The sequence below is a fragment of the Palaemon carinicauda genome, chromosome 28 (genome assembly GCF_036898095.1).
Source record: "Palaemon carinicauda isolate YSFRI2023 chromosome 28, ASM3689809v2, whole genome shotgun sequence".
In the NCBI taxonomy this organism is placed as follows: Eukaryota; Metazoa; Arthropoda; class Malacostraca; order Decapoda; family Palaemonidae; genus Palaemon; species Palaemon carinicauda.
In genome coordinates this window covers 52,420,579-52,492,667 of record NC_090752.1, presented here as the reverse complement: position 1 = coordinate 52,492,667, position 72,089 = coordinate 52,420,579, and the positions used below count along the sequence as shown (strand labels likewise).

The following is a 72,089-nucleotide window of genomic DNA, read 5'->3' as shown; positions in this document are numbered from 1 at the left end:
TATAACTAACTTATTATCATTTTACTTCTATCTCATATCTGTTCAAGGCCATGATAATCGGCAAGCCCTTTAACTGGAGAAATAAAGTTTAGCCAAAGACATGCAAGACCTCTCTCCACTCTCTTGAATTTCCATATCTTCAATCAAACTTTTATATTCCAGTGCATTGTCTTGTGAGATGGACCTGTGTACTTTGGCTCCTTCTGTTTTCCACCTTTATATATCCCTTCATTTTATTATAAGTGAACTGAAAGTCTGTTTTGTATGCCTGTATTGTTCATTATTGCGACATAACTCCTCAATATGATGCATACTTTCCATGTACAGTACTGTATCTTGGTTTATTTATGGTTACTTACCTTGTGAGTATGTATTCACTTTTTCTATAGTTGCTATCTCCTTTGTGATCACTTGAAGAATGCATTTTCAATATTAATCTTACCCGATGATCATGTAGCTGTCAACTCTGTTGCCCGACAGAAAAATCTAAGGTCGGGATACGCCAGCGATCGCTATACAGGTGGGGGTGTACATCAACAGCGCCATCTGTCGAGCAGGTACTCAGGTACTTCTTGTCAACAAGAACTCAATTTTTCCTCTGTCGTGCCACCGGCAAGACCTACTTGGATACGCTGTTGTTTCTGGAGTTGTTTTTCACGATTTTGGTGATGTATTCGCTCTAGATTTTAGTTTTCGCTATTCAGGAACACTTATCATTAGCTTATCAAGCTTTTTGATTAGATTTGGATTAATTGTTAATGAACTTTGCTAGATTTTGGATTTCCCCCTTGGCTAATTCAAGAATTCAAGATGTCTGACCATTCTCAAGTCCCTAAGTACAGGCAGTGTAGCGTTAGGGCTTGTTCTAGGCGTCTTCCGAAGGCCTCCATAGATCCTCACACCGTTTGTTCCAATTGTAGGGGTAAATCCTGTCAATTGGAAGATCGATGTGAGGAATGCGCTGGGCTTTCGGAATTCGATTTTAACGAATTCCTAAAGAATGCACGTAGGCTAGAGAAGGATAGGATCAGGAGGAGTTCTTCTCGCTCGTTTGATTTTTCCTCTCCCCATGCCCCTCAACCTACTCCTTCCCCTGTAGTGGTGACTCCCGACCCTGCTACTAGTGCTCAACCCTCCATGGCGGACATGATGCGTGCCATTCAGGCTCTTGGTGACAGAGTGGAGTCATTAGCTAATGACCGGAATCAACTTTTGGCCGATGTCAAAGAGTTGAAAGCGAAAAGTGCAGTGGGAAGTGTAGTGAGTGCAAGTGAGGTGAAAAGTGTCAGTGTCAGTGTTGCGCATGAGGGTACATCTGTTCGTGCCAGTCGTCCTCCCAGTCCGGGACCTCTTGCAAGCTCCCAAGCCCAGGGGAGAAGCAATGTCGAAGGACCAAAGGGTTCGACAGGCCTTGATCAGCGTACGGATGTACCCTCAGTGGTTGCGGACGTATCTGTCAGATATCGTCCCATCCACAAACAGACGAGTGAGCCCACTCATTCCTCGTCTGTGGAAGAAGTTTCTAGGAAGAAACGTTGGACCAAGGTCTCACGACCTCTCAAGCGTAAGGTCCCTTCCGAGCGAGTCCAACGGCCCAGGTGTAGCCACTGGGTCAGTTCGGACTCGCCGCAGTCTTCCGAAGACTGCACACCTCCCAAGAGAGGTAGAGTGGTTCCGCAGCAGGCAACTACTCCGTCTGTTGCCGCACCAACCACGGTAGACCCTAAGTGGTCCATGCTGCAGACTATGCAGTCTCAGCTTGCTTCCTTCATGCAGGAGTATCGTGCTGAGAAGGTTGACACTGCACCTGTTAACCTACAACCTGCCACGGTTGTGCGCTCAGCAGATACTGCGGCTGCCTGCTCCCACACTCCACCTGTGAGAGCTCCACCACCGATGCGCAGTCGACCCTGCCAGACGCATGTTCATGCTGCACCCTCCGTTGACATGTGTGAGCTACCGCATCAGCAGTGGGAAGGTGCTGTCAAGCTGCCGTGTTTTGACGCAATGCGGCATGCTCCGCAACCCACGGCAGTCCCTCCCACGCACCAGCACTCCGCTTTTGTTGTTGCCAGCTCGCAGACTGACCAGCAGCGGCATGATGTTGGATCCGGTGCAGCTACGCATGCACCCGTGCTGCCGGATTCAGCCGTTCAGCTTTCTGCTCCACCTTTGCCACTTCCTCCTCAGCATTCGGATGATGGAGTATCTGATGACGACGAAGCTGCGCATTTGGACGATCCGCACTCCGACTTAGAAGAACCCAAGTCTACGCCTCCCTCCTTAGACTTTAGGAAAGTCCTTGCCCTGTTCAGGGACTTGTATCCGGAACAGTTTGTGTCTGCAACCCCGCGCTCACCTCCCTCCGAGTTCGCTTTAGGCATGCAGTCAGCAGCTCCTGCCTTCACGAAACTCGTTCTCGCACGCTCATCCAAGAGAGCTTTGAGGGTAATGGGAGAGTGGTTGCAGTCCAAGAAGCAACTGGGAAAGACTGCTTTCATCTTTCCGCCTACCAAGCTTGCTTCCAAATCTAGCGTCTGGTATGCCACGGGAGAGGAACCCGGCTTGGGAGTTCCTGCCTCTGCCCAGGGCGACTTCTCAAGTCTGGTTGACTCTCCCCGCAGGCTGGCTATGAGACGATCTAAGATTTGCTGGTCCTTTTCTGACATGGATCATCTGTTGAAGGGAGTTTTTCGTGCTTTTGAGATCTTCAACTTCCTCGACTGGTGTTTGGGAGCGTTAAGCAGAAAGACTTCCCCTTCGGATAAGGACTCTGCCATGCTTCGTACGTGTCTGGAGTGCTTAAGAAGAGAGATCATCTTTGCTCCTTCTTGTCTGCGGGGATCACTCCATGCCAGAAGTCGGAGTTGATGTTTGCTCCGCTTTCCAAGTGTCTCTTTCCGGAAGAGCTGATCAAGGGGATTGCTGCCTCGTTGATCCAGAAGGATACCCATGACCTGATGGCGTCTTCCGCACGTAAGGTCAAAGCTTTACCTTCCGTGCCTAGACCTAGGATGGACACACCAGCGTCTAGGTTCATCCCGCCCTTTCGTGGCAGAACCTCCAGCAGAGGAGGTACCCGTGCCGACAGTCATCGTGGCAAAACGAAGAAGGGTTCCAAGTCCTCAAAAGGCAGAATCTGACTGCCTACCTCTCCAGACAGCAGTGGGAGCCAGGCTCAAGAACTACTGGCAGGCTTGGGAGAGCAGAGGTGCAGACGCTCAGTCTGTGAAGTTGCTAAGGGAGGGGTACAGGATTCCGTTCTAGCGCAGTCCCCCTCTAGCAACTACTCCCATCAACCTCTCTCCCAACTACAAGAAGGAGGACAAGAGGCTAGCTTTGCAACAAGAGGTGTCTCTCTTGCTACAAAAGGGAGCGGTAGTCATAGTCTGGGACCATCAATCCCCGGGCTTCTACAACCGTCTCTTCCTGGTAGCGAAGAAGACAGGAGGGTGGAGACCGGTGCTGGACGTCAGTGCTCTCAATGCTTTTGTCACCAAGCAGACGTTCACAATGGAGACGACGAAGTCGGTGCTAGCATCGGTCAGGAAGGAAGACTGGATGGTCTCGTTGGACCTAAAAGACGCGTACTTTCATGTCCCAGTCCATCCAGACTCCCAACCTTTCCTAAGGTTCGTCTTTGGAAAGGTCGTGTACCAGTTCCAAGCCCTGTGCTTTGGCCTAAGCACGGCACCTCTTGTGTTTACCAAACTGATGAGGAATATTGCCAAATTCCTTCACTTGGCAGACATCAGAGCCTCCCTCTATTTGGACGACTGGCTTTTAAGAGCTCCGTCAAGTCGTCGCTGTCTGGAGAATCTCAGATGGACTATGGATCTGACCAAGGAATTGGGTCTCCTGGTCAATATAGAGAAGTCCCAACTCGTCCCATCCCAAACCATTGTCTATCTAGGTATGGAGATTCAGAGTCGGGCTTTTCCGTCGGCCCCCAGGATCAGTCAAGCCCAAGAATGCATCCAGAGCATGCTGAGAAGGAACCGATGTTCAGTCAGGCAGTGGATGAGTCTAACAGGGACACTTTCATCGCTGGCCCAGTTCATCGAGTTAGGGAGACTCCACCTCCGCCCCCTTCAGTATCATCTAGCTGCTCACTGGAGAAAGGACATGACGCTAGAAGCGGTCTCAGTTCCTATATCCGAAGAGATGAGGTCTGCACTGACGTGGTGGAAGAACAGCATTCTTCTCAAGGAAGGTCTACCGTTGGCTGTTCAGACCCCCGACCACCGTCTCTTCTCGGACGCATCGGACACGGGCTGGGGTGCGACACTGGACGGACGGGAATGCTCGGGCACGTGGAATCAGGAGCAAAGAACACTTCACATCAACTGCAAGGAGCTATTGGCAGTTCATCTGGCCTTGAGAAACTTCAAGTCCCTCCTTCTAGGCAAGGTGGTGGAGGTGAACTCCGACAACACTACAGCCTTGGCGTACATCTCCAAGCAAGGAGGGACTCATTCGAGGAAGTTGTTCGAGATCGCAAGGGACCTCCTCACCTGGTCAAGAGATCGAAAGATTTCGCTGGTAACGAGGTTCATTCAAGGCGACATGAATGTCATGGCAGATCGCCTCAGCCGGAAGGGTCAGGTCATCCCCACAGAGTGGACCCTTCACAAGAATGTTTGCAGCAGACTATGGGCCCTGTGGGGTCAGCCCACCATAGATCTATTCGCTACCTCGATGACCAAGAGGCTCCCGATTTATTGTTCACCGATTCCGTTCCCAGCAGCAGTTCACGTAGATGCCTTTCTTCTGGATTGGTCCCATCTAGACCTGTATGCGTTCCCTCCGTTCAAGATTGTCAACAAGGTACTGCAGAAGTTCGCCTCACGAAGGGACACGGTTGACGTTGGTTGCTCCCCTCTGGCCCGCGAGAGAATGGTTCACCGAGGTACTGCAATGGCTAGTGGACGTTCCCAGGACTCTTCCTCTAAGAGTGGACCTTCTGCGTCAGCCGCACGTAAAGAAGGTACACCCAAGCCTCCACGCTCTTCGTCTGACTGCCTTCAGACTATCGAAAGACTCTCAAGAGCTAGAGGCTTTTCGAAGGAGGCAGCCAGAGCGATTGCCAGAGCAAGGAGGACATCCACTCTCAAGGTCTACCAGTCAAAATGGGAAGTCTTCCGAAGCTGGTGCAAGGCGAATGCAGTTTCCTCAACCAGTACCTCTGTAACGCAGATAGCTGACTTCCTTTTACATCTAAGGAATGTAAGATCCCTATCAGCTCCTACGATCCAAGGTTACAGAAGCATGTTGGCAGCAGTCTTCCGCCACAGAGGCTTAGATCTTTCCACCAACAAAGATCTACAGGACCTCCTTAAGTCTTTTGAGACCTCAAAGGAGCGTCGGTTAGCCACACCAGGCTGGAACCTAGACGTGGTTTTAAGGTTCCTGATGTCAGCAAGGTTCGAACCGCTTCAATCAGCCTCTTTTAAGGATCTCACATTAAAGACTCTTTTCCTCGTTTGCTTAGCAACAGCTAAAAGAGTCAGTGAGATTCACGCCTTCAGCAGGAACATAGGTTTCACATCTGAAACGGCTACATGTTCCTTGCAGCTTGGTTTTTTAGCTAAAAACGAGCTTCCTTCTCGTCCTTGGCCCAAGTCGTTCGAGATCCCAAGCCTGTCCAACTTGGTTGGTAACGAACAAGAGAGAGTACTTTGCCCAGTAAGAGCTCTTAAGTACTATTTAAGACGTACAAAGCCATTACGAGGACAATCAGAAGCTTTATGGTGTTCTATCAAGAAACCTGCTTTACCGATGTCTAAGAACGCAGTTTCTTATTACATCAGGCTTTTGATTAGAGAGGCCCATTCTCATCTGAAGGAAGAAGACCATGCTTTGCTGAAGGTAAGGACACATGAAGTTAGAGCTGTCGCTACTTCAGTGGCCTTCAAACAGAACCGTTCTCTGCAGAGTGTAATGGATGCAACCTATTGGAGAAGCAAGTCAGTGTTCGCATCATTTTACCTTAAAGATGTCCAGTCTCTTTACGAGAACTGCTACACCCTGGGACCATTCGTAGCAGCGAGTGCAGTAGTAGGTGAGGGCTCAACCACTACATTCCCATAATCCCATAACCTTTTTTAATCTTTCTCTTGAAATGCTTTTTATTGTTGATTTTTGGGTTGTACGGAAGGCTAAGAAGCCTTCCGCATCCTGGTTGATTTGGCGGGTGGTCAAATTCTTTCTTGAGAAGCGCCTAGATTAGAGGTTGTGATGAGGTCCTTTAGTATGGGTTGCAGCCCTTCATACTTCAGCACCTAGGAGTCGCTCAGCATCCTAAGAGGATCGCTAGGCTCAGTAAGGAAGACGTACTTAAAAAGGCAGAGTAATGGTTCAAGTCGACTTCCTTACCAGGTACTTATTTATTTTATGTTTGTTATTTCGAATAACTGCTAAAATGAAATACGGGATACTTAGCTTCTAATGTTAACATGTATGCTGGTCTCCACCCAACCCCCTGGGTGTGAATCAGCTACATGATCATCGGGTAAGATTAATATTGAAAAATGTTATTTTCCTTAGTAAAATAAATTTTTGAATATACTTACCCGATGATCATGAATTTAAGGACCCTCCCTTCCTCCCCATAGAGAACCAGTGGACCGAGGAGAAAATTGAGTTCTTGTTGACAAGAAGTACCTGAGTACCTGCTCGACAGATGGCGCTGTTGATGTACACCCCCACCTGTATAGCGATCGCTGGCGTATCCCGACCTTAGATTTTTCTGTCGGGCAACAGAGTTGACAGCTACATGATCATCGGGTAAGTATATTCAAAAATTTATTTTACTAAGGAAAATAACATTTTTGTTTTTCATTTAAATCGATCATTTTACATCCTGATTACATACTGTAACACATTTGCTTGGCCTTCCTTAGGTCTTGTTGGTAGACCTTCTGTCATTTTTGAAGGAGTTGGTAGCTAAGACTACTTTGATCAGTTGGTAGCTAAGACTACTTTGATCCTTGTGTCCCCAGTGCCCGTAACCCCCAGTGGTGATTCCTGCTGTGCGGTCAAAGCCCAATAAGATTGCTAAGCCAAAAATGGTTCGCGCTCTTGGGGTAGTGCCAGTGCGAAAGCTGGTTAAAAGATTTGAGAAGGCTCTGGTGCCAGTCATCCCTGTGCCTATCACCCCAGTCTTTATGCCTGTACCACAGGGCCCATGGCTCCTATCATCCCTGTACCATTAAATCCAGCTCCCATGTCTGTGTTATGAGTGTTAGGGGTAGTGACTACTGCTTCCCCTGTGACAGTGACCCCCAATATTGTAGTACCTGTCAAGAAACTCATGTAGTGTTTTTGCTTGTGGGAGCATTGTTATCGATAGTTGCTCAAACATCGATTTCTATGCTGAGAGGAAAGTTGGTCAGAGGAAGAAGCAGATTCATCCTTCTTTTCTGATTGTGATGCTTCTTCCAAGAAGAATCCAGGAAAGCCAGTTGTAAGAAGTCCTTTAGGACTCTTTCAAACATGTCTAGACAAGGTAACCTATTTGCTCCTAACCTCTAACAGGTAGAGAGCATGCTGGTGCTACTTGCACTACCAACACAATCTCAGGAGAGAAGGAATTGTCTTCTGTATACAGGTGAGTTCTTCCATGTATGCACCCAGGAGTACTAGCACACTCGGGTGTATGTGCATGTTGAGAGACATGTTGCTTGTCAACTCATTGATCCTTATGAGAAGCTTGCTTCTCAAATACGAGCAGTGCCCATGTCCCAGAGTGAGGGTGGTTAGGAGGCATGCTAACACTAAGTATGTCTCTCTCCACCAGTCTCATGAGAGAACACAGAGACTGGTTTGATGGCGGCTGTTTTTGAGGGTCAGAGCCTGAGAAGAGAGAGTCCTCTCTGCTCTTGAAGGTGATGAGCTGAGTGTGTCCAGCACCAGAGCAGAAGCACTCCCCTGTGCTTCCTGCCCTTCCACCGACAACACCTTGGAAGGGGCACTCGTCACAAAGATTCCTGACTGCAGGAGTGTCCTCAGTAGGCAGGGCACAACAGATGGGGGACCTTCTTCTTTGTACTCATGAAGGTGCCGCAACGTCGTCCCAACACCCCAGGGCAAGTTCGCATATCCACAGGCATTGCCACAACAGCAAACAATTACAAACACACTGTAAAGAGAGAAGAAAAAGTTATTAAATAGCCAAAAGAAAATCAATAAAATCAAGAAATATAAGCAGAAAGCAAGTGGAAGAATCCCTTTTCTCACTAACGACTGAAATCAAAGTGAAGGTTCAGTGAGCAAGCAGGGATGTGAGACTCCTCCACTCCCTGTGTTTACACTTTGTTATAAAAGTTTAATTGCTGATCACTCTGGCTTTGCTGATATCTATCCTATGTAAAGGGCGAAGGTATGTAAAAGTGTAGGAACAAATATGGTATTTGGGATTTTTTGGCCAACCTAAAGTGTCCTAGTCATGTAATCTATAGTTCATATAACAAGGAAATTACCTCTTCGTAAAAGGATTCAAATACAGTACTACTGTACTGTACTGTACTGTACTATGATTCCTTCATGCAATGTTAGTACTGGTTAAGGGGGAGGAAGTGAAAGACACCACCACCGGAGATCACTTAGTTTCTTAAGACTGAGAGGTGGTAAACATGTCATTCACTCATGTGACTGGTGTGATTGCCTTCTTACTTTACTGGATAAAGATGGAATTCTCAAAGTTGCCAGCCCAAAGAGGTTTCAGCCAGTCAGTCTTGTTATTTGAAGAGCAGAGAACAGGGGACATAATATTAACTTTGCAGGAGATGGTCAGGCTAGATCAGCAATTGCGATAGATTCTGATCACACCTGGATTTTAAAGACAACCATAGAGGAACACCAGGATGCCACGAATGCCACCTTAATTGGCTATGCTATATATCAAGTGATGCGAAGGAATTTGAGCTTTAAAGGCGAAAAGGAACAATCAGACACAACATTATTTTGACTTTAGATATATTCTTGATTTCATGAAGTTGGTATCATTATAGTTACTCTTTTACTGGTGCATATTTAGATCAAATTTCTAATAGGTAATCATACTCTTTTCTGAACAGATATCAAGACACTCAATTTGTAATTGTAATTACTGCATATTTTTATGCTTTTCTTGTATATTATAGTATGTTTTTCTTTTTGTACAGGTAGTAGCTTTATCATAAAAAAGAAATCACTTCTTGCCTTGGGAAAGGCAGGAGGAACTCGAGCAGGTGCAGGAGGTTATGGATATCTCAGACATTGGCTGTGGTGGGCGGGCCTACTTTCGAGTAAGTTCATGCAAGTTTCCTTGCTATTTCAGTCTATATTTTAGATATTCGTAGCCTTTTACCACAGCAGTTTGTATTTTCTGTTTTTCCAAATTAAATATTTTTCCTTATTCCCTCTTAAGGCAGGATTTGCATTTCAGTGATAGTGGTATTTTTATAGACAAGAGCATAATCAATAGTACAGTATCCTCTACTTTCCTTTGATGCTCTTGTCACATGGATATTTAGGAGACTAATGTCTTTTTCAGCTATGTTCATTTGCTTGATGTCTTTTGCTGTAAGAAACCGTCCTATTTTACTTTTTTCTTATTCTGTATCATAAGATGCTACCTTTCTCAGTTTATCAATTTTTTTTTATTTCTGTGTTTTTATTGATTTCCTTTTTTGATTTTATACATTTTTCTTATTTTCTGTGATCTATTTTTTTTCAGTGGGTTTTGGTGAAGCGTTGAACTTCATTGCATATGCTTTTGCTCCAGCCACACTAGTTACTCCTCTTGGAGCGTTGTCAGTCATAGTCACAGCACTTTTGTCACAGTATTTCCTTGGCGAAGTTCTCAATGTTTTAGGAAAGGTAAGGTTATGTTCATAATCATTTTGTAGTGCAGTTGAATCTTTTTATAACAGATTATGGATAGTATAACGGACCAAATCTAGATAACCAGAGTCGTGTCCAGGTATAGTTGTAAGGGATTCCGTAAGAAGTATGCTTTATTTACGTATAATTTCAGTTATTTACTATCATTTATATGTATTTACAATTAATTGCACCTACTATATATACACATTCATTTACAAATATAGTCCTGTATACAATTTAGTATGATTTTGCTTGATTTTATACTTCAGGAAACATATTTTCGATATATTGGACAATCAGCAATAGCAGACAGCCCTTCCTCCCAGTAGTCCATTATTGCAAAGTTCAACTGTACTGATTGCAATGTGAATTTAAAGTGTCTGTGTGTTCTTGGTTTGGAAGTGTAGTTATAATCTCTATGGAGCTTTGTAATGTACTGCAGTACAGTATAAGTTATACCCATGAATCTTGCCTCTGAATAAATTTCTAACAGAATTTGCTAGGGCAACTATAGAGGAATAAAGCTTTTGGAGTGTATTCAAGAAATGTACTAGAAAGAATAATAGAAAGAAGGTTGATAGTATAGCTGGGTATATATGAGCAGTATTTTGAGTTTATGAAAGGAAAGCACAGTGGATGCTATCATTACAGCACTGTATAGCATGACAAGTCCAGGAGAAGAAAAGTATCTAGAAAGAAACAATCAAGTTTACATATTTTGTGGATCTTGAAAAGGCTCATGACAGGCTACCAAAAGGTCAGTTATTGGTATTTGGAAAAGAGAGGAGTACTAGAGAAGTTGGTAAGAGTAGAGAGGTTTATGTGTGAGGTGGCAAGAACGACTGTACAGATAAAATAAGAGGAGACTGGCATTCCCTGTGGAGGTTGGCTTCCATCATTATAGATGCTTTGTCATCAAAATTGAGGAACAACAAAGAGTTGTGGTAACTGATGTTTACAGATGATTTACTCTTTGTAGGAGACACAGAAGAAGAACTGCAAGAAAGGATTTTACCATGGAAGAAAGCCCAAGAAAGGAAAGGATTGAAGGTGAATATAGTATATGAAAGACAGCTAATAATTAGTACCTGCAGTAGATTACATGAAGAAGTAAACATTCAAGTGGTAGATGTTACAGTGCTAAAACTGTAAAGTGATTTTAACTACTTGAAATCAATAATAACAAGGAGAGAGGTGCTGAGAAAAAAAGAGGCAAGGCAAAAATGGAGAGAAGTAACTTAGAGTTGTTTAAGACAAGAAAATGCCATCAAGAAGCATAACTCATGCTCTCTGGCATGGAATTTTAGAAATTCAGATTACTTTATTGCATTTTTAGCTAGGAGAACAGCTGTAGAGCTGTCAGTAAGGTTCATTCCAGGCAAGAGGAATATATGAGCAGACACGCTTCGTCACTATGGAAAGATTGTAGGTTCGGAGTGATCGTACTTCCTTGTGTTATGGAAGGCTTCTTTCTATCCAGGGATCAACAGCGATAAACCTGTTTGCCATACAGCTGAACAGGAAACTCCTGGTGTTTTATTCCCGTGTTACGATCCTTGTGCAGCATTTGATGATGCTTTTCAACACTTGCAACAACCTGGACATGTATGCCATTCCTTCCTTCTGCCTAATTCACTGATTAATCAACAGAGTTTTGACAACATTTGGTCTCAAGATAACCTTGGCGGGTCTCAAGTGGCTGTATGCCTAATGGTATCCAGATCTGTTGATGGTTTTTGTAAAGATGCTGAGAGAACTATCCTAGTGGCCCACTCTTCTCTGTCAGCCCACCTTCAGGGATACCATCACAGGTGGAGCATTTCCTCCAAGTGAAATGATTTTTACAAAGCCCTGCACAGGAAAAGTCAATACCTATAAAGGTCCTCTGCAGCTGTCTATCAGGGGAAATGGGCCATTATCTGTGATTGATGTCATAAAAGGGATACAGTACTTCAGTTGGAGCCTATCATCAATTAATTACTGATTTGCTCATCTTCCATCAGCGAGAAAAGCACCTCTCAGTCATAATGATGAAAGGCTATCGATTAGACTTGAGCCAGGGCTTCAGACTGAATGGCTTAAACCTCTCTTTCTCTTAGGAATTGCCTATGCTCATAAGGAGCTTTGGGCAGACTTGCCTATGCTCATAAGGAGCTTTGGGCAGACTTGCCTACCCTGGGACCTTAGGTCCCCGGAGTGGGATGTGACCCATGTTTTTAAATTTCTTATGTGCTCCCCACACAAATCTTTGAGATGGTCGTCGCCAGTGATAGGCCCCTAAAAACTGTTTTTCTGCTAGCCTTAACTTCCATGAAGCAAGTTGGCGAACTTCATGGTCTTGTAAGTAACAAGACATTCCTTTATTTTTGTTCCGGAGTTTGTTGCCAGGACCCTAAACCCAGCTGTTAACAGTATAGTATCAGGTTTGAATCCTTCTGTAGGCATCCTGAGAGAATCAGGATGACTTGCTTCTCTGTCCTGTAAGGAATTAGCGGTTCAGGCCTGAGCACTACGGTCTCTCAATTTAGCACTGGTAGCCATCAGATGTGCCTTTTTTTTAACCAGTGATGGGTTTGAAGGCCCAGCTTAGGCAAGAGTTCATGAAGTTATGGGTATTAGTTTTGCCCTCCCACTCAGGAAGAACATGTCAGTGGCTCAGGTATTGAAAGCAAGAGTCTAGAAGTGCCAGATAACTTTTACTTCCCACTTTTGTGGAAGTATACACACAAGACCTTGAATAACTTCACCCTTGTTCTTGTTGTGACTGCTCAACAGGCTGTAGAACCAGCCTAACTCCCTCATGGGATAAGAAACATCTTGTCTGAGGTAGAAGTTCCAACCTGAGCTTAGAATGAAAGGTTGAATGACTGGCCTTCTACTCTACTATCTTTCCCCTCTCTTAGGGGTGCAGGTTGTGTAAATTATGAGTTGGACCAGACGTCAGATGCAGGTAAGCACCATAACCGTGCCGTCTTTCTTTTCTGACAGGATTTGTTAAGAAGTGTATCCCTCCTCCTCCTCCTCTCAGACAAGAGGGAGGATGGATAAAATTTATTCTTAGATATTTCTTATGAAATAGCTATGGATACATTTGAAAAACAACTCTTACGAGGATATATGTTTTCCTGTGACTGATGGGTACCAATTATTCTTGGTATGGACCTAGCCATTCACCTGTAGCATCCTTATGCACAGACTAATAGAAGGTTGGGGGAGTCATTATCTTACAATTCTCAGAAAGTTGATCCAGCCCAAATTTTTAGTTTATAGAGACCTCTTCCCTCCTAAGGATGGATCTCTTATTAAAGGATGATCGTTTGAATTTGTTTAGGAGCAAATCGCAAATTCAATTTATTTTTTATATTTCCTAACCATACAAAGTGGACCATTGGAAGCATCCCTGCCTGGTAATCACCAGATTGGGGTTCGAGTTTCATTTGAGCTTCGTAGTTTCTTGTAGTGTCTGCAACCTCACCATCCTTGTGAGCTAAGGATGGAGGTTTTGAGGAGCTTATAGATCTACCTGTTGAGTCATCAGCAGCCATTACCTGGTCATAGTCTCTAGGGCATTGTCACTGTCCCTTGCCCCTGCCATTAATGAGTGGCCTTTGAACCTTTAAGTCCTGGGCCTGAAGGTCAAAAGTGTAAGTCTCATGACTGATGGGTGGCTGCGGTTTCCCAGACATCCGTCGGTAGTTATAACTAATTCATTGAATTTTAATGACAATTCCAGCTTTGCTGAAGTCATAATCCTATTAAAGGACTTGTGTTTCTATTTATGAGAAATGCAAATTATTGAGAAATTGTTTGATTCAGTATTTCAATTCAGTACTTTCCTCTGAACAGAAATATTGACCCACCCTTCTCCCTATTAAGGTGGTACTTATCATCAGTGTTTAATTCCACTTAAATCTAAAGTACAGTATTCTTCACCTTATTTCCTGGGCTGGCCTATCTGGCACTCCCCTGACCATCCTTCTCTTCTTAGCAGCTAGGGAGTGTTTTGGCAACTGATTGAAATGAAAAAAATTGTGACGACAATAGGTCGGGAATTTTCTTTGTTTTAGAGCTTGTCACATTAGCATTTCCACTTATTAGCTAATTCTATTCAGAGGTAAGTATGGAAATACTGTAATAGATTTTAGTTTAAAAATAGTTTTTCTGCCATACCAGTATTGCTTCTTTGCATCTGTACTTGAAGAAGTTAATTCTTTTTAATAATTATGAACTTGAAACACATATGTTAGGAGATTGAAGATGTCTTGAAGTTTTGCATTATGTCTTTAGAATTTGCAAGTTATCCTATTTTCAATAGACCAATTTTCCATCTTCATATTCTTCTCATTTTGACAGATTGGATGTTCACTCTGTCTCTTAGGTGCTACCATGGTAGTTATTCATGCTCCACATGAGGTGGAAGTTACTAGCATGGAAGATCTTGCTGCCAAACTTGTTGATCCAGGTGAGTAGTGTGGAATGAATGATATTAACTGTACTTTCCTAGATTTATTTCCCCATAATGTGCACATATTATTTGGAACAAAGTGAAAGCTGAACAACTTGTTAAGAAGGCTTCTACAGATTAGTAGGCCCCTGTATGGAAAAAAAAAAGAGTAAAAATAAAGATTGTGGTAAAATATAGTTGAAATGACAAAATAAGTGTAACAAATGAATAATATTGAAATCAAGTATGCTAGTGAATATATATGAGAAGCAGTGGAAAAACTAATACCTGTATTGTAATTCATGAAATTTACTACTAATGTGAATGAAGCTTCAGGTTAGATAGTGTAAATTGCATTGTGATATGGGTAATGAAGTTCTGGCTTAAATCACATCACTGCACTGTGATAATTGAAATCTGATTTCTATTGCTTCATGATCAAGATTTGTGCAAATAGAACCTTGTGTCATGTGACATGATATATTTTCAGTCAGAGTATAAAGAATTGTGGGAATACTAAGTCTTACTTTTCTATGGGTATAAAATTTTTAAGAATTCAAACTGTGAACTCAACATCCATAGCTATAATTGCTAGGAAAACAGTGTCATGGTTTAACGGTAGATTGAAGAAAACCCCTCAGGTGCTGAGCTGCACTAAATCAACACCACACCAACCAAATATGGACGTTGGTACTCTGAAATCATCATGACTTAACTATAAGTGCACAAACTTGTTTCCTTTCCTTACTGGGCTATTTTTCCCTATTGTAGCCCTTGGGCTTATAGCATCTTGCTTTTCCAACTAGGGTTATAGCTTAGCTTGTAATGATAATAATGATAATTATAAAAGAATATTTCTATAGAAATAACATTTGATTGAAGATAGCAAAGCAGGAACTTCTGTGATGACTGTGTGAATCATAATTATTATCAGGAACATTAAACCACCACTTTGAGATGTCCAGACAAGGAAGCATTATTCTAACAAGCACAAAAAAATCTGAAGCATTTCATCTCTGTAGGCATAGGAATCTTCACAAACTATACTAGCTTTCTGGCAGAGTGAAAAAAAGACTGAAGTTCTATTTAACACAAAGTACAGTGGAAATGCAGAGGTTAAACTTGTTTTTCAGGTCATTTGAATGAATATGTTCAAATGCTGAATTAATTTTCCCCTTGAGAAATTATGCAAATGATATTTATCTGTTCCAGACCCCAAAAATCAATCGTTGAATGATAATTGTACACAAAATTTACAATATTTACAGGCATAGAAGCAACCCAAAAATAAAAAGTACAATCAATGGATGAAATAATTGAAAATTGAACTTTACCTGTATTAACAAAATGTTATAGCCTAATTGGAAGTCAACTTAGCAAGATAAGAGATGAGCACCACCCTCTTGACTTAGCAATAACCTCTTTTCCTAACTCAGGTTCTTAAAAGTTTTTCTATCAGTTCATTGTTAACCCTAAACTTTACAGACCCCATTCACTATGTATCTATAACATAAACAAGAACAATTAAAATTAAGCAAAAAATATTTGTTTTGCAAATGTGCTCTGGGAGAGAGCTGTACAAAAGCTGGGCACACTATACTTTTAAACCTTTATCTAGGCTGTGTTACATGTCTCAGCTGTAACAAATCATGATTACCCTGTGTTACATGTCTCAGGTGTAGAGGTTTTAACAAGTCATGATTGCCCATTTGGGTCTCTGGATCATTGTTAATTTTTGTGGCTAGAAAATGTTAAAAAACAATTCAAACACATATTTCAAAGCTCAAATGTGTTCTGATCACCAGAGTTCTCCTGTAGTATCAAAATGGCAAGCTAGTGTTATGAACTTTTCATAGAATACAGCCTGTCTTATTAGAATACCGGAAGAGAATGTTGTCAAGTACCCAGTCACAATGCCATTATAATACAATACTGTATTGTACTGTATCATTATTATTCTTGTTAATCATTCTCATTGTTATTATAAACCATTCCTAGTTGGAAAACCTTAATGCTACAAGTATAAGAGTACTAATAGGGAAAGAAACTGAGTACGGAAAAAGACATTGAGAGTAACAAATAAACTGTAAAAGAGAAATACTGTTAACAAAGAAAAACAAATAAGTCAAACAACAAATTGAAAAGAATTTGATAAATAACAAATAGATTGTGAAATAAACCTAAAGTCAATCCATTCAACAAAAAAGCATGTGCTTTAACCATTTTGAATCACAAAGCTTGACAAGAAGCAGGTCTAATTGTCTCAGCAATATAGATATGGGGCTGACAGGAACAGTTTATTGAAAATGGAGTATGACTGATTGTTTGCAAATACTGTACAGTACACACAATACTGTAATGTTGAAATAGAAGAAACTATAATTCAACATAGTTACATAGTTACCAATAGAGATGTGTGGAACTCACAAGATCATTAAATATTCAAATAAATTATGCACTCAAAATTAAAGAAATTGCTTACGCTCTCCATTTCAAGTCTTCATTGGGGTTCATTACCATATTTTCTAGATAGTGATGGTACATTTTATCAATTTTGAAAATCAATACTAAATGTGAGAAATTTTTAAGAATCTTACTGTGACCCTGATAAAAATCAAGTAATTGCTCAAATTAGGGTTAAAATCATTGTGAAGTAAAATACTAAGAGTGGCAATAAAATGAAATTTTATTATGACTATGCACTTGGGGTCACAGTGGGAAGTATCAATTTGATTTGAGAAATTTATGATAATTCATTACAAACCGTAATTGAGGAAGGAAACCCCCTTTCCAGAAACTGCAAAGGTGACTATTGCCTTTGTTGAGGGAAGAGGAGAGGATAATTTGTTTAACAATGAAATTTTAGTTAATAGTGCTGGAAAAAATCAAAGGTCGCATACAAAATAAGAATAAAATTGTTTCTTTTGAAAACTCGGTGAGCAACTTTAGAGACTTGCTAGAGATTGCTACCATGGCATAAATAACATAAAAAGTAAATTCCAAACAAAAAGAAGGATTATAAGAGGCCAAAGGGGAACTGTTTTAAAAGTTCATAATGTATTGAAAGAGCACACAAGGTTGAAGTGTTATTTTTCATTTGCGAAGAATGAAAGGAAAATTTTGTACTAAGAGTAAGAAAAACTTTGATACAACTTCAAATTTTAGCAGTGTTGAATATCAGCTATGCAGGTAACATTCAATACCTAGAATTTCTTTCATGTAGCTTGATAATTATGTTAATTAGTGTCCATGTTTCACTAATACTGTATATATGTTGTATTTCAGTATTTATGGTTTATGTAGCAGTTGTGGTGGCAATCTCTCTCATCCTCATAATTCACTTTGGGCCCCAACATGGTCATCGTAATGTTGTTGTATATATTGCAATCTGCTCCCTCATTGGAGGTTTCTCAGTGTTGGGTTGCAAGGCCTTAGGATTAGCTGTGAAGGTAAGTTTGAAGAAAGATGAACTGGTAAATCAGTTCAAGATTTCTTCTGTTTTAATACATTATTTTAGTTTTATTTTATGGGAAATTTTTATCCAAGTTATTGCATAGGCTTCAAAATCTTGGCTGCTGTACCCATATCCATACTAGCTGTTCTTTTCTTTTGAGACTGTTTTGTGTGTTTTTTTTTCTTTATGCTCAAATGAGTATTTGTAAGTCAGTTGCATTAGGGTACATTGAATACAAGGATAATGGCCTTTAGCTTTATTGTTAAATTCAGTTGTATACGGAAGGTTTGTAGAAGGAAGTTAGGAGACCTATTCAGTCTCGTTTTTCTGTTAGACCATTTCTGCTAGGCATAGTTAATATTACCAATACAACATATTGCATTCATCTGATAGCAGAGGACTCTTGTGTAAATTAAATCAAATTTCACTCCAAATAGTATGAAGTTTTTAGAAATTGTGAATATATTAAGCCTTTGTAACTTGATGGCCACATTTCATAGCCCACTTCCCATATTTAGAGACTGCAGTATTGTATATTTTTTGTGAATGGACAAATTTCATATGACTACAAATGATAAGAATTAGAAGCAAATCTCATACATAAACTTTATCCTAATCACTAAAATTTTCAGTCTGAATTGCTATAAAGTTTTTACTAAGCTATAATTTATTGTATAGTAAGAATTCATTTATTATTTCTAAGAACATCCTGTGATGTATGTATTGCTTTCATCTCTTAGTTTGGTATGTTCGTAGAGCATACTAATGCTTCTAGTAAAGTATTAAGACTAACTAATGTCCACCAAAAAAAACATGTTGTGTGTGTTGTATCTTCTTCCTTAGTCTCCAAGTTAAGACTGGCACTTCTGATTGTCAGAGTTTTTGTTTGTTTTATATTATTTGTTTATTGGTTAAAACATTTCTTCTCCCGGATTTGTTAGCAAGCTGCTTAGATTGAACAACTGAATTGTTTTTGTTAGGTCATGTTCTGTAATGTCTTTGTACCTCTTGTCAGGGATAATTTTGTTATTTAGAGAATTTTTGCGAGGAGTGCGAAGGCCTCACTGTTCCTCTGGAAAGTATGTTTCATAAATCCAAAGTTAGAAGCATAAGAGAAAGCCTACTTTTAGTTCAGGGCAAAATCCAGAGAAGACGACTCGTTGATTTTAAAGGGAATAAAGACGATAATGCCACTTTAGCATATGACTGCTGTGGTCCTAATGAGTCTAGTTTTGATAGTCATAATATTTTAAAGCTTTTAAGATCATTAGCTTCTTTTGTGAAATCTCAGAAGACCAATTAAATCTTGAGTTAAGGATGATATTTCAGCCCTAGCCTGCCCTGTTTGTTTCAAACCCCAGCCTAATATCTCTAGTAGTGGCTGATAATTCTAGTCCACCATTCAGTAAAAGGTACAAGGCACATCTCGGGTTCTAAATCCTCTTGTAGAGCTACAAATTGTTTTGTTTACTTCAGACCCTTCTGCTGTAAAATCTTGTTTTTCTGGGCTCAACCTGTGTCGCTCCGTAAAATGCTCCTTAAAGCACCAAGTACTTTTCTGTGAAAGGCTAGAACAGTGAATCCAATACGACATAAATACCAAAGAAATATTTTCTCCCCTGCTCTAGGGCCGGTAAATGAACATGCAAAGCACGGACTCAGTGTGTTCAGACACTAGTACTCGACACAGCATCTCAGTAACTAAGATTCACCTACTCTGAGTGACAATATTACTACGTCATGCACCTCATTAGAAACGAACCAAATATCCCAGTTGATTGCCAGGCTACAAGCACATTAACTAATGCCCAATAACTATCTTTATTTAAGTCGTCGCACAGCCAGAAGATTGCTGTTCAATTAAACTAAGAAGACTGAATGCTTAAGCAACTTTTTCGGGTTTTTCTTCTTTTTGTTATGTTAATGCAATCAAAGGAAGCGTGCTTTAGGTTAAAGCCCCTTCAGTCGAGTAATTGTGTATTGTTCGATTGCTTGGGTTTGATACCCGTTCGGTTGGTGTTGTTATCATTCTTGCATGTCTTTTTTAACCAGGGTTGGTTCTTAATTATCTGTGTTTCCAAGTGTTAAGTGACAATTTATTCTAAATTGATTCATAAAATTAGATTCATGTTATGCTTTAGCCAACTTAACCTATAATGTACTTTATTTTTATAACTGTAGTTAAACTTTCAAATATTGGGATTTATAAAATTGCTGGTGCCATTCGATGTTACTCTTGATTAAATGAATTAGGCGAGTGTTGGATGTATAGTTAGGTGTATGAAATGAAAAGGAAAATTAGTTTTATGGTCATTCTATAACTACAGTTAGGCTAGCATAGCCTTATAGGGCTGTGTCTAGCCATTTTACGATGGTTTATTATTGGTTCACTTTTGAGGGACTGCAAATATTTCAACTTGCTTCAATGTTAGATGAATCCCAGAACTGAGTTTGCGGAGGTAGTTTTAACCTTGGTGAGATTAGGTTAGAGGCAGGACTTGTCTGGTTGCTCAGCTGTATTACAGCAGCGACATAACCTAGTGCTGTATAAGCTTATGCTGTAGTTGATGGATAATTAAAACGTTTTAACCTATTAATTAAAACAGTATTGTCACATGCATGAGCATACTGTATCTGAATACTACGATAAATGTCAGTCGGGTTGTTTCCATCTTCCTCAATTTGAGTATATGGCCATGATATACAGTAAGTGGTAAGGGCTTGCCGGGCAGCTTCCCCTCTTTATGGGTGTTGTTTTCCTTCCATATTCATCTGATATGGGTACTAGAAAGACAAGAAGGAGTATCATATATGGTTGAATAAATGTCCTATTTTAAGATTTGATAAACTCACATTGTGTTTTGTTCCCTCAACCTTTGGCCTGGTAAACTATGAGGTCAACTATGATATATTAGAGGCTAGGAGTGGACCTTAGTCTGTCTCACTGATGTTGAATATCTTAGATAAATGGAGACTGGTTCTTTCGTGAGCCTGTCTTGATTATGTGACAATGATAAGGAGGGGGATGGGAGATATACAACTGTACCCCTTTCCAAAGGGAGTTTTATAATTGGGATACTGCATTTATATATAAAATTTCCATTACAGATGAATGATCACATAACTGAATGATTCTGGTTTAGATGTGATAACCCAGTTAACCCAAAGTGGGGTCACAAGTGTTGGTGAGTGCGTAGCGATTGTTTTGCTGATTGGGGCAGGGCTTGGGACCGTAAAAAATGTTCCACTTATTTGTAGTGGATCAATCCTGTTGGAATATGGATCCTATGGTGGAAGACCTTAGAGCAGAGCAGAGGCCCTTTTCCTCCTCTCAGTGTGAGTTAAAGGATTTGCCAAAATCACAGGCCTTGGCGAGTCTTTACCCCCACAGGGATCTCTAGAGATCTTTATCTGTGATTCCACAAATTTCAGCAGTTAGGGGTTGAAGAAATGGGGTCATGGTAGATCAAGCCCTTTTTCATGTTTTAGACATTGTATCTCCCAACTCTAAAGCAAATATGTAAAGCAGAACTCATCTATGGAGAGGCTTTTTGTTTGTCTAGAAAAAGGCAACCCGGTGTCAGGGTTAGATGTCCGGGAATTATTGCAATGAATTCTTAATTCCTCTGAAAGGCCATCAGTTCACTGACTCTTGTGCCCAAAGCTAAAGCTATTAGAAATTTGGCATTTTGCAAGAGTTCTTTAAGGGGGATGTAGGAATTATTTAATTTAGAAACTCTAACACCCTATCCAGAAACCAATAAACCACAGGAATTGGTAGATATATCAATGTAAAGCAAAAGACTGGGTGTTCTGAAACATGTCTGTGTCTAGATCCCCAACAAATGTACACTTGAGAGGTTTTGTTAAGGCCAATTTATATAACAATGTACTTTAATTGATGGCTGGAGCTTCCTATCCTCAAAGAGGTGGACCAAAAAGGAAGCCAAGAAGCAGTGTAATAAAACCTTGCTTACAATTCTTTGCTGAGATACTTTTGTTAAGGTTAATGTGGGTTTTACTTTTTTATCTTTACTATTCCTTTTTTGTAATAAGAAACCCTTAATTTCAGCCATTGTGGTAATAAATCTATGCTGAATTTTGTGATTGAACATCTTGGATTAGATTTGTCTGTATCGAACATTGTTGTGGGTACTTTTAGATCTATCAATATTGAAAGGCCTTCAGTCATCAAATCTATTTTTTTTTTAATCTAGACATATTGATATGGTACTTCAAGACACTTCACACATTGAACCTTAAGAAAAGCTTTAGCTTAAGATCTCACAGGAAAAATTTATTTCTCTTGGCATTAAAAAATGAATAAGGAAACTGCAAGAGATGTCTCAGTATACAGTATAAGAGGATTTTATCTCTGCCAGATTTCTTAGCTAAAAATTATTTTAAGACTAAAAGTTTACCACGATTTATTCAAATTCCCTCTTTACAAAAGAAAATGGTTTTAAGTTCAAGGAATAGATTTCCTTAACTGGTAAGAACCGTTTAATATTATTTGACAAAATTTCAAGCTTTAGAGAAAATATGCTTAATTTGTTTAGTGGTATTAGGATCACAAAGTGACCTCTATCCTAAAATACAATTTCCTTCAGTATTACTGTTTGGTCACAAAAGCTCACAAAGAATTGAATCCAATTCTAATGAACGATTTGAAAATTAGGGTTCTTGAAGTGCAGCTACATCTCACATTTTTGCCAAAATCTTTCTTTGGAAAGGGTTTCAGAGGCAGCTCAATGGCTTGCCAAATCTGTATTCGCTAAACATGACCTTAAAGAGTTCCAGTTTACGTGTCAGTTTTGGGACATTAGTGTTGCTGAGGATATATCTAATAACATTGTGAATTGTTAGTTTGATAGAATTATTTTTTGGGGTCAGTCTTGTAGATTTTTAAGTATAATTATTTTGTTATTGTAAAATTATTGGCTTATTTCCACAGTAATTAAGTTCTGTTATATGAATTACTGGGTGCTAATGTAATATAGAATATCAATCTGGAGTTTATAGTTATCTAAAAACGTAGACTACTGATAAGTCTATTATTCAATTGTTTATGGGAAACTAAATGCCCTATATCGTACTGGGAGCTAGCAATGTGAACATCAGGGAGATTCATGGAAATACTGTAACCTGTATTTTTATAATAAAATTTGCTATTTCTATACTTGCCCACCCTACTCCTCATTGACTAGTGGCATCAAGAGGATAGAGAATTATTTCAATTTCAAGACAGAAGATGATGATATGACATGTGCAGCATTTTATTGTCAGTGGATGTTAGTTGGTCTTATTACTTTACTAGAGGCATTAGTATATCGAAAGGAAAGAAAACGGTAAATTTTTCTATTTTTAAGGGGTAACACATCGACATACCAAAGTGACGGAGGGAAGGTTCATAGAAAAAGTAAATGATATCTTACTAAAAATTACAGCTATAGTCTGAAAATGTTGGACATTATAATAGAGTTTATGTATAGGATTTGCTTCCAATTCTCATCATTTGCTCTCATGAAATTTGTCCCTTCTCAAAAAATCTGTTGTACTGCAGTCTCTAAAAAAGGGAAGTGAACTATATGGGGCCATTAAGTTACAAAGAATTACTCGATATAATCACAATTTCTAAAAACTTACCAAGTTTCCAGAGACAAAAGCAATATGGATATCAGGTGAGTATAGAAATATTTTTTTTAATAATTTCCTAATTTTATTTTATAAGAAAAGTCTTCTAGTCAAGCACTGTAATTTATAGCTTGGTGCTTTGTTTCAGCTATCTTTTATAACATACCCTATCAGTTAACTGTATTTAATAACCCAACAAGCTTGAATAATAGTTTTTTTATATTGTAATTGTGTATTTTTTCTTCTAGGAAACGATTAATGGGACCAACGAATTTACTAACTGGATCACATGGTTTTCCTTGATGAGTCTCATTGTTTGTGTTTGTACTCAAATGAATTACTTGAACAAAGTGAGTAGAAACTTTCCAGGATTTACTGTTTTTCTAGAAGCCTTTTAATATATTTTTGAATTTCAAGGGATATATATGGTTTAAAGAGGTACAAATGTTAATTTTTAAAGAAAATAGTAATCCAAAAGAGTGGGATGATGCATGTTGGTAGACTTTGCAGCTTCACTCATTCCAGCTGTATAGCTTACTGTAAGTTTACTTTGTCATAATTTTGCACTGAGCTTTCCAGTCTCATTAACATTGTCGTACTCCGATTGTCATTGCATTGTTTAAAATTCATCCCATAGGCTGTTTTTACTTTTAATATTACCAATCATTATTATTATAGACTAAAGTATTTTAAAAATTACAATACCTCTGAGCTGCTTTTGTAGACTTGTAAAGCTTTCCTAAGAGTTTGATCTTGAAGAAGTGTTAACTATTGAAATGGGTTAAATTTAAAGTTGGACATATACATCAGAAAGGTTGAAGATATACAGTAGATACATGTAGGAAAGGAATACAGATTAAACTGAAGGGATGTTGCACATATCTTATAATACCATTTACAGTGTGCCACACAAGACAAAATTTAAGTGTCCCCTCCTCCCCGAGGGTCCTTGCAGCAATCTTCAGAGTCGGGAGATATTTACTCACGTAGGAACGTATATAATTAATAATCTTTATTTTGTTTTATCTATTCAATTAAGATTAACAGACTGCTCAAGAAATTTTTTTATTGATGAGTTAGTTTAGATAGGTTGCTTTTTTAAAAGTTTAACACATGTATTGTCTTTTGAAATCTCTTAATCAGGAACAGTAAGGAAAGGAACATTTATGCTTATTGTGGCTTAAAATTTGTAAATAGTGCAAGATTATTGCACTTTTAACCCATGACTTTTCAAATGTTCACTAAATTCTGATTGTTGCTCTACTTATATTTTAGTAGAAAACTTTAAAGTGACATGAGCTCCGAATTCAGCATGCTGTTTGGTTATTTTCTTTCTACCAGGCACTAGACATCTTTAATACATCTATTGTCACTCCCATCTACTATGTTTTCTTCACTGCGTGCGTGATCATCTCGTCAGCTGTCCTCTTTAAGGAATGGAAAGGTCTCCCTGCAAAAGATGTTCTTGGAGTTCTTTCTGGTTTCCTTACTGTCGTCATCGGAATCTTCATTCTTCATGCATTCAAGTACAAGTGACCTTTATTTTTATTTGTTTCTGAATAAGTAACAGTTTTGCATAATTCCTAGAAAAAAAAATTACACTGCCAGTTCATAAAAAAAAATATAATTTTTATACTCTACTGGGAAAGCAAAAGTAAAAATGAATCTACATATTCCCTTATTTTTATATAGATTTTAGCATAAGGATTGTATTATAAAAGGTAGTGTGAATATTAAACTTTGTTCTGCAAAGATTATATCCTTTGATAGTAACAAGACTTCATTTATTTTTAAAATAAGATCTCATTTTTATCTACAAATTTCAGACCAATTGATTGAATGCTTGTGCATTCTTCGTTTATTTTATTCAAATAAATTTTAAAAACTTTTTTTCTGCTTTTGCTTTCACTTTAGGTTCTTGTTTGACTGTTTGTCTATCTTAAGTCACAGCTGCTTTTACTTTTTGTCCAGTCTAGTCTTATCTCATGAAAGTTAGCATTGCTTCGTATCGAAGTATAACATTCTATTTATTGACCAGGATTCTTGATTGCAACTATTTTCCAGATGAGAGTAATTTCAAGCTTTGTTTACAGGGACATGGAGATTTCATGGATGGGGATGACATCCATGCTGACAGCTCAGAGTTCAGACGGAAGACGTACCGTAGACCAGTCCGAGAATGTTAGCGACACTCAGCTGTCAGAAGAGGAGGAGGGCCTCATCACTTCTGAGCCACTATCGTATGGATCTAATAAACGTGGATACTAGGTTAATAAGTGTTTAAATTGATTTTAAAATGGACATTGTTAGATCTGTCTTTCTCTAGCTATGAAGTTTTTAGTTAATTTAGCTGTGCTAAATGTTAAACTTTGAATGTTCATTATTTTTATAGTGTATCTAAGTGCTTTACTCTTCGATCTAAAGAATAGCAATTGCAATTTCATGTACAATTTGGCACCAAGTTATAATTTCACAGAGAGGAACGGTGTACTTTTTTATTTATTCCAAGGATTTACAGGGATAGTAAGGCAACTATATAGCAAGAAGTAGGTTTTGTAGAAATGAACTCTGAATTACAGTACAGTATATCCAGTTATTGACGAATGTTATTAGTCTCCAGATGATAATTTTCTACAATCACTTCATGCTGCAACATTGCATGTGTATTTTTGTACGAATTTTAGGTTCAGTATGTAGATGTCCAGAAATATTACGTGTGTGCACTTAGCATAGCAAGCGTGTTTAGCCAAGGTAGTTAGTTTCCAGTCTTTGCTGACTGCTAGAAAAAAACAGGTATGGTAATAACTGGATTATTGGGAGCCATAGATCATAAAGGTCATCATTGTACAGATTGAATATTTTGCTTATTGTTAATGCTTGGCCATACATATGCTGCAAGGTATGCCTGAGATCATGTTTGGTATTGTAGGTGATAGTACAGATAATTCTGTTAACGATAAGTGTGTTTTCAGGCTCTCGTCAGGTACATTACTGTGCAGATATGAAAACAAAAATATTTTATACCAGTTATTATCATTACTGTATTTTATGGTTCTAAATTATTTGTAATATTTTAAGCATTCCAGATATGTTTATTGAATTGTAGAATTATTTGGAAGCAGTTAGTATTTTGTATTGAATTGCTTTCAAGTGTCTTTAAGATTATTTAGTTGGTAATGAAATTAAATAGATCTCTAGAGTTTGGACCTGATCATAGTTAATATAGAATGGAATGATTTATTATACTTGCCAAATAAAGTTCAAGATAGTTTAAATTATTTTCATATTTAACAAAGCATGGAATTAATTTTTATGGGAAAAGTGTCAAAAGGTTTCCAAAAAATTGATCACAGAAAATCTTCCTTTTAGTCAAGGAGTGAAAAGGTAATTCCAAATGAAATATTTTCAATTAGACTACAAATGTGATTACTGTACTTAACATGCATTGTCATGACTGTGTGATTGTATATTTTTTTTATCTTGACTCACCTCCATGTTTTATAAGTCAGCGTAATGCCATTGGCATGGCCATTTTTTGCAGATGTTTTTACTTGAAATTACTGGTAGTCGAATCTTGACAAATACCAAAGCTGCTTCTTGGGTTTATTACTGCTCAAGAAACTTTTACCTATCTGGTGCCTTAAAGGAATATAATGAATGCCATATCTGTGACGGTATGGATGTATGACTAAGCTAGTCTAGAAGTGGTAATGTAGAAATTGACTTGCAAGGAATCCATAGGTTTTTTGTATATTAGATTGTACCTAGATTATGCTCAAAAAGTAAAGATGTTTGAAAACCAATATGAACACTGCAGTAAGAACTAGAACATTTTATATATGTGAATGGTTTGCCTAAATAGTTGATATACACTGTGTGGCATATTATTAGTAAATAAATTAAAAAAGCCAAGAGGAATATTTCTATATAAAAGTGTTGCATTTATTATGGTATGTTTTGATATCACCTCATAATTATACAATGATTGGTATTGTAAATGTTGTCATTTATGCATTTCTTGATTTTATTTCTTTTTCTTGCAAAAATTATGAAAATCTATATTTACTGTAGTCTTTGTTTTTATTAAATCATCCTGAGGTTCTTTATAAGAGTAATCACCAACATCAGATAAGTGGTTATTATAAGGTTATCGTACGGATATGGTGTCATTTTCTCCTAATGGTTGATCTTTGGATTACAGTATTTTTAAATATGAAATACTCCATTATAAGTAAAAAAAAATATTGCTGTGAGTGCCATATGTGGATGAGATCATGGTGAGGGGTAGATGGAGATGGTTTGGACATGTTCTTCGCTTTCCCCAAAGAGAGATTAATTCACCAAATTTAACTGAGCTCTACAAAGCCTTAGATGGGCTGGAAGATCCAGGCCTACATGGCTGAGAACTATGAAGCATGAAGGAGGAGATGATGAATGGAGAAGTAATCATTTAAAAACTCAAAATAGAGATGACTGGTGAAATCTAACTGAGACCCTTTGTGTCAATAGGATTTAGCAGGAGATGATGAGTACATAAACCAAAGAAAATTAAAGTAACCCTTATATAAATATCATTTCCTGTACTACTACAGCTTAATTGAGCATTACTGTTTATGGTGTATACAACTGATGTAATCCATATCATTAGAAATTTGAGTTGGCCCTGACTTACCTAAACAAACTTTTATAGAGCCCTCCACATTGTGGTATGTACCAGCTAGTATGTACCAGCTGGAAGTGTTGTAGGGGTGGATAGGCTGCCTTCAACTCCAGAATGTTGATGTGAAGAGACTTGTCCTCTGATGACCACAGTCTTAACCTTAGATGGGCCACCTACCCTCTCTTTAACGCATCTGTAAACAAAAGGAGATCCGAGGGGAAGACACTAAGTGAGACACCCGTGGTAGAATCTTGTCATTAAGCCACCAAAGAAAATCAGATCTAGTGTCTTGCTTGTGTGGCATCTGCCGCTTGTGACCACTGTCTCTTTAGACACCATTGCAACTATCAAAGGTGAAGGCAACCGTGAGGAACAAGTTTTTCCAACGAAGTTAGGTGGCTTAGAAGCTCAAGCCATTGTTTTGCTGCTACCTCTGCCCGACGAAGGAATGGATGAGCTGCTTCCTTGAGCCGGGTTACCCTGTCTTGGGACGGATAGACATTTCCTGCTTCAGTGTTCATGTATCCTTCTTTGCTTAGGTGAAATCTTGGACTTCTCCAGATCTGTAACGATCCCCAGATCATAACAAAACGAGAGGAGCCAGTCCCGAGGATGACAAAGTTGGGACTCTGTGGCTGCCAGTACAGTGAACCCTCGTTTATCGCGGTAGATAGGTTCCAGACGCGGGCGCGATAGGTGAAAATCCGCGAAGTAGTGACATCATATTTACCTATTTATTTAACATGTATATTCGGACTTTTAAAACCTTCCCTTGTACGTAGTACTGTTAACAAACCACCCTTTAATGTACAGAACACTTAATGCATGTACTACAGCACCCTAAACTAAAACAGGCACAAATATTAAAGGCGATTTTATATCATGCGTTTCCTAAACACCTAAAAAGCACGATAAAAAATGGCAACCAATGTTTTGTTTACGTTCATCTCTGATCATAATGAAGAAACAAACTCATTTAGTGTACACATATATGTATAGGTTAGTTTTTGCATCGATTATATTGATTATACAGTACTGTATGTTGATTTTTTTATTACCAATGTTTTAGTTTACGTATTTTTCTTAGGACTTCCAAATGAAATCTTTTTCTTTATGACGCCGCCTGAAACGACGGCGTGTACGCTCAGTAAACAACCACGCTCAGAACAAACAAGGCATTTAACGCGCATGATGATAGTGATAAATAATGATACAGTACATACAGTATTTATAGTAAAAGCATTTACAAAATATGTTACCTTACAAATATAAATTATACAGTACTTGTACGTAGCAAAGCAGGAAAACAATTTGAGAGAGAGAGAGAGAGAGATTGTTTTACGTACGTAAATGTAAATTTTAAACAAAAAAAATATGATAGGTTACAACATGTAGACTTTTAAAACCTTCCCTTTAACTTAATGCATACAGTACGTACATTACTAAACTATAAAACAGGCAGTAAGAATATTAAAGTAAAAAATAAAGATTGTTACTGTACTCACCACGAAAGAAGTTGAAGAAAAACTTGAATGGTGATGGCGATGAATTTGCTGCACAGTAGAAATGATGATGATGAAGCTGATGATGTGTTCTACTGTGCAGTCAATGATAGTATTTTACGTCTCTTCAGACGGAGGTGTCTTTTCCTGGGACACCTCTTCAACTTCTTCCTGGGAAACTTCTTCAATTTCTTCCGAAGGCGTACTAGCAGGAGGAACTGGCTCTTTTTTGCGAGGCTGGAAGAACATTGTGATCGGAAGTTGTTGCCGCTGCTTCTTTTTTCGATCCAAGAGCATCCTGTAGGGAGTCATGATGTCATCAACCTTATTGGAGAATTGCATCGAGCGAACCATATCCTCGTCCCACTCTTGTAACATTTCTTTCGCCTCCTTGATATGGTTGCAGAACTTGGCAAGCCGTTCTAATGTTAAGCCCGTTTCTTCGACATTTTCTTGGGTCTCTTCCTGGGTACCCTCACTCTCTTCCTCACTTGCCGATTTCGTCAGGTCTTCGAGGTCTGCGTCAGTTAGGGGCTGGGAATGGCAGTCCAACAACTCGTCGACGTCTTCAGTCGTCATGTCGCCAAACCCGTCACCTCCAATTATGGCAGCCAACTGCACAGATTTCCGTATTGCAGAGTGTTGGATTTCCGACGGAGTAAATCCCTTGTCGTCGTAAACAATATCGGGCCACAGCTTCTTCCAGCTCGCATTCACGGTTGCAGTTTTCATCTCTTGAAGTGCCTTCTGAATATTCTGCAGGCACGTGGCTATGGTGTACTGCCGCCAGTATGCCTTCAAGTTGAAATCTTCATCCTCGTCATCTTGGGCAGCATCCACACACGCAACGAGGTCCGCCAAGGTATTCTTCGTGTAGAGGGCCTTGAACGCCCTGACAACCCCCTGGTCCATCGGTTGAATTAATGACGTGGTGTTGGGTGGCAGGAACTCAACCTGAACGCCCTCACGCGACAGGTCAGTTGCGTGTCCACCAGCGTTATCCATAAGGAGAAGGATCTTGAATGGCAAGCCCTTCTCTAAGAGATATTCATGGACTTGCGGGATGAAACACTGGTGGAACCAGTTGGAGGTCAGCATCTTCGTAATCCATGCTTTTTGATTATGCATCCAGTACACGGGAAGGAGATTCTTATTTTTATTTTTCAAAGCGCGAGGATTTTTCGACTTATAAATAAGCCCCGGCTTTAACAAAAATCCAGCAGCATTGCCACACATCACGAGGGTAACGCGATCCTTGAATGCCTTAAAGCCAGAGGCTTTGGCTTCCTCTTTGAACAGGAAAGTTCGCGACGGCATTCTCTTCCAAAACAAGCCAGTCTCATCCATATTAAAGACTTGTTCCGGCTTGTATCCACCTTCGGCGATAATATTCTTGAACGTCTGGTTCACGTAAGTTTCAGCAGCGGCAGTGTCAGCGGAAGCAGACTCCCCATGCAGGGAAACGCTTTTCAGGGCGAAGCGTTTCTGAAACTTCGCGAACCATCCTTTGCTTGCGGAAAAACGTTTCTGATGCTGGGAATCAGTGGATGTCCCTGGTTGAGGATCATCTGCATCATCATCATCTTCAGCATGGTTGCCGTCGTCGTCTTTAGGTTCCTTTGCAGCAAAATTCTCATATAAACTCAAAGCCTTTGTTTGGATGGTGTTCGTATCCAAGGCTATGTTCTTCTTCCGGCAGTCGGCAATCCACACAGCTAAAGCACCTTCCATGCGTACGATCGTTTTATTACGCGTTGTAACGACTCGCTTCGCTGATCTGCTAAAGGTGATTGCAGCAGTCTTTCTAATGTTCGCCTCGTCCTTTTTGATATAGCGAACGGTGGATTCGTTGATGCCAAAATGGCGGCCGGCGGCCGCGTAACTTCTACCATCTTTTAACATGTCGAGAAGCGTAACCTTCTCAGCTATCGTCATCATCCTTCGGTGGCGTTTAGGCTCACTACCAGCCTTACTAGAAGCAGAACGCTTGGGAGGCATTGTACAGTAGGATTTAACAGAAAGTTCAACAAAAAGTTCAACTTAAAACAGTCGCACACAGCACAGATTAAACTTCACAAACTTAAGAACGTCTACTCAGCAATACGCGGAAAGAGAAAGTGAACGATCCAGCCCCGCGAGAACTTTGATGCTGCGGGTAGAAGATGCGGGCAAAACACCAATCACAGAATAGATAACAAAACTTGAGTTCTGATTCGTCATCTATCAGCGCTTGAACCAATCACAACCCGTCTTACAGTACTATGATGCGTTGGTTACTCATAGAAGATGCCCCGCGCATACTGAACGTACGTAGATTAAGTACAATACCGTAATAATAATAAATAATGATAATAATACTGTACAGTAATAATAATAATAATAATGATAATAATAATAACAATAATAATTTTATTAACAACAACAACAATAATAATAATAACAATAATAATAAAAATTTACGTACGCTATTTTACGCCTCTCTCTCTCTCTCTCTCTCTCTCTCTCTCTCTCTCTCTCTCTCTCTCTCTCTCTCTCTCTCTCTCTCTCTCTCTCGTACGCTTATTCGAAATGTGATTTTTGCAACAAAGAATATTATTGGATGCAGTACTGTACTACGTACGTATACATACAAAAGATTCATGGAAAAGAAGCACATCCATTACAGTACACACCATTCTAATATGGTATGACTGCATCTGATTTGCGTTTCATGTTCGATTTAATTTTACTACGTACTGAATTATCGTATGATCACATTCTCTTTTCGTGTTTTATTTCTTTCTGTGCTGAATTATATATCATATGTAATGCAATGAACAATCAGTAAGAGCAGATATTACTAATTACAGTATTAATGGAATTACAGGTAACAAAATATCGTATTTGGTTGTCTTCAGATTTCGCGGTATTTTCGAATTTTCCGGAAAATCCGCGATATGTATATATATATGGGTTATGGGAAAACCCCGCGAAGTGGTGAATCCGCGATTGTCGAACCGCGAAGTAGCGAGGGTTCACTGTATTAGCCAGTCATTTAAGTACAGTACTGAATCAGACAAATTCTGCCACATGTACATCAGAGCGAATACCTCGGGGTGCCGTGGACAACCTAAAGCAAAGCACTTTGAAGTGAAAGACTTTGCTCCCTAGAACAAGGCCTAGATACTTTCTTGAAGAATGAGTCACGAGGTTCTAGAAGTACTGTATGTGTCCCTGAAATCATAGTCATTCTTCCATAGGGCTTGTCTGACTGAGCAATGTACAGTATTTCTATCCTGAATTTAGTCTGATGCCAAACTTGTTCAGGGCTGAGAGATCTATAACTGATCTTCAATCCAGAGGCCTTTTTGACAAAAAAAAAAAAAAGAAAACATACTAACCCCACAAGCATATGTGGCATCAGTGACATTGGGCGGAATCGTACCATCACAGTCATGGACTGCTGAGGAGAAAACACAGTAGTTTTCAGACCCTTGTTTTCTTCGTTCTCGATGGAAGACTCCACTTTAAGAGAAAAACAGTAGGAATGACTTGTATAAAACTCCTACCAATAAGTCTTTAGAAGACAGATTGTTCAAAAAGAAAACAGTTTCTTTGCATTCTATGCATACAGCTTCCAATAAAACTGAATGAGTGAAGAAAACAGATTAAACTCGCAGTCCCGGGCTGGGATCGATCTGCTGCCAAGCGAATGCTAGGCAAACTCATTACCACTGTACTAAGGAGTGGAGTCCTGACATGTTTCTTTATTCTGGGAAGACAATTGTTGCAAATGAGCATGCCTGATATTTTCGTTTGTTGTCTTCATTATCGAAATCGAGATCGTGCACTCACAAAATACAGTTTTATAAATCTGAAACTAATTTGTATTTTTCCAAAATAAACCAGCTGTCTAGATCTCAAGTTGTGTTTATCCGAAAAATTTGAAAAACCTTTACAGGCACACACAAGATTATTCTAGGAGTAAATCTTCCAAATGAGAGAGAAAAGGATCAGGCAACATCTTATCTTCTGTTAATCCTATTTCTTGCAATGTAGAGACAGGATCTGGGCAGAATTTGTTTATAACTATAATTGGACAGAATTTGCTTATTCCTAATATATTGAAGAGGCTCCCTGCTGGAAGCTCTTCGATTTGGAGGGAGAGGGAGTGTGAGGTCAACCCAAATTCTATTGGCGAAAGGAAACTAATCTTGGGTTATCTTGAACCATAATGGGATCAAATACAGTATGAGGATCACCTCCATGAGTAATTGTGAGTTGACGATCTACTGGTTAGACCTACCAGTTTTAATTATGTAGGAGCGCTGGAGAGGGCATGCATTTAGCTCTTGTAGGTGCTAGAGTCTTGTCAAAGATAACTCACACTTGTGGTTTAGTGATACGGTGGAGTCACTCAAGTAAATCAACTATTATAAAAGCATAATGGCCTGAGCACATGCAAGGGATATAGTAAGGTTAGTTTTTCTATGCACGAATTGAAAAATGCCAAGTTTATGTGTGTTGTGCATTGCCCTGCCAGCACAACTAAAGGAAAAGCAAACGCTTCGAAGAGCTAGGATGCTCTGGTGAGAGCGAGCCCTCCAATGACCGTGAGTGAGTCCTGCGTTCACTTAGAGCCCTCATGTCTAGCGATGCTTCTAAGGGCAATGAACATTTGGGTAAGGCTCATCTGTGATTGAGGGACATCTGTGGTTGAGGCGTGTTTATGGTTGCAGCGTGGCTAATTTAGGTGCATCTATGATTGCGGTACATCTGTGGTTGAAGTGCATCTGTGGTTGAGGCATATTTTTGATTGAAGAGTATCTGTGGTTGAGGCAGGTCTTTGATTGAGGTGCGTCTGTGATTGAGGCACATGTGGTTGAGGTGCGTTGATGCGGGTGTGGATGAGGCGTCTGGTAAAAGCTTGTCTCTGTCCATCTGACGATGACGACGAGGGGTCCAGCAAAGGTTAATTTGTAACCTTGCTGAAGGTTGAGAGTACTCGTTTGTCGAGCACTCTCGAGTTGCTAAAATGATTTGACAGATAAATCTGGCAATCAGAAAGTAAAGCAATCTGCTCCCAATAAGCGAGTTTGAGAAAGTTGATTTAACAGTACTCGCAAAGATACCTGTTGCTTGCGTGCGTAAACAAAAAGGGAAACTCTGTTCATTCAGAAGAAACCTGATCTTTCGACTAAAGAGAGGTCTAACTCAAAGGTATCAAAGGAGAGACTCCTGTGTTCACCTCTGCCCAACCTAGAGTTGTGGGAGACATGATAGCATTATTCATGTCTCCAACTTGAGGACAATATCCCAAGGTGCAATAGCATCAAGCCGGGAACAAAGTCCAAGAGTACTGATGAAATTATGCTAGAAAAGCTTGAAAACCTGCCAAAGCTTCAGCCAGTTGAGGAAAGTCTGTCTCCACTGATGCTACTATCAAAGTGGCTACTCGGCGAGCAAGCACCTCGCCCCAGTAGGTAACTACTGGCCAACTACCTACGCCTCATTATAAAATTTTGACTGCTGTATTCCAGCTTTGCTGTTATCATTCTTTCATGTAAAGAATGAGGGCTTGTAATTGTGTTGGAACAAAGTATTTTTTAGTATTTTAAATTCAGCATGATCACCATATCATAACATTTTTCAAAGGTATCTGAAATACTTTTTTGAAAAATAATATATTCTGCATTTCAATATAATAACTATAAACTAATTACACTTCAATTAAGTACTGTACAATAAATGAAATACAATGTTCAAGATTCTTAAGTCTAAGCCTTCTCACTATAAATTCATCAAGAATCATTGTTTATTAAAAGGATGACATGAGGTAATGATATTTATGCAATACATAAATGACTTCTTAATGAATAATGTCCCTTCATCTTACCAAAATAGAATTACTATACATACATGAAGAAAAAATCCAGACTTTCACTCTGTGTCTTCGTTACTTATCTCAATTTTAACTTCTACCGCTTGATCCCCAAGTTCTGTACAGGGTTCTTTAGTAATGCAAGATATAAATGGAACACTACAATAGGAATTACTGTTATCACTCTCATTATCTCCCGTGACTCTTGATTCAGTAAGACTAATAATACCATCATCTTTAGGTTTGCTTGAATCACTATATAAGGGCTTTTCCTGGCAAGAAGTCGTACTATTCCCTTCAATGGCAACTTTCACGAAAGAATTCACATCCTCTTTCTTTTTCGGGTGCCCTCTTTGTCTTTTCACTGAGACCAATGATTGGCTGACTTTGCTTTTTATTTGGGGTAATACAAGCTTAACAGATCCATCTTCAGAAGTGGGAAGAAACTGAACTGAGTCACTCAGAAGTGGTAGCAAAAATTTCAGTTGCTTGTCAGCTAACTCTTGCTGATCAATGTCACCATTTGTACTAATCAACCTTGTTCTATCATGTGGTATATTTAAATAAGGATTAGTCCTGATATCAGTTCTTTGTACAGACCCCTCTCTCGTAACATCCGAACAATGATCTATGCTGTCTGATTTGACTGAACTTGATGATGCATAATGTACATCTAGATTTTCTCCATTTTCCCAACACTCCAAAACCTTGTTCATCAGACCTATACGCTCCCAAAACAGATCGGAATCACAACCGCTCATTAAATCTGAAAACTTCCTAACCGTTTCACTAATAGCCTTACTTTTTTCTGTTTCTTCACAATGATCATGCTGTAAACCCGAGATCTCTTCCTGCTGGTGATCCTCCGGTTTTCTCTGTTCTTCGCTCTCATCTATTTCTAAAATAGCTCGGCAATCATTTTCACTTGAAATTTGAGAGATTCCTTTAAAAGATGGAATGACTTCAATGCTTTCAATCTGGCCTTGTTTCATCTGCATGGCTTTAAGTCTTGCCCGTGTGTTTTTCGCATCCTGAAGTGTCATCGGTTTGTGGAATCGTTCTTTCAAAAAGTATTGAAGAGCACGACTGCTTGGCATCACAGCAATGACATCTGCAACCTGCTTGAGTTCGTTGTTCGTAATTCGTCGGTTGATGGCATAATAGGGGGCAGTTTTATTGCTTACTTCATGATTATGTTCCATATTAACTTGCGAGATAAAAAGGGCTCCCCGATTATATGCTACTGACAATACGCATCCACACCCACAGGGCAGATACCTGAAAAAAAGGAAATATCATGAATACTAGGTTCTGGCAATTACAGTACTCCATTTCAAACTCAACCTTTAACATTCACAAAATATGGCATTTAAAAAAAATTAATGACAATTTACTAATACCACAAGGTCTTATGAAACGGATTTTGAGCGAAGCGAAAAATCAATTTTTGGGCTCAAGCCATGTCGTCCTGATGGAAGGTTCCTATAGGTAGCTTTCTAAGGGATATTTGGCTACAGTGATATTCCCAGAGAATTAACCTTTAGGTCTCTAGAATTCTAACTCCTGGCGCGAATATCCTTAAAATTTCTCTTAAGGATATCACATAATATCAGGGGACGTATATCTTGATACGACACATGGCAATCTTCACCCCGAATAGCGTTTTTGTTTCGAGGGGGAAGAGTGGCAAAAAATAGAAGGGGAGCCGTTATCAAGATTACCCTTCCTCCCGTACTACTAAAAGTATCTAGATAGCGCTGTATCCAAGATGGACCTCATTCCTTGTAGCATTGAGCATGGCAACAGATATAGTAATTTCGGGAGGGATCCTGCCAAGGGCTTTTCTATACAAAAGGAGGGCGGGTCCATCAGGACGACATGGCTATCTCACCCAAAAATAGATTTTTGGGCTCGAGCCATGTCGTCCTGATGGAAGGTTCCTAATAGTAGCTTCCAAGGGATATATGAACTACAGTGATATTCCCAGAGAATTTACCTTTAGGTCTCCAGAATTCTAACTCCTGGCGCGAATATCCTTAAAATTCTCTTAAGGATATCGCATAAATCAGGGGACGTATATCTTGACACGACACATAGCGATCTTCACCCCGAATAGTGTTTTCGTCTCGAGGGGGAAGAGGGGCAATTTTGGAAGGAGAGCCGTTATCAAGGTTATCCTATTTCCCATACTACTATTGAGTATCAAGATGGCGCCATATCCAAGATGGTGGTTATTCCTAATTTTGTAGCGAATTTTGATCGATTTTGTGAGGATTATTATGCAATCTCCAGCTTCTTTCGCCTCTGCAAAGTTGAGTATTTATTCTTTACACTGTATAATTTTTAGCTCCTGTTTCACAGTGAAATTAGAGTAATTTATTGTGCTTAGGAGCTAGGCCTGTTACCGGAGGTGCCATAGGCGCTGTCGTTCGTTAGGCATGTGTTATTTAGTTAGTAGAACGACTTTCCCGGTTGAAATAGCATTAATACATTATGAAAGCTATTTAGGAATAATTATACTTGTAAAGATATTTATGGTATGCATAATTTTCCTCTTTCCTTGTCGATCGTATATGTTAGAGTTTTCGGTGATTTAGGTAACCGAGATCTCGTCTTGCCTAGGTTACCTAACCTAGGCGATGTAGTATACTTTCAGACATTTCCCCGTTTACCCTTATGTATCATTTTATCGATTCTAAGGGGGATAGTATATCTCCTAGAATTATATAAATCAATACTTGTCTCCTTGGAGAGTCATGGGTAATCCCTTTTTCCCTCTGTGTGCCGCCGCAGGTGGCAACCCTTTCTGGTCTTGCCATAGAGTAGTTACTCCAGCTTGTCTAGAATAGGGTTTTTCTGTCTCCCACCTTGCCGGCGAGTGTCCGGCTTTGGTTTTCGACAGAATCTCAGAGTATTCAATCTTTTGCCGGCGGCAGGCCTGCAGGGTGAGTAGTCACTCCCCTGCCGGCCTATAACCGCCGGCATAGGAGGCTCAGCCTCTAAACCGCACCTGGGTTGGTGGTATGTTGCCGCCACCTTCTCCCTGTGGTTTAAAAGACTAGTCCTATGCTGGAAGACCCTGGGCTGAAGAATAGATATTCTTCTACAGCCTAGGATGGCGCCGGCACTGAAACGATGTTCCTCTTTTGTTGAGAGGGGGCGGCAAACCTGCCAGCCCCTCCTAACACTATTTTGGCAGACCCTAGGTTGAAGAATAGACATTCTTCTGCCACCTAGGACGGCGCCGATACTGAAACAGTTTCTCCCTTGTGTAATAGGGGGCGGCAACATTGCTGCCGCCTTTTACACTTGATATAGGACCCTTTTCCCTGCACCTCTCTGTCCTTTTTCTATGGCCGTCGTCCTGCAATCTCACCGCTTGCCGGCGATTTGCGGGGCCGGCCGGGCTCCTACATAACAGCAGTTTGACGGCTGCCGGCAGCCATGTCGGCTGCCAGGGGAGGGAGACCCTTCTGTTACCAAGGTTCTTCAGTCCTCCCTTGGACTGCCGGCCACAAGTCCTGTTGCCAGGCTACAGCGCCAACAGGTACTGACTCAACTGGCAGCATGCCGACTGTACCAGTGCTGCCGGGTACTAGCCTGCCGGCCATATGCCGGCAACGGTACTTGTGGTTGGATGGAAGCCTGAATGATGCATTCTCCCCTTCCATTTGAACCTTCTTTCTGGTGAAGGCAGTAAATTATGTATTTACATCCTTATTTAGTATAAACATTCACAGTAATAAGGCAGTCCTTCACTCCATGCTTTCTCTCTCTCTATCAGCTAGTATGCCGGCCGGACTGTGCCGTCAGAGACTAGCTATGCCGGCTATATGCAGGCTGAATTACAGTATATCATTATACAGTAGTCAGTATATTTGCAGTATAGTATATACCGCAGATAGAAAACTATTGCATATATTATACTAGTACTGTAGTTATTTTCCAACATATCTTGGGTATCCTTGCCCAGGCCTTTGCTGAGACCAATCCTATATTGAAAGAATAGAATTTCTTCAATACTCTGATTAGAAATCAGTTTACATTTTACCCTACAATATTAAACGGATTTTGAGCGAAGCGAAAAATCTATTTTTGGGTGAGATAGCCATGTCGTCCTGATGGTAGGTTCCTTTAAGTAGCTTCCTAGGGCATATTTGACTACAGTGATATTCCCAAAGAATTTCACTTAAGGTCTCCAGAATTCTAACTCCTGGCGTGAATATCCTTAAAGTTTCCTTTTAGGATATCTCATAATATCAGGGGATGTATTCTTGACATGCCACATAGCAATCTGCACCCCGCATAGGGTTTACGCTTCGAGGGGGAAAAGTGGCAAAATAAAAGAGGAGCCATTATAAAATTCTCCTTCCTCCTTACTGTTTGAGTACCCAGATGGCGCCATAATCGTCAGCCATCTTTATTCCTTGTAGCGTTAAGCCGGTACTATGGATACAGTAATATCGGGAGGGATCCTGCCGAGGCCTTTCTTAGAAAGGAGGGCGGGTCCATCAGGACGACATGGCTATCTCCCCCAAAAATAGATTTTTCGCTTCGCTCAAAATCCGTTTTTTTTGGCTCAGGCCATGTCGTCCTGATGGAAGTTTACCAGAGCATTAATGTATCTATAGTACTTAAACTTTCTGAGTTTCTCTTGTGCAAGGAACAAGAGACAAAGGAGAGACTTGCGGCCTCCTTATCCCTACAAAACTGCATAGAGATGTGTTCAGCCCATCGAAGTACCCCAGACATGCTCATGGTCTTGGCCATAATGCATATGGCTACCTTAGTAAAAGACCTATATGCCTTTATGAAGGCTAGGAGAGCCTGTAGGGAGTTCGTGTTCGCGGCTGCAACAGTGAAACATGAACCTAGGAAGCTGATATCTTCCAACATCTGGGGTAAAGACCTCTTTCCAAACGAGGTAGTCAAAGAGGTAATCGAGAAAGCCACCACGGAGAATAGGAACCTTCTCCAGAAGTGGGGCATCTCTTTAAAGAGGAAGTCTTCCCCAGATGTGGGTCACCAACCTAAAAGGAAGACGAAAAAGTCTATACTTTTTCCTCGGTCTGTTCAACAATATTCCACAGTTTCTATGACCGCAGTGCCCCAGGCAGGCGGTCGAGGAAGTAAACCTTCTGATCAGTGGAAGCAAAGTGATGCTTCTGGTAGGAGGGAAGCTCCAATAGGATCGTCGGACCTTCAATCCTTGGGCCCGAGGCCTAATCAAGATTGGACTAGGATGGAAACTAGACATGCCTCCACCATCATTTCCTCAACTCTTCCAATACTCCAACCCCGTACTAGAAGAGTATACCCTATAGCTCTAGAGCATACAGGTTATAAGGAAAGCAAAGTCCATTGAATTCCAGGGAAGGCTGTTTTGTGTTCCCAAGAAGGACTCAAGAAACCTCAGAGTCATTCTGGACTTGTTGCCACTCACCAAGTTCAAAAGAAACAGCAAGTTCAGGATGTTAATCCTTCTACACATAAGGACCCTATTACAAAAAGGGGCGTTCACAGTCTTGATAGACCTGACAGGTGCCTATTGGCAGCTTCTAGTCAGTCACCCCCTCTCCTCCTACCTAGGATTCAAGTTACAGAAGATAAAGTATGTCCTAAGAGCCATACTCTTCAGACTAAACACAGTCCCAAGTATCTTCACGAAATTGGCGGACGCAGTCATGCAATAACCATGCCTAGAAACTGTTCAGGTAACAAAGTACCTGGACGAATGGCTGGTGCGGGCAGCACCCGAAACCGAAAGGTTTCAATGGCTGTAAAACCATTGGAACCTGAGGTCACACTGTCTCTCCTTTCCCTTAGGGAAGAAGAAGGAGATCGCAGGGTCGGTCAAGAGACTACTGTAATCCATCAGGATTTCAAGATGCTAACAGGAAAGAGTACTGAACTCTCTCCAGTTCGCAGCAGTGACAGACCCAGTGCTAAGAGCACAGCTGAAAGATGCGTCAGGAGTCTGGAGAAGATACGCATCAAACGCTTGAAGAGATCTAAAATGACCGATATCGGTCTCACCTCGATCGCTTCTCAACCCATGGTTGAAGGCCAAAAGCCTAATGAGGACCGTGCCCTTGCAACTACCTCGAGTATCAAAGACCATCCGCATGGATGCCTCGACGGAAGAATGGGGAGTTCACTCCCATCAGAGGAAAGCCCATCTCTACTCAAGGCCCTTCTCATCTACTTTTTGGAAGCCATGGCAGTCCTGTTAATGTTGGAGAAACTTTCTCCACGTAGATCAGGCCTCCTCAGGCTGATCTGGGACGGCAAAGTGATAGTGAGACATCTAAATCAACAAGGCTCGAGATCGTCCCATATAATCTAGGTGATGTTAACCATCCCTTACCTAAAGAGATGGCACCTATCAGCAGTTCACGTACAAATGATCCGCAATGTGACAGTGTATGCCCTACTCAGGCTCAAGCCGATATGGTCAGAATGGTCCACAGACGCAGACCCATTCTCTTCCAGATTAGAACAAGTCTCGGAACTGCGAATCGACCTCTTCGTGACGAGCGTCATCAAAAAACTACCTCGATATGTAGCCCCAAACGAGCTAGTGTGGAACGGATGGACCTGGAAATTCCTGTTCCTTCCATCCAATCTCCTGCTGAAGGTCCTCAACACGCTGAGATCCTTCCAAGGAAAGGCAGCTCTAGTGGCTCCCAAATAGTCCAAGAGCAACTGGTTCCCTCTAGTGAGGGAATTGAGGCTGAGGCTGGCCCTTGCACTGAACTCAGCACTATCTCAGAGGGTTCAGAAGTTAATTGTCTTCAATTCATAACAGAGAGCCCAAAACCTACAGTTTCCTATTCAGGGAAACTCAAAAGAGAAGGGTTCTAACCTCTAGGGATAGAAAAGTGTACTACCACTGACCCCTCTAAACTATTTAATATTGTAGGGTAAGTTATTAACTGATTTCTAATCAGAGTATTGAAGGAATTCTATTCTTCCAATATAGGATTGGTCTCAGCGAAAGACTGTGCAAGGATACACAAGATATGTTGGAAAATAACTACTGTATAATATATACAATAGTTTTCTATCTGCAGTATATACTATACTGCAAATATACTGGCTACTGTATAATCATATACTGTAGTTCAGCCGGCATGTTGCCGGCAGGGCTAGCACTTGGCGGCACAGTCCAGCCGGCGACATGCCGGATGGGTAGTACCTGGCAGTGCTGGTCCAGTCGGCATGCCGCCGACCGAGTAAGTACCTGACGGCACCGGCCCAGCCGACATGCTATCGGATGGGTTAGTACCTGACGGCACTAGCTGACAGAGAGAGAAAAAGCATGGAGTGAAGGGCTGCCTTATTAAAATGTATGTTTATAATAAATAAGGGTGTAAGTATATAACCTTACTGCCTTCCTCCAGAATGAGAGTTCAAATGGAAGAGGAGAATGCATCATTCAGGCTTCCATCCAGCCGCAAGATCCGTTGCCGGCATTACTGGCTTCAGGAATGTGGATGGCAGTCCAAGGGAGGACTGAAGAACCTTCAGCAGCAGAAGGGTCTCCCATCGGCAGCCGTCATAGCCAGCACAACCTTCCCGGAGCCTTGTGTCCATAAGGGAAAGACTGAGTGACTAAACAGCTGCTTATGTAGGAGCCCGGCCAGCACCGCAACCTACCCGGCAAGCAGTGAGATTGCAGTACAACGGCCACAGGATTGCGATGGCTAAATCATCGCTAAAGGACTGAGAGGGGAAGGGAAAATGGTCCTGTATCAAGTATAGAAGAAGGCGGCAGGATTGCCACCACTTCCACACAAGAATGAAACAATGTTTCAGTATCGGCGCCATCCTAGGCGGCAGAAGAATATCTATTCCTCAGCCTAGGGTTTGCCAAATCTATCAAGTGTAGATGAAGGTGGCAGGATTGCCGCCACTTCCACACAAGAGAGAAACAATGTTTCAGTAACGGCGACATCCTAGGCGGCAGAAGAATATCTATTCTTCAGCCTAGGGTCTGCCAACACAGGACTAGTATTCTAGACTGTAGGGGAGAAGGTGGCAGCATCATACTACCACTTCAGGTGCGGCCTAGGGAGGCTTAGCCTCCTATGCCGGCAGCTGTAAGCCGGCAGGGGAGTGACTACTCGCCCTGCTGCTCTGCCGCCGGCAGAAAGACTGAATACTCTGAGATTCAGTCAAAAACCAAAGCCGGGATCTCGCCGGCAAAGATGGGAGACATAAAACCCTAGCCTAGTCAAGCCGGAGTGAACTACTCTATGGCAAAACCAGATAGGGTTGCCGCCTACGGCTGCAGTCAGAGGGAAGGAGGGATTACCCTTAAATCTCCACAGGAGACAAGTATTGAGTTATATAATTCTAGGAGATGTACTACCTCCCGTTGAATTGATAAAACGATACACGAGGGTAAACAGGGATAATGTCTGAAAGTATACTACAGCACATATGCTAGGTAGCCTAGCACGAGACGAGATCTCGGTTACCTAAATCGCCGAAACTCTAACGTATACAATCGACAAAAGGAAGAGGAAATTATGCATGAAATATATATCTTTACTAGTATAATTGTGTCTAAATAGCTTTCATAATTTATTAATGCTATTACAACCGGGAAAGTCGTTCTGCTAACTAAATAACACATGCATAACGAACGACAGCGCCCATGGCGCCTCCGGTGACAGGCCTAGCTCCTTAACACAATAAATGACTCTAATTTCACCGTGAAGCAGGAGCTAAAAAATATACACTGTAAGGAATAAATACTCAACTTTCCCGAGGCCAAAAGAAGCTGGAGATTGCATAATAAATCCTCACAAAAGCGATCAAAACGTTAGATCAACAGGGAACACCACCGTGCGAAGTCGCTACAAAAATAGGAATGAGCGCCATCTTGGATACAGCGTCATCTAGATACTAGTAGTAGTACGGGAGGAAGAGTAACCTTGATAACAGCTCCCCTTCTATTTTTTTGCCACTCTTCCCCCTCGAAACGAAAACGCTATTCGGGGTGAAGATTGCTATGTGTCGTATCAAGATATATGTCCCCTGATATTATGCGATATCCTTAAGAGAAATTTTAAGGATATTCGCGCCAGGAGTTAGAATTCTGGAGACCTAAAGGTTAATTCTCTGGGAATATCACTGTAGCCAAATATCCCATAGAAAACGGATTTTGAGCGAAGCGAAAAATCTATTTTTGGGTGAGATAGCCATGGCGTCCTGATGGAAGGATCCTTTTTGGTAGCTTCCTTGGGTAATCACTACTAGGATTTTCCCAGAGAATTAAACCACAGGTTATCACAGAATTCTAACTTCTGGAGCGAGTATCCTAAAGGTTTCCCCTTAAGACATCGTGTAACAACAGGGGACACGCATGTATAGACGTGCCACATAGCTATCTGCACCCCATATAGAGTTAACGCTTCAATATGGCGGACAGGGAGTGGCTGGGAGCTGATCCGCAGCCGATCTAGATGTGGCGATATCGGTACTCGCGATGTAAACAGACGGACGCCATTGCTTTTGATGACGTCACGTCCGTCCTCATTCCGAAAGTCTGGAGCTCGCTCATCACCATGATACAGCGGCGCAGGGCGGGACCTGATAACAGACAGGGTGGGTCCATCAGGACGCCATGGCTATCTCACCCAAAAATAGATTTTTCGCTTCGCTCAAAATCCGTTTTTTGGGCTCAAGCCATGGCGTCCTGATGGAAGAGTACCAGAGAATTAGTGTATCGTGGTAGACTTTTTCCCTTTATAAGTGAGTGCTAAAACATTGAGCCGAAAGCATAGTGGTCTATACTAGAGCTACCGTGAGGCAGTTGCCTTCCTGCCCCCCTGGCATGGAAGTCCCCACGGGCTATGCTAAGATCAAAGTGGTCATGGGAAGGCTATTCATATAGGCTGAAGGAACAATGAGATCCATAAGATAAGTCAGAGCGATTTGGTATTCGCGTCGAAACAAACTTGAAGAAGTGGTGGTTGAACACTTCGCGTATGGAGTTGACTCATCTTCATAATTGAGTAAGTATTCGCTAAGGAGACTTACTTGCTCTATATAAATAAATGCCCGGAGTAAATCCTGGCATTTTCCTTAACCAGGAATAAAGGGTAATAAAACTATGACAAATAGTATATTTCATAGTAAGAAAGGAGCAAGGGAGACGCACAAGTAATAAAATAGACATTTTATTATATAATTGCAGGTAAATCAATACATGTCATGCAATAAATAGTAAAAAACATTTACATTGATAAAAATGTACATAGCCATAAAGGCGTGCTCTTGAGTCTGAAAGGGAAGAATCAAGTATTAGTAGGCACTCGTTCTACGGAACGTTAGTCTTTATGTAACACACGTCATGCACGTGGCATGTAGCACTCATGTGGTAATCTACTATGACATTTCACCTGAGGTAAGAACAGTTAAAGAAAACACAAGGTGGTTTCTGCTTCACTACGTATCACTTGAGGGTCAACATAGGCACCCGACGAGTTAGAGTCCCTAATAACTCACTGTTCTAAGCAGAGTTCAGAGCAGGTTTCATAACACTACCTGCGGCTACCACAAAATGTTTCACTTCGTGCACTTGTTTCGCATAATGTTTAAAGAAAACACGCGAGGATTTCCAGCCTGTATAGTTCTTGAGGCTTTCGAAATCCATACTCTGAAAGAAATTCAGAGACGAAGCGACTTTCCTAGGATCATGACCAGCGGGTGTACTGTCTGGATCCGCTCTGCGAATGAAGTAGGTGATTTTTGCTCTCAATTGTTTTAGTGACAGGTTGCTGCCCGATGTTTCTCCTTTGAAGAGTTGGCCTCCACCAAAGTTTGAAGTTCTATGAAGATAGACCTTAAGGCTCTCTACTGGACATAGAGAGGCATCTTCCTTCAAGGGGCATATCCTCCACGGGCCCCATCGTTTGGTAGGTAATTCGTTCTTTGCGAGAAACGTCGGATCAGGGAAGAGGGAGAGGTCTCCTGAATCATTGAAAACGATATGTCCCTCTTCTCTAGATAGTGCCACTATTTCGCTGACTCGGGCTCCCGAAGCTAGAGCGAAGAGAAATATAACTTTCTGAGTCAGGTCCTTAAGAGGGCATGAATCATTGTCCAAGTTGGAGGCGAAGTGGAGAACTTTGTCTAGAGACCAAGTGATTGGTCTCGGAGGGGGTGCCGGTCGTAAACGGGCACAGGCCTTCGGTAGTTTGCTGAAGATGTCACTAGACAGATCTATTTGGAAGGCGTATGACAAAGGTCTGGTCAAGGCCGATTTGCAAGTAGAAATCGTGTTGGCTGCCAAGCCTTGTCCATGAAGGTGAATGAAGAAGGACATGCAAAAATCTATGGTGATTTTCGAGGGGTTCTTTGCCTTGACGAAGGAGACCCATTTCCTCCAAGACGATTCGTATTGCCTTCTCGTGGATTCGGTCTTGTATTCCTCGAGGAAGTCTAGACTCTTCTTCGAAATCCCAAACCTTTTCTTAGCGGCTAGGGTGAGAAAATCATGAGATGAAGGTCCTTGATTTTTGATGATGAAGCGAAGACAGTCGACTTCTGTATTTGCTGGGAGAGAACTGGGTCCGGGAGGGGGATCAGCGTTGGCTGCATCTCCAGGATCAAGGGGTACCAGTTGCTGCGGGGCCACTTGGGAGCCACTAGAGCTGCTGTCCCTTTGAAGGTTCTCAATTTGGAGAGGACTTTCAGCAGAAGATTGGTGGGAGGGAACAGGTAAATCTTGGCCCATCTGTTCCAATCCAAGGTCATGGCGTCCACCGCTTCCGCTTTGGGGTCCTCGTACGGGGTTACATATCGAGGAAGTTGATGGTTGTCGCTCGTTGCGAAGAGGTCGATCTGGAGTTCTGGGACTCTGTGAGAGATGAAGGAGAATGATCTTGCGTCTAGAGACCATTCCGACTCTATCGGGTTTGTCCGAGATAGAGCATCCGCTGTCACGTTGCGGAATCCTTGTAGGTGAACTGCAGACAGGTGCCATTTCTTCCTTTCTGCCAGACGGAAGATTGTCAGGAGCACCTGATTTATCTTGGGCGATCTTGAGCCCTGGCGATTGAGACAACGCACTACCACAGAGCTGTCCAGGGTCAGGCGAATGTGTACCGACGGGGGCGGGGAGAGTTTCTTCAGCGTCAGAAGAACCGCCATGGCCTCCAAGATGTTGATGTGAAACGTCTTGAATAGGGGAGACCAAGTGCCTTGAGCCTGTTGTTGGTGGGAGTGACCTCCCCAACCCTCCAATGAAGCGTCCGTATGGATGTTGAGAGATGGAGGTGGGTGTTGGAGAGGAAGGGACCTTTTTAGGGCCCTCGCTTCTGACCACGGCTTTAGAAGAAGTCGAAGTCTGCTTGGGAGCCGTCTCTTGAGGTCTCTTCGAGCGACGGATGCGGAACGTCTCCAGACTCCCGCTGCATCCTTTAGCTGTGCACGAAGCACTGGGTTTGTGATCGAGGCGAACTGTAGAGAGCCTAGAACTTGTTCCTGCTGGCGTCTCGAGATCCGTTTGGATTTTAACAGTCGCTTGACGGACCCTGCTATTTCCTTCCTTTTCTTTGCTGGAATGGAAAGGCGGTGTGACTGAAGATTCCAGTGGATGCCTAACCATTGGAACTTCTGAGCTGGAGATAGGCGAGACTTTTTCGCGTTTATCTGGAATCCCAGGTGTTCGAGAAACTGGGTAACTTTTCTGCAGGATTCTATACAATCCTCGGGCGAGGGCACCCACACTAGCCAGTCGTCGAGGTAGGCCATCACCTGGACGTTTCGGATGCGGAGCTGTTGTACTACTGCGTCCGCTAGCTTTGTGAATATCCGAGGGGCCACGTTGAGTCCGAAGGGCATGGCCCGGAAGGCATAGCTTTTCCGTTGGAGTCGGAATCCTAGGTAGGAGGAAGCGTGATGGTTCATTGGTATGTGCCAGTATGCGTCCGCCAGGTCTATCGAGACCGTGAAAGACCCTCGAGGCAGGAGGGTTCTGATCTGTTGGAGAGTCAGCATCTTGAACTTGTCGTTCGATATGAATACGTTGAGGGGGGATAAGTCCAGAATGACTCTGAGTCTGTCTGAGTCTTTCTTGGGAACACAAAACAGTCTCCCTTGGAACCTTGTGGACTTCACCCTTCTTATCACCTTCTTGTTCAAGAGGTCTAGCACATATTCTTCCAAGAGGGGGGTTGAAGGTTGGAAGAATTGCTGGAAGGTTGGGGGTGGTTGCGCCCAGCTCCAGCCCAGACCTTTCTTGATGATGCTGTGTGCCCAGGAGTCGAAGGTCCAGCGATCCTGGAAGTGGCGGAGTCTTCCTCCCACCGGAAGCACTTCATTGCTTCTGTGGTCCCGAGGACTTGCTGCCTCGGCCGCTAGCTCCCTGTCCTCCTCTGCCTCTGGAGGGCCGGCGAGAGGAATCTCTGCCGGAACCCCTGCCTGAGCTTCTACCCTTGGGACGAAAGGTAGTGGAGTGCTGCTCGAAGGTGGGGTTGAAGGCCGGTGATGAGGGCAAAACCGGCTGTGGGACCAACTGAAAGGTCTGTGGCGGCTGAGCGACCACTTGGGGAGTAGCGGGTGCCGGAAACTGGCGTCTGTGCTGACGTTGCTGGGGTCTATGCTTCGACTGCTTCCTCTTAGGCTGAGGACCGTCATCCTGAGAGGGCTTTCTCTTCCTAGACATGCCCCATTTGTTGAGAAGGTTCCTGTTCTCAGATGCGGCCTTGTCTGTGATCTCTTTCACTAGATCAGACGGGAAGAGGTACTTGCCCCAGATGTTGGAGGCAATCAGTTTCCGGGGTTCGTGTCTGACAGTTGCACTGGAGAACACGAATTCTCTGCAGGCTCTACGAGCTCGCATGAAATGGTACAGATCCTTGACTAAGGTTGCCATGTGAGATTTGGCAAGGACCATGTAATGGTCAGGGACTCTGGTGTCACCAGCCATTACGTCCATCTGGACCTGGAGAGTGAGAGATGCTGCCAGCCTCTCCTTCGTTTCCTGTTCCCTACGAAGGAGGTGTTCGTTTAGCTTGGGGAGGTCCTCATTAAACTGACGTCCAGCAACGTCAGGATCTAGTTTGCCCACCACGAAGGTGTGTTGCACATCCTTCCAGTGTTTGGTGTCGGGCGGGGTGGCTGCGGAGAAAGGTCTGCATTCCTCCAATGCAGGGCAGGATTTCCCTTCCTCTACAGCCTTAAGGCAGGCAGCGAAGGCCTTTTCCGTGAAGGGTAGCATCACTTCATCGGGCGCAACGTAGGTGGGGTACTTCTTGCTCAGAGCCGGAAGTCCAGAGCAGGTAAAGCCTCTGCTCTTAAGCGCTTTAGCAAGCATAGCCTGGGCCTTCAAGAGATCGAACACTATTTTCTCCTTCGGTTCGGTCTCTTCCTTTGAGGATGGTTCTGAACGTAGACGTGCGTAACAGTCCGGATACGCCTCAAAGCGGGGGAAGAACTCCACTTCTTCCAGGGGTATGGAACCGATCTTATCGCTGACGAAGATCTTGTCATCAGCGATGACCATATGCTCGGCGAACCGCCACGGATTGTCGGTCGAGCATGCGGGGAGGTCCTTGATGGAGATTTTGCGAGATTCCTTGGAACCTCCCATCGACCGAATGATCTTGTGAGTTTCTTGGAGCTTCTGCTCCATCACGGATTCAATGAGCCGAATCATATCCTGTGCCGTAGGTAGAGGAGTCGTGGTGGAGGACGTAGACGGGAGAGACACTTCCGTCGGTGTAGGAGTAGGAGGGGGGATGGAGGGAGGGGCATCCTCCTTATCGGACTCGGTATAAACTACCCGGTCCTCTTCTTCATCATCCTCCCCTTCACCCTGGGCCATAAGGGTTTTCTCGGTGTCCTCCAAGATCTCTGACATGTGTTCATCATGTTCTGAATCCAGGTGACAATCACTCATGGACTGAGCCATGACAGTATCAGGTTCCACTGTGATCTGGACGACGGGGATCTGTTCAACTGGGACCACTGAGTCTGGTGAGGCCTTTGGGAACAGCAAAGACCTCATTTCTTCTGTGGCTAGGTATGGTCCAGTGGCGTTCTTTTGAAAGCCACGTACCCACTTGCGTAGGTTGTCCCGAGCAGTGTCCCGAATCTCCGCTGAGGGAGGGTCATAGAATGCTTTCTGTAGGCATTCTTGGCAGACCGAACAGGTGGTGGGGCCCCAGTACTTGAGATCCCCTCTCTTGTGAGCACAAGGGGCGTGTGTCTTACACGCCGTGTGTCCATAAAAGTGTGGCCGACGGACCGCGCAGAAGTCGTGTTCACACTTGACGTACTCCTCCTGTAAAAGAAAGAGACGATGAGTATTGTAGAGTCATAATATGGCTTGTATATAAAGTTAATTATTAACAAGTTAATATTAACATAAGTTAATTGTGATGCACAGAAGGGTGGGTGAAAGGAGACAGACGCATGCCTCGTGTAACCCGCCCGGCTGGTTGCCGTAGCATCAGACAGTCCCAGGTGGCCGTAGGCCTCCATGGAAGGTGTCTTGATAATGGGAATTCCATAGAATTACCATATAGACTAGGCTTGAAATCTTATCAAGAAAGTCTGGGGATCATGAGATCCTAGTAAGGTTCCGGCAACCAGACGTGCCAATTACAAGTAGCGTGCTGGAAAGATGAAACACGCAAGAAGACAGAGTGAAAACTGAACAAAATGTACGATTCCGTACCAATTTGTCTGCGTTAACAAGCCGTCTAGGTGCGGTTTTTAGGAGCTATCGCTAGTAAAGATAGCTGAGAGAAGGGGTGCAAGGCATCTTGCCGCCTCCGGACTGGTCCGGCATACCCCCGGCACGCCGGAAGCCGCTCGAGCAGAGTTTCTGGCATTCAAGAATGATCATTCTATGGTCAAAAGAAGCCAGGGTGGCGGCAGCCGGTAGCGGCGGCCGCCGGCAAGGAGCGGCGGTTCCGGCAGCCGGAGGCAGTCGGAGGGTGACAGGGGTAAGGATAAAGGAGCATAGCCGGGGCCGGGGGCCGGCAGCTAGTGCCGGCACTCCGGGAGGGGTCGGCAGTGTGCCTAGGCTATGAGGGAATGGAGAGGCCACGGCGGTAAGCCGGCGGCCGGCGGCGATCCCCCGGTACTCGGGGGAAGGCGGCAAGTATAAGGAAGTCACCCGTAGTGGCGGTAAAGCCGGGGTAGAGGCGGCAAGGGACAAGCACCAAAGATGGAGGTGGGATGGCAAGGCTGTACTAGCCTAGTCAAGACACCTCTGGAAAAGGTACCACCATGATAGAGGTGAATCTATCATCCTAAGCAGGAGCCGCAATGGCCGGGGCTAAGGCAGTCCAAGAGAGGACAGGGTGTACCCAAAGAAGGGGTGGAGACTCTTCGTGTCGACCAAATGATAACTGACTCCATAGCACTATGGAGGGACTATGTATCAGAGCGGACAACACTGGGAGCACCACGGGGTCCAGCACTCCAGCCTAGGGTGGAGTGTAGGACAGGGGACATATGAAGCCTAACCTACTGGTAGGTTAGGCTAGGCAAGAGATAGGTTGGGGGGGGGAAAGGGTCTTCTTATAAGAAAGGATGGGTTATGTACCAGAGCGGCCACCTAGGAAGGGAGATGCTCACCCTAACCTATAGTAGGTGGACCAACTGAAAAACGGTGCACGCGTATATTTCAGCAAGGTACATAAACCAGCCCTCCCAACCTAACCTGGATTAGGGTCGTTAGACCCTAATCAAGGAAGGGAGAAGACGTATCGCAAGGAAAAGGTCCAGGACCGATTCAGCTTAAAGGAGGTGATCCTACCTTTAAGGTCCGCAACACTAAGGGAGGGGTCATTCCCTTAGGTGGGGAGGCGATACAGTACTCTGAGGAGTCTTGTCCTATCACATGTAATAGGATACAAGATTACCAGAGGGAAGCCCTAGGGCTAGGGATGAAGAGAGCATATAGGGGTCCTATCATAAGGTTAGGTTAGCAAGGCACTCAAGATAACCTACCCCCTATATGGTCCCTGAAGGCGAAAAAACACTTGCATCACTGTCAATGGTATTGTAAAATAATGCCAAAATCTTCATAACTAACACTAGGATCACTGGAATATCATGCATTAACACTGGTATAGGCTCACTGGCCTAGGGGCTAATCAAAGCCTACTGGTATGGGGTCAGCGAAGATCCTAATTAATGCGTCAAAAACACGATATAAAGTTCCTAGCTATGAAGACTAAATAACTAATAGCGCTGATTAGTAATTTATATACCGGTAAGGCTGTTGCGGCTAACTAAATAAGGCATGCAAGCAACAGCAGCGTCATAAAATGGCGCTGACCGGTCTGGCAAAGCTCTGCCACAATTATGCAAATATCTCGAAAAGTAAGATTTACTTTAAGGCCAGAGCTTATTTAAACAATACTTTAACCTTTATACTCAACTTTCCAGAAGAAGGTGAAGCTGACGGTTGAGACATAGCGAGGATGCAAGTAGATAAAGTCGCACAAAGGGAAAAATACGTCCAATCGAGCGAGCTACTAGCAAAGGAATGAGGACGGACGTGACGTCATCAAAAGCAATGGCGTCCGTCTGTTTACATCGCGAGTACCGATATCGCCACATCTAGATCGGCTGCGGCTCAGCTCCCAGCCACTCCCTGTCCGCCATATTGAAGCGTTAACTCTATATGGGGTGCAGATAGCTATGTGGCACGTCTATACATGCGTGTCCCCTGTTGTTACACGATGTCTTAAGGGGAAACCTTTAGGATACTCGCTCCAGAAGTTAGAATTCTGTGATAACCTGTGGTTTAATTCTCTGGGAAAATCCTAGTAGTGATTACCCAAGGAAGCTACCAAAAAGGATCCTTCCATCAGGACGCCATGGCTTGAGCCCAAAAAGTTACTTATAGGAACCTTCCATCAGGACGACATGGCTTGAGCCCAAAAATGAAAGTCATCAAAATTCAAGCCATTAGTATTTAGCCCTCTCTTCTAAACTAAAAGGATATTTATGAGGCTTATATTTTCATTGCTAACTAATTTATGTAATAATTTTTCTAACTAAAATTTTAATTCCAAAGATTTATGCATTCAATTAATTTACAACATTAACCTAACATTAGGTAGAAGCATGTAAAAACCAAGGTCATTCTCAACATTTTTCACACTTTTGGTCAAAAATTTTCAAAATGTTAACACAATAAAGGAAAACCATTTAATCTAATTTCTAGAATACACACAAAAAACTTCTATACTGTTAATCATTTGTTTCATTACTGTAGTACACTTTTATTCAATTTTAGACATTTATCTATAAAATGCATCACTTCTAAAACCAACCAAATAACTATCATAAAAATGAGGATAAAAAGTAAAGAATTTTTATTAGTTGAGTTCTAAAATATGGCAGGTCTTCTGCTTCGATAGCCTTTACACAAAGCTTCAAATTCTAAATAGACCCTATCAGTAGTTTATATAGTATAAACAGAACAATCGCCAGCTCCTCATCCAAGCCAATAGCTTGATTCCTCTTTGGCATTTTCTGAATCAAATGTATCTTCATCAGTCCCTCCAAGGGAGAGTTGGTTCCTTGGGACTGTGTTGATATTGACAAAGCAAGCTTTACTTACCTTTGAATTATCTACATCAAGATTGAATCTTTCATGAGTGTAGCAAGGCTGGCTGGCTATTTTCAAAACTATTCCTCATCCTGATGTTCAAAAGGGATATCTTATAAATTGCAACTGTCTCTCTCAGATGTCTTTTAGGAGAGAGTGGACCTTTTTCTAAAGAAAAAAGTAGTTTTTTTTCCCTAGGTTACATTACCCTGTAATACAGTACAATAATACTGTCTTTTATTTTCTTTTAGGAAGCAAGTTTATTCATGCTGTTTAATTGGTAGAGGAACATAAAAAATGCATAGAGAATATACCAGACAACTCAATGTACAATATTTGGAAGTGAAAAGAAAGGGCCTTAACAACAGAATGGGGTCCTATCAGACTACCTGACCAGTCTTAGTAGTGACCTATTTCCCATGGTGGTATTGTCTCAAAAAGGAAGTACTGTAAGTGTCTCAGCCAACCTACAATGCCAAATATGAATTTGATTTTGAAATGAAAAAGAACACTGCATTGTTAAACAAATGTCAGCACTGTTTACAAATTATTGCAACTTATCACCACATTAAAACAAGCCGAACAAACCTTTGCTTTGTACGTATTCCTTGTCCAGACACCTTTGGTTGACCATAATGTACACAGCAATATTTAATAGACACAAACTTGAACCGAGGAGGAATGAAGTGCTGTTTCCTGCGAGAATTTTCATAGGCAATACTACAAGAGGATTTAATGCGAAAAACAGATCCTGTTTCCTTTTTAAACCGGGTGAACAGCTCATCAAATTCTGAAGAGAAAAAAAAATTATACAGTACAGTACAGCAATAGTTAACTGTGACCTTTAATAATGCTGTAGGGAGCATTAATATTATCTCCATCTCAGTAATCATGTTCATAGCAAAGCTGATATAACCAAATTGGAAATTACATTGACTATTGATTACAAGTATGTATTGCTATAAGTCAGCTCCTGCATACAACTAGAGCCTGTAACTAAGTGGCAAGTGAGACCTCTACTTCTGTAATTGCCAGGGGCTAATAATCACTGAAACAAACTTAACAAAGTACAAGCAATGAAATAACTATACTTTTTGTAATAACCTAATATGAAATGTACATATAAATTCACAAATGCCTCCATTGGTTGATCTCAGTCTTTATCCGTCATATCTCCAACTACTACATTTACCACATCTTCAGTCAAATATCCAACTAACATATTTACCATATCTTCAGTCAAATATCTAACTAACATATTTACCTAATTCTCAGTCAAATCTCCAACTAACATATTCACCACATCTTCAGTCAAATCTCCAACTAACATATTGGAGATGTTGTTTTACAAGATCCTTTTTCTATCCAGCACCACTTCAGTTCCAGCATGACTACAGTCAGAAGACGTCTCCCGAGAGAAGTTCTACCTATTTCGAAATTTAGTGTAAATTCATCTATTTTGGCAATTATTTTGAAAACGCTTTCCGTTTGGTATATAGCTATTGTTACTCATCTGAGAGCCAAAAATTATCCCAAAAATGATGAGTCAGGTGATTGGCGTGTGCAGCTCATCCATGTACTACTTTCCAAAACAGAGGAGCATTGGGATTATGATTATTTGCAATCAAAGTGAGCCAAGGCAGAGCAAAAACCATTTGAGGAACATGATATAAATTACAGGTTATTATGAAACTTTCATAGTGAACCATGCAGATGGGGTGCACATCACATCCATGTACTGCTTGCCAGAATAGTAGTGAGATTATGTTTATATGCGAGCGAAGCAAGTCACGGTGGAGCAAATACCATCTGAGAAACTTGAAATGAATTATGTTATTTTCATTAGTAAAATAAATTTTTGAATATACTTACCCGATAATCATGTAGCTGTCAACTCCGTTGCCCGACAGAAATCTACGGGCGGGATACGCCAGCGATCGCTATACAAGAGGGGGGTGTACTCACCAGCGCCATCTGTGGTCAGGTACTCCAGTACTTCTTGTCAACACCACCTCAATTTTTTCCTCGGTCCACTGGTTCTCTATGGGGAGGAAGGGTGGGTCAATTAAATCATGATTATCGGGTAAGTATATTCAAAAATTTATTTTACTAATGAAAATAACATTTTTCAATATTAATCTTACCCGATAATCATGTAGCTGATTCACACCCAGGGGGGTGGGTGAAAACCAGTGTACAAGTTAATCAAGAAGCTAAGTATCCCGTATTTCATTTTTATCAGTTATTCAAAATAACAAATGAAATTATAAGTACCTGGTAAGGAAGTCGACTTGAACCATTACTCTGCCTTTAATAAGTACGTCTTCCTTACTGAGCGCAGCGGTCCTCTTAGGAGGCTGAACAACTCTTAGGTGCTGAAGTATAAAGGGCTGCAACCCATACTAAAGGACCTCATCACAACCTCTAACCTAGGCGCTTCTCAAGAAAGAATTGACCACCCGCCAAATCAACTAGGATGCAGAAGGCTTCTTAGCCCACCGTACAACCCAAAACAACAATAAAAGCATTCAAGAGAAAGGTTAAAAAGGTTATGGGATTATGGGAATGTAGTGGCTGAGCCCTCACCTACTACTGCACTCGCTGCTACGAATGGTCCCAGGGTGTAGCAGTTCTCGTAAAGAGACTGGACATCTTTGAGATAGAATGATGCAAACACTGACTTGCTCCTCCAATAGGTTGCATCCATAATACTCTGCAGAGAACGGTTCTGTTTGAAGGCCACTGAAGTAGCCACAGCTCTCACTTCATGTGTCCTTACCTTCAGCAAAGCAAGGTCTTCATCCTTCATGTGAGAATGAGCTTCTCTAATCAGAAGCCTTATGTAATAAGAAACTGCGTTCTTAGACATAGGCAGCGAAGGTTTCTTAATAGCACACCATAAGGCCTCTGATTGTCCTCGCAAGGGTTTTGACCTTTTAAGATAGTACTTAAGAGCTCTGACAGGGCAAAGTACTCTCTCCCGTTCGTTACCCACCAAGTTGGAAAGGCTAGGAATTTCGAACGATTTAGGCCAAGGACGTGAAGGAAGCTCATTTTTTGCCAAAAAACCGAGCTGTAAGGAACATGTAGCCGTTTCAGATGTGAAACCTATGTTCCTGCTGAAGGCGTGAACCTCACTTACTCTTTTGGCTGTTGCAAGGCAGACGAGGAAAAGAGTTTTGAGAGTGAGGTCTTTGAAAGAGGCTGACTGGAGAGGTTCAAATCTAGATGACATAAGGAACCTTAGGACTACGTCTAGATTCCAGCCTGGAGTGGACAACCGACGTTCTTTAGAGGTCTCAAAAGACCTAAGGATGTCCTGCAGATCTTTGTTGGAGGAAAGATCCAAGCCTCTGTGGCGGAAAACCGCTGCCAACATACTTCTGTAACCCTTGATCGTAGGAGCTGATAGAGATCTAACATTCCTAAGATGTAACAGGAAGTCAGCAACTTGGGTTACAGTGGTACTGGTAGAGGAAACTGCATTGGTTCTGCACCAGCTACGGAAGACTTCCCACTTAGATTGATAGACTCTGCGAGTGGATATCCTCCTTGCTCTGGCAATCGCTCTGGCTGCCTCCTTCGAAAAGCCTCTAGCTCTAGAGAGTCTTTCGATAGTCTGAAGGCAGTCAGACGAAGAGCGTGGAGGCTTGGGTGTACCTTGTTTACGTGAGGTTGACGTAGAAGGTCCATTCTTAGAGGGAGAGTCCTGGGAACGTCGACCAGCCATTGCAGTACCTCTGTGAACCATTCTCTTGCAGGCCAAAGGGGAGCAACCAGCGTCAGCCGTGTCCCTTCGTGAGAGACGAACTTCTGAAGAACCCTGTTGATGATCTTGAACGGCGGGAATGCATACAGGTCGAGGTGGGACCAATCCAGCAGAAAAGCATCCACGTGAACTGCTGACGGGTCTGGAATCGGGGAACAGTACAATGGGAGCCTCTTGGTCATCGAGGTAGCGAACAGATCTATAGTTGGCTGACCCCACAGGGCCCAAAGTCTGCTGCACACGTTCTTGTGAAGGGTCCATTCTGTGGGGATGACTTGACCCTTCCTGCTGAGGCGATCTGCCGAGACATTCATATCGCCCTGAATGAACCTCATTACCAGTGTGAGCTTTCGACTTTTTGACCAAATGAGGAGGTCCCTTGCGATCTCGAACAGCTTCCTCGAATGAGTCCCTCCCTGCTTGGAGATGTACGCCAAGGCTGTGGTGTTGTCGGAGTTCACCTCCACCACCTTGTTTAGCAGGAGGGACTTGAAGTTCCTTAAGGCCAGATGAACTGCCAACAACTCCTTGCAATTGATGTGAAGCGTTTCCTGTTCCTGGTTCCATGTCCCCGAGCATTCCTGTCCGTCCAATGTCGCGCCCCAGCCCGAGTCTGATGCGTCCGAGTAGAGATGAAGGTCGGGGGTCTGAACAGCTAATGAGAGACCCTCCTTGAGAAGAATGTTGTTCTTCCACCACGTTAGAGTAGCCCTCATCTCTTTGGAAACAGGAATAGAGACCGCCTTGAGCGTCATATCCTTGTTCCAGTGAGCTGCTAGATGGTACTGAAGGGGGCGGAGGTGGAGTCTCCCTAACTCGATGAACAGGGCTAACGATGAAAGAGTCCCTGTTAGACTCATCCACTGCCTCACCGAGCATCGGTTCTTCTTCAGCATGCTCAGGATGCACTCTAGGGCTTGGTTGATTCTTGGGGCCGACGGAAAAGCCCGAAAAGCTCGACTCTGAATCTCCATTCCCAGGTAAACGATGGTTTGGGAAGGAACGAGCTGGGACTTCTCTAAATTGACCAAGAGACCCAGTTCCTTGGTCAAATCCAAAGTCCATCTGAGACTCTCCAGACAGCGACGACTTGTGGGGGCTCTTAAAAGCCAGTCGTCTAAATAAAGGGAGGCTCTGATGTCTGCCAAGTGAAGGAATTTCGCAATATTCCTCATCAGTCGCGTAAACACAAGAGGTGCCGTGCTTAGGCCAAAGCACAGGGCTTGGAATTGGTACACAACCTCTCCAAAGACGAATCTCAGAAAAGGTTGGGAGTCTGGATGGATGGGAACGTGAAAGTAGGCGTCTTTCAGATCCAACGAGACCATCCAGTCCTCCTGCCTGACCGCTGCTAGGACCGACTTCGTCGTCTCCATTGTGAACGTCTGCTTGGTGACATAAGCATTGAGCGCACTGACGTCCAGCACCGGTCTCCAACCTCCTGTCTTCTTGGCCACCAGGAAGAGACGGTTGTAAAATCCCGGGGATTGATGGTCCCGGACTATCACCACTGCCTCCTTCTGTAACAGGAGCGACACCTCTTGATGTAACGCTAGCCTCTTGTCCTTCTCCTTGTAGTTGGGAGAGAGGTTGATGGGAGATGTGGTCAGAGGGGGATTGCGGCAGAACGGAATTCTGTAACCCTCCCTTAGCCACTTGACAGACTGAGCGTCTGCACCTCTTCTTTCCCAGGCTTGCCAGAAGGTCTTGAGTCTGGCTCCTACAGCTGTCTGGAGAGGAGGGAAGTCAAAGCTTGCTTTTCGTGGACTTGGCACCTTTCTTGGACTTGCCCCTGTGACTGTCTCCACGGGAACTTCCTCGGCTGGGGGCTCTGCCACGAAAGGGCGGAATGAATCTGGTAGCAGGTGTATCAGCCACAGGGGTGCGGTAAGATCTCGGCACTGAAGGTACGATTTTAGCTTTACGTGCTGAAGAGGCCATGAGGTCATGCGTATCTTTCTGGATAAGAGCCGCAGCCATCTCCTTGATTAGCTCCTCCGGAAACAGGAACTTGGAGAGAGGAGCAAACATCAACTGTGACCTCTGGCAAGGGGTGATACCAGTAGATAAGTAGGAGCATAGATGTTCCCTTTTCTTGAGGACTCCTGAGACAAAAAGAGAAGCAAGTTCGCCAGAACCATCGCGAATTGCTCTGTCCATACAGGACATGATCAGCATGGCCGAGTCTTTATCAGAAGGGGCGGTCTTCTTGCTCAAGGCCCCCAGGCACCAATCGAGGAAATTAAAAATTTCGAAGGCGCGAAAGACTCCCTTCAGCAAGTGATCCAGATCAGAAAAAGTCCAGCAGACCTTAGAGCGTCTCATAGCCGACCTACGGGGAGAGTCAACCAAACTTGAGAAGTCGGCCTGGGCAGAGGCAGGGACCCCCAAGCCTGGTTCCTCTCCCGTGGCATACCAGACGCCCAACTTAGAAGCCAGCTTAGGAGGAGGAAACACAAAAGATGTCCTTCCCAGTTGCTGCTTGGACTGCAACCAATCCCCTAAAACCCTCAAAGCTCTCTTTGATGATCTGGCGAGGACAAGCTTGGTGTAGGCAGACGTAATAGGCTGCATGCCTAGAGAAAACTCGGATGGGGGAGAACGAGGGGTTGCAGAAACGAAGTGTTCAGGGTATAACTCTCTGAACAGAGTCAGGACCTTACGAAAGTCTAAAGAAGGTGGCGACGACTTGTGTTCCTCCACATCAGAAGAAGGATCATCCAGGTGAGCAGCTTCATCCTCAGAAACCTCATCTCCTGAGAGTTGAGAAGCGAGAGGTAACGGTATAGCGGCATGCTGAATGGCTGAATCCTGTAGAACGGGTGCATGTGCACTTGCGGATCCATCATCACGCCTCAGCTGAAGAGGATGAGGGCTGGCAATGACAAAGTCATGAGGCTGGGGTGAAGGAGGTTCTGCGGAGGTCTGAGGAGCAAGCGTGGTCAGAAGCGAATGCTGTAAGGCATGAGGCTCATGCTGCATGGTATGCGGTACGTGTTGAATGGGAAGCGGCTCATGCTGCGAAGAATGCGGCTGCTGCATGCGTTGAGGAGGCTGCCTCATAGCATGAGGTTCCTGCCTCAAGGGTTGCGCCTGCCTCAAGGGTTGAGGAGGTTGCTGCGCAGAGAGAGGCTCTTGCCTCAAGGGTTGAGGCGGTTGCCGCATAGCATGAGGCTGCTGCCTCATGGGTGGAGGAGGTTGCCGCAACGCATGAGGCTCCTGCCTCATGGGTAGAGGAGGTTGCCGCATAGCATGAGGCTCCTGCCTCAAGGGTTGAGGAGGTTGCCGCATAGCAAGAGGCTCCTGCCTCAAGGAAAGAGGAGGTTGCTGCATAGCGCTGGTACCTGGCAACTCCCAATGCGGCAGCTCACGCATGGAGGCAGGAGGAGCCTCAACATCGTACGTCTGGCAGGGTGGACTGCGCAGAGGTGGAGGAGCGCTCGCAGGAGGAGGTGTGCTAACCTTCTCTGCCTGAAACTCCTGCATCAAAACCGCAAGCTGAGACTGCATTGTCTGCAGCATAGACAACTTGGGATCAACAGAAGTTGGAGCAGAGGCCTGTTGAGGCATCGCTTTACCTCTCTTAGGAGGTGTGCAGTCATCAGATGACTGCGGCGAGTCCGAACTGGCCCAGTGGCTACACCTGGGCCGTTGGACTCGCTCAGCCGGGACCTTACGTTTAAGAGGTCGTGAGACCTGGGTCCAGCGTTTCCTCCTGGAAACTTCTTCCGCAGACGAGGAATTTAAGGGCTCAATCGTCTGGGAGTGGAAGTGACGATCTCTATCAGATACGCCCGCAACCACTGAGGATACAACTGTGCGCCGATCAAGGCCTGCCGAACCCTTTTGCCCTTCGACGTTGCTTCTCCCCTGGGCTTGGGAGCTTGCAAGAGGTCCCGGACTGGGAGGACGACTGGCACGCACAGAAGTATCCTCATGCGCAACACTGACACTGACACTAGGCACAGCACTGGCACTAACACTTCCCACTGCACTTTTCACTTTAAGTTCCTTGACATCTGCCAAGAGAAGATTGTGGTCACTCACTAAAGACTCCACCTTATCACCTAGAGCCTGAATGGCACGTAACATATCCGACATATCAGGCTGAGCACTCGTAATAGGTTCGGGGGTCACCACTACAGGGGAAGGAAAAGGTTGAGGATCATGGGGGGAGGAATAAACCAAAGAGCGAGAAGAACTCCTCCTAACTCTCTCCCTCTCTAACCTAGTCGTATACTTGAGGAATTCATTAAAATCGAATTCCGAAAGCCCAGCACATTCCCCACATCGATCTTCCAACTGACAGGATTTTCCCCTACAGTCGGAACAAACGGTGTGAGGATCAACCGAGGCCTTCGGAAGACGCCTACTACAAGTCCTAACACTACATCGCCTTTGTTTAGGAGCTTGAGAGTGGTCGGACATCTTGAATTTAGAGAACAGTCAAGGGGGAATTCCAAAGTAAAGCAAAGATCGTTAACCAATAAATCAATTTAATTCCAAAAGCTATCTAAGCTAAGGGAAAAGCTTCCTGTATAGCGAAGGCTAAATTTTAGAGCAAATACTTCACCAAAACCGTGAACAAAGACTCCAAAATCAACAGCGTATCCATGTAGGTCTTGCCGGCGGCACGACAGAGGAAAAATTGAGGTGGTGTTGACAAGAAGTACTAGAGTACCTGACCACAGATGGCGCTGGTGAGTACACCCCCCTCTTGTATAGCGATCGCTGGCGTATCCCGCCCGTAGATTTCTGTCGGGCAACAGAGTTGACAGCTACATGATTATCGGGTAAGATTAATATTGAAAAAAGAGAAGCAAGTTCGCCAGAACCATCGCGAATTGCTCTGTCCATACAGGACATGATCAGCATGGCCGAGTCTTTATCAGAAGGGGAGGTCTTCTTGCTCAAGGCCCCCAGGCACCAATCGAGGAAATTAAAAATTTCGAAGGCGCGAAAGACTCCCTTCAGCAAGTGATCCAGATCAGAAAAAGTCCAGCAGACCTTAGAGCGTCTCATAGCCGACCTACGGGGAGAGTCAACCAAACTTGAGAAGTCGGCCTGGGCAGAGGCAGGGACCCCCAAGCCTGGTTCCTCTCCCGTGGCATACCAGACGCCCAACTTAGAAGCCAGCTTAGGAGGAGGAAACACAAAAGATGTCCTTCCCAGTTGCTGCTTGGACTGCAACCAATCCCCTAAAACCCTCAAAGCTCTCTTTGATGATCTGGCGAGGACAAGCTTGGTGTAGGCAGACGTAATAGGCTGCATGCCTAGAGAAAACTCGGATGGGGGAGAACGAGGGGTTGCAGAAACGAAGTGTTCAGGGTATAACTCTCTGAACAGAGTCAGGACCTTACGAAAGTCTAAAGAAGGTGGCGACGACTTGTGTTCCTCCACATCAGAAGAAGGATCATCCAGGTGAGCAGCTTCATCCTCAGAAACCTCATCTCCTGAGAGTTGAGAAGCGAGAGGTAACGGTATAGCGGCATGCTGAATGGCTGAATCCTGTAGAACGGGTGCATGTGCACTTGCGGATCCATCATCACGCCTCAGCTGAAGAGGATGAGGGCTGGCAATGACAAAGTCATGAGGCTGGGGTGAAGGAGGTTCTGCGGAGGTCTGAGGAGCAAGCGTGGTCAGAAGCGAATGCTGTAAGGCATGAGGCTCATGCTGCATGGTATGCGGTACGTGTTGAATGGGAAGAGGCTCATGCTGCGAAGAATGCGGCTGCTGCATGCGTTGAGGAGGCTGCCTCATAGCATGAGGTTCCTGCCTCAAGGGTTGCGCCTGCCTCAAGGGTTGAGGAGGTTGCTGCGCAGAGAGAGGCTCTTGCCTCAAGGGTTGAGGCGGTTGCCGCATAGCATGAGGCTGCTGCCTCATGGGTGGAGGAGGTTGCCGCAACGCATGAGGCTCCTGCCTCATGGGTAGAGGAGGTTGCCGCATAGCATGAGGCTCCTGCCTCAAGGGTTGAGGAGGTTGCCGCATAGCAAGAGGCTCCTGCCTCAAGGAAAGAGGAGGTTGCTGCATAGCGCTGGTACCTGGCAACTCCCAATGCGGCAGCTCACGCATGGAGGCAGGAGGAGCCTCAACATCGTACGTCTGGCAGGGTGGACTGCGCAGAGGTGGAGGAGCGCTCGCAGGAGGAGGTGTGCTAACCTTCTCTGCCTGAAACTCCTGCATCAAAACCGCAAGCTGAGACTGCATTGTCTGCAGCATAGACAACTTGGGATCAACAGAAGTTGGAGCAGAGGCCTGTTGAGGCATCGCTTTACCTCTCTTAGGAGGTGTGCAGTCATCAGATGACTGCGGCGAGTCCGAACTGGCCCAGTGGCTACACCTGGGCCGTTGGACTCGCTCAGCCGGGACCTTACGTTTAAGAGGTCGTGAGACCTGGGTCCAGCGTTTCCTCCTGGAAACTTCTTCCGCAGACGAGGAATTTAAGGGCTCAATCGTCTGGGAGTGGAAGTGACGATCTCTATCAGATACGCCCGCAACCACTGAGGATACAACTGTGCGCCGATCAAGGCCTGCCGAACCCTTTTGCCCTTCGACGTTGCTTCTCCCCTGGGCTTGGGAGCTTGCAAGAGGTCCCGGACTGGGAGGACGACTGGCACGCACAGAAGTATCCTCATGCGCAACACTGACACTGACACTAGGCACAGCACTGGCACTAACACTTCCCACTGCACTTTTCACTTTAAGTTCCTTGACATCTGCCAAGAGAAGATTGTGGTCACTCACTAAAGACTCCACCTTATCACCTAGAGCCTGAATGGCACGTAACATATCCGACATATCAGGCTGAGCACTCGTAATAGGTTCGGGGGTCACCACTACAGGGGAAGGAAAAGGTTGAGGATCATGGGGGGAGGAATAAACCAAAGAGCGAGAAGAACTCCTCCTAACTCTCTCCCTCTCTAACCTAGTCGTATACTTGAGGAATTCATTAAAATCGAATTCCGAAAGCCCAGCACATTCCCCACATCGATCTTCCAACTGACAGGATTTTCCCCTACAGTCGGAACAAACGGTGTGAGGATCAACCGAGGCCTTCGGAAGACGCCTACTACAAGTCCTAACACTACATCGCCTTTGTTTAGGAGCTTGAGAGTGGTCGGACATCTTGAATTTAGAGAACAGTCAAGGGGGAATTCCAAAGTAAAGCAAAGATCGTTAACCAATAAATCAATTTAATTCCAAAAGCTATCTAAGCTAAGGGAAAAGCTTCCTGTATAGCGAAGGCTAAATTTTAGAGCAAATACTTCACCAAAACCGTGAACAAAGACTCCAAAATCAACAGCGTATCCATGTAGGTCTTGCCGGCGGCACGACAGAGGAAAAATTGAGGTGGTGTTGACAGGAAGTACTGGAGTACCTGACCACAGATGGCGCTGGTGAGTACACCCCCCTCTTGTATAGCGATCGCTGGCGTATCCCGCCCGTAGATTTCTGTCGGGCAACGGAGTTGACAGCTACATGATTATCGGGTAAGATTAATATTGAAAAATAGGTAATTATGATCCTATAATTTTATCCCACTTACATCAAGCATATAGTTTTCCAACAAAAGAGTTGACCAAAATCACTGGCTTTTAATTTTTCCTCACCCAAAACCACGGTTTCCGTATGGGAACCACAAAATTGTTTTAATAAAGGGTGGTACGAAAACTCACAAACAAGTGGTATGCCCCATCGTCAGAAATGGATAAAACACAAGATAGCGAGTAGAAAAAATATACAGATCATGTATTTAGCTAGAAATTAAAGTACAGTATCATATATTTACCATCATTTCTAGGCAGAGGATAGATTAAAATAAATAAGGTTTTAATTCACCCAGACCCCTCATCCCTCAATCCCCCGAACACCAGAATAAACTTTAGCACCCTTGACCCATAAACTACTACCTCTCATTTGTAGGAAGCATAGCCAATCGAGAATCCTATTCTAATTTTGGAGCCTTTGTACTTCATTGGGACAGATTGAAAAACAGCATTTTACAAGGGAAATAGTATTATAACAGTTTCAACTAATTTCGGATTTCTACAGTATTATTTTTTCCCTTATCACATATTTTTGAAATGATTCCTGTGAAAAAGTTACTCGAACTTCCGCGAATTGAGGGTTACGGAAATATTTACCGATGAAGTTTGTATAATTGATAAATAACACTGAAATACTAGCCGAAAGGGCTAACACGCGTAGCGAAACATAATCCAATTGTCAAATTATGAGCAGTGAGATAATGTTTAACTGCAAACAAAAAACAATAAATAATTAGTTCAATAAAGTAATGAGGTATTTGTAAAACTATTATGATGAAGACTAACTGCTACGAACGACTCAACTCCATAGAAAATAGGAAGGAAAAACAGGTTTTCTATATGTTCAGAAATCTGGCTAACAAAACCTCCAGTGTTTTGTCCGTGTTTCATTACTATAATTTGATCTTGATCAAGGTAACTTTTTAATTCCGATGACTGGTGTGTTTAGGTTAAACAGCTTCTTTTATTTTACCCGTTTTCTGTATTCTCTCACCTAAAAATCCTGATTTCCAACAGTGAACTTCCATTATTATAATTAATAAGGGGGGAGGCTGTATCTCTAAATCTGATTATTTTTGCCAGAAATTAAAATAAAATTACTTGAAATCAACTATTTAAGCTGTTTTCATAATGGAAATCTGAGTTTGGTTGAAACTGTAATTTTACCGAGGAAACAGACACAGGAATACCATCTAACCTAACTTGGGAGTCGTATTCTTGCCAAAAGGCGGATACGTCCCCTACAAACTCCTTTAGATTATCGGAGCCTTTGTATATCAGTGGCCAGTTCCTCACGCATTGATTAAAAATGAACACCAACTAACCTAAACTTTCCCCCCTAACCTAAAAGCTGTGTCCTTACCTACTTAGCTAATGGGGTGGCTAACAGCCCCCTGCGACCCCCTTTACACAGCCGTATTCTAAGTTAGACATAATACATACAGGTGGCCGCTATCGTACATATATCCCCTGTAACTTTAAGAAGGAAACGGACACATGAATACCACCTAACCTAACTTGGGAGTCATATCCTTACCAAAGGGGGGTTACGCCCCCTGCGAACTCCTTTAGATTATCGTGTCCTCAGCTTACCCTGCCCAACGAACTACATTCACACAGTAATTTCTAATCAAACAGAGAAGATTCAGAATTCCAATACCAACCTTTAAAGCTATTAAAAGTCTTCTTGACGAAAATCTTATTGAAGTGATCCGTCAAATCCACCGGTAATTGGGAGGACTGGGAAGCGCTGGGGATCACCTCCTCTTCTCTCCCCATCCAAGAGGGTTCCATCTCTTCTTCCCCAACTGAACAGTTTATCTCATTATTAGATTTTGGGTTCGTGTTACCTTCACTTTCCGGTGGTGCCATGTATTGTCTCAAGTCTATGTCCATTTTGCGAAGTTCTTGAGGGAAATTTCTTTGAAAGGTTTGCGAGGAAGAAGAAGTGGTTGCTATGTTAGTAGTATTAGTATAGATTTTCATATGAAACGGCTCCTTCGCTCGAGATATTATTATTATTATTATTATTATTATTATTATTATTAATTATTATTATTATTATTACTATTATTATTATTGCTGTTGTTATTATTATTATTATTATTATTATTATTATTATTATTATTATTATTATTATTATTATTATTTTTATTATTATTATTATCATTACTTGCTAATCTATATAGTCAATTCTTTTTAGTGGGGCACATTTTCACCGACTCGTAGGGGTGCCCTTTTAGCTCGGAAAAGTTTCTTGATCGGTGATTGGTTGGACAAGATAATTCCAGCAATCATATAGCAGAAAACTTTTTCCGGGCTAAAAGGGCACCTTTGCAAGTCGGTGCAAATGCGCCTCATTAAAAAAAATGAGTATAGTAGGCAGTACGTTGGCCAGGGCACCAGCCGCCCGTTGAGATACTACCGCTAGAAAGTTTTGGGATCCTTTGGCTGGCCAGACAGTACTACATTGGATCCTTCTCTTTGGTTACGGTTCTTTCCCTTTGCCTACACATACACCGAATAGTCTGGCCTATTCTTTACAGATTCTCATCTGTCCTCATACACCTAACAACACTGAGATTACCAAACAATTCTTCTTCACCAAAGGGGTTAACTACCGCAGTGCAATTGTTCAGTGGCTACTCTCCTCTTGGTTAGGGTAGAAGAGACTCTTTAGCTATGGTAAGCAGCTCTTCTAGGAGAAGGACACTCCAAAATCAAACCACTGTCCTCTAGTCTTGGATAGTGCCATAGCCTCTGTACCATGGTCTTCCACTGTCTTGGGTTAGAGTTCTCTAGCTTGAGGGTACACTCGGGCACACTATTCTATCTAATTTCTCCTCCTCTTGTTTTCTTAAAGGATTTATAGTCTATATAGGATATATTTATTGTAATGTTGCTACTGTCCTTAAGATATTTTATTTTTCCTTGTTTCCTTTCCTCACTGGGCTATTTTCCCTGTTAGGGCCCCTGGGCCTATAGCATCCTGCTTTTCCAACTAGGGTTGTAGCTTAGCAATTAATAATAATAATAATAATAATAATAATAATAATATAACCCTAGTTAGATAAGCCCAAGGAGTCCAACAGGGAAAGTAGTACAATGATGAAAGGAAATAGATAAACTGTATAGTCTATAAGAAGTAATGAATAACAATATGAAACATCTTAAGATCAGTAACAAAGTTAAAATAGATCTGTCATAAACCAACAATGAAGAGAGTATAGTGTGCCTGAGTGTACCCTCAAGCAAGAGAGGCTTTTGCACTACCCAAGACTAGAGAGCAATGGTTTGATTTTGAAGTGGCTTCTCCAAGAGGAAAGTAGCCATTGAACAATTACAGTGCAGTATTTAACCCCTTGAGAGAGGGAGAATTTTTGGTTATCTTGGTGTTGTCAGGTGTGTAAAGAAAAGCGAGAATATGTAAAGAACAAGGGAAGAAGAGACCCTTTAGCTATGGTAAGCAGCTCTTCTAGGAGAAGGACACTCCAAAATCAAATCATTGTACTCTACTCTTGGGCAGTGTCATAGCCTCTGTACCATGGTCTTCCACTGTCTTGGGTTAGAATTCTCTTGCTTGAGGGTACACTCGGACACACTATTCTATCTACTTTTTCTTCCCCTTGTTTTGTTAAAGTTTTATAGTTTATATAGGAAATATTCATTTTAATGTCGTTACTTTTCTTAAGATATTTTATTTTTCCTTGTTTCCTTTGCTCACTGGGCTTTTTTCTCTGTTGGAGTCCCTGGGCTTATAGCATCCTGCTTTTCCAACCAGCAAGTAATAATAATGATTCGATATATCTGTAGACAAAGGAAAAAGGAGCCGTAAAAAGGATCCAATGTAGTACTATCTGGCCGGTCAAAGAACCCAATAACTCTTAGTGGTAGTATCTCAACGGGTGGCTGGTGCCTTGGCCAACCTACTACCTACAACTTTTATATCGCGTTTTTTAGTTTCTGCTCTAAAGTACTGTGTCTTTTTTTTTTATAAAGTCTTTCCTATTTTCGGCATCATTTCTATATGTTTCCGTGAAAAGTGAGATATTAGTTAATGTAATGAAAATTGGTAGTTGGGGATGCTGTGATCAAGCATTTATTCTCTATCATGATCTTATTTTGCTTTTTAATTTCATGCATTTTATTTACCATTATCAAAACATTCATGTTTTTTTATCTGATGTATTTCTTATAATGCCATTGCTAGTTTACCCTTACCCCACACTTTGCAAGGCTTCATCCACTATCAATAAGTTTTTACAATTTGATGTTTAGGCAATTACTAGTAAGTATATTATTACCCAGTCACTAGAGAAAGGATTGTATGAACATCAGTTGCTTATAACGAGCAACTGAAAGTGAAGAGGACCTACAAGGCTGAGGTCAAAAGATATATTTGCGCTTGTTCTTGAGGGTTTGTAAACTATTACAATAAATTTATTTTGTGTGTAAAGTTGATTTCCATATATTCAAAACTTATTACACTAGTTCTCTTTTATTATTTCAAGATTAAAAACGATTTTGAAAATGAGAGCCAATCTCAAGGGCCGCCCCTCAACTTGCCCTCTTGGAATATGAATTAAACCATTTGTATTTGGGGTTGTTTTAGCTATCCCACGTTTTTTAGTCACTTATCCATGTTTCAGATATCACTAATATGTCGAAAGAATTCTCGTTTATTGACTAATTTGAATTGCCTTTTTTACCGTAATTTCTGACATCCTTCGTAGGCCTATCCATGATCAATATTTTTTGCCAGTCTCGCCAATTCTATGCCCAAAGCTTTGTAAATTTCTTGAATTCACTACATGATCATTTTGCTATTTTCTACTTATAGTCATTGGAAATGCTTTGGAATAAATAAAAAAAAGTATAAATTTTGAAAAATTAAAAAAGGAAAATATTATTAAAACAATACCTAAATTATCACGAAAATCTGACGCTCAAAACGCATTACCCTATATCCTCGAATAATGCCGCCACCAATTTTTCATGCCTTATTACTCTTCCTTATATCACACGAATTCCTGTTGACGCGAAAAGCTTAACTGTAATGACTTCCAGCAGTTTTCGTGTAGGCTTAATGGTATAGTTGCCTCCTCTGTTATCTCCGGGATGATCTTCAGGGGTCGTGTAGAGACAATACCTAGGAACTTACTTTACTTACTTACTTTTACGGGTTTATTTCTCGCCCTCCATCAGACACTAAAGGTCTGTTCAGGCGGGCCTTGGTGTGTGAAAATAATTTCTTTCCAGTTAATATTTTGCTCTGTATCATTATCAGTTATTTCGCTAGCATTTGTGTTCATGCTTAATAGTTTTCAGGTCACTATTATAACACTTTCTAAAAAGATAAGTCTTCAGGTTTTTTCTTGAAAGCTGCCACATTTTTGTTATTCTTGACATCGAGTGGGAGGTCGTTGAAGAGTCTCGGTGCAGCATAACTGAACGTTCTTCCTCCTATTGCATGATTCACACTAATTTCCAATAGTCTATGTGGATCATCAGCATGTCTAACTCTTACAGCGGCGCTGGTGGCTTCAGGGTAGGGGACCAAGCAATCACGAAGATATTTAGGCTTATCACTTGTAAGTGCTTTGTGAGTCAACAAGCAAATCTTAAATTCAATTCTAGCCTTAACAGGTAACCAATGTAGATCGATCAATGCAGGAGTTATTCTCTCCCGTAGTTTAATGCCTTTTATCAGTCTAGCCGCCCGGTTCTGCACCTTTTGAAGTTTTCTTAGTAGTGTATTGGGCAATTTGTAGTACAGAGAATTGCAATAATCAAGCCTTGATATTACGTGACTCATCACTAAAATTTTTGTACTGCCCTCTGTTAAATATTTTCTAATAAATGCTATGTTTCTCGTGTGATAGTTACACACTTTCACTGTGTTCACTATTTGGTCCCTCATTGACAAATTACAATCTATCAGTACACCCAAATTTTTCACAACAGGCACAATCCCAACATCAGCATCACCAATTTTTATGCTTTGAATTAACTGGTAATTCTTCAAAGCCACCTTTGTGCCAAAAAACATACATTCTGTTTTATCATCATTTAATTTGATCTTTTTCCTCAGCATCCATGTTTTTATTTCAGTCATTATCTCATCAATTTTCTTCTCTGTATCTTGTGTTGTTGAAATTGAAAGGTAGAATTGAGTATCATCTGCATATAGTTTAAAGCCCACTTTTTGTTTTTTCAAGATGTGTGATAGCTCGATAGTATATATGTTAAACAAGATAGGGCCCAGAAACACTACCCTGTGGTACACCCTTCATAAGAATTCTCTCACTGGATCGGTTTCCAGAAACTTCTACAATAGTCTTCCTATTCATTAAGTAACTTCGCAAAAATTTCAGTGTTTCCTCAGTCACTCCAATAGACTTTAAGTCGTCAAGTAAGTACTCGTGCACAACAGTGTCAAAAGCAGCACTAAGATCTAACATGATCAAAATTCCACACTTTCCTTCACCAAGAAGACCTATCATATCATTCATTATTGAGCAAAAGGTAGTTTATGTAGAATGATTAGCTCTGTAGGCCGATTGATTTTCCGGGAATACCTCTAACTCATCAATATGCGCCCATAATTGCTCACTTAAGACTTTTTCAATAAGCTTCGACATGTAGGATAAATTTGAAATGGGCCTATATGAATTTAGCTCGTTTACATCACCTTTTCCTTTGTAAATTGGTTTGATCAACGCAGTTTTTTCACAGCTAGGAAAACAGGATTGTGGTACTG

At 42.4% G+C, this 72,089-nt stretch overlaps 2 protein-coding genes across 9 annotated transcripts in view; one reads left to right on the top strand and one right to left on the bottom strand.

The window, feature by feature from the left end:
- Positions 1-27,469, top strand: part of spict (magnesium transporter spict) — a 45,642-nt gene extending 18,173 nt beyond the window's left edge. For all 8 annotated transcript variants that reach the window (XM_068351985.1, XM_068351986.1, XM_068351984.1 and 5 more), the window contains 7 exons: positions 9,165-9,287; positions 9,719-9,861; positions 14,221-14,329; positions 17,597-17,760; positions 23,648-23,749; positions 24,741-24,925; positions 25,493-27,469. In XM_068351985.1, the coding sequence (XP_068208086.1) occupies positions 9,165-9,287; positions 9,719-9,861; positions 14,221-14,329; positions 17,597-17,760; positions 23,648-23,749; positions 24,741-24,925; positions 25,493-25,667 (1,001 nt within the window). In that variant the 3' untranslated portion in view covers positions 25,668-27,469. The remainder of the gene's footprint in view (positions 1-9,164; positions 9,288-9,718; positions 9,862-14,220; positions 14,330-17,596; positions 17,761-23,647; positions 23,750-24,740; positions 24,926-25,492) is intronic.
- Positions 27,470-35,219: 7,750 nt separating this feature from the next.
- LOC137621578 (uncharacterized) lies at positions 35,220-67,316 on the bottom strand. The gene is made up of 3 exons (XM_068351983.1): positions 66,994-67,316; positions 54,602-54,803; positions 35,220-36,699 (listed from the first exon to the last, which is right to left on the bottom strand). Exons 1-3 carry the CDS (start codon positions 67,313-67,315, stop codon positions 35,481-35,483), a joined length of 1,743 nt encoding a protein of 580 aa, XP_068208084.1. The 5' UTR covers position 67,316; the 3' UTR covers positions 35,220-35,480.
- Positions 67,317-72,089: the final 4,773 nt, after the last annotated feature.

Bases quoted from the DNA above. Each gene is read 5' to 3' on its own strand.
- LOC137621578 (XM_068351983.1), bottom strand. From the start codon at position 67,315: ATGAAAATCTATACTAATACTACTAACATAGCAACCACTTCTTCTTCC. The intron at 54,804-66,993 runs GTTGGTATTGGA...TTTTCTCTTCAG, and splicing joins GACTTTTAATAGCTTTAAAG to AATTTGATGAGCTGTTCACC. The intron at 36,700-54,601 runs GTTTGTTCGGCT...CCTTTTTTTCAG, and splicing joins GGAATACGTACAAAGCAAAG to GTATCTGCCCTGTGGGTGTG.